The sequence below is a fragment of the Humulus lupulus genome, chromosome 2 (assembly GCF_963169125.1).
Source record: "Humulus lupulus chromosome 2, drHumLupu1.1, whole genome shotgun sequence".
NCBI lineage: Eukaryota > Viridiplantae > Streptophyta > Magnoliopsida > Rosales > Cannabaceae > Humulus > Humulus lupulus.
Genome location: NC_084794.1, coordinates 168,609,003 through 168,681,091, shown reverse-complemented (window position 1 = coordinate 168,681,091; position 72,089 = coordinate 168,609,003). Strand labels below are relative to the sequence as shown.

General features: G+C 36.0%; 3 protein-coding genes and 2 long non-coding RNA genes across 18 annotated transcripts; all 5 read left to right on the top strand.

Moving 5' to 3' along the window:
* Positions 1-20,464: 20,464 nt before the first annotated feature.
* Positions 20,465-22,952, top strand: LOC133814915 (probable serine/threonine protein kinase IREH1). The gene is made up of 7 exons (XM_062247818.1): positions 20,465-20,523; positions 20,911-21,003; positions 21,083-21,223; positions 21,316-21,408; positions 22,148-22,352; positions 22,640-22,725; positions 22,893-22,952. Exons 2-7 carry the CDS (start codon positions 20,929-20,931, stop codon positions 22,950-22,952), a joined length of 660 nt encoding a protein of 219 aa, XP_062103802.1. The 5' UTR covers positions 20,465-20,523; positions 20,911-20,928.
* A 1,335-nt stretch (positions 22,953-24,287) lies between these two features.
* On the top strand, positions 24,288-24,920 carry LOC133816401 (uncharacterized). The gene is made up of 3 exons (XR_009885210.1): positions 24,288-24,389; positions 24,468-24,523; positions 24,835-24,920. It is a non-coding gene; the product is annotated as an uncharacterized LOC133816401 (long non-coding RNA).
* An 856-nt stretch (positions 24,921-25,776) lies between these two features.
* LOC133816400 (uncharacterized) lies at positions 25,777-26,108 on the top strand. Its single transcript, XR_009885209.1, has 2 exons — positions 25,777-25,962; positions 26,050-26,108. It is a non-coding gene; the product is annotated as an uncharacterized LOC133816400 (long non-coding RNA).
* A 6,022-nt stretch (positions 26,109-32,130) lies between these two features.
* LOC133818699 (uncharacterized) lies at positions 32,131-47,086 on the top strand. 11 transcript variants are annotated; one of them, XR_009886051.1, is made up of 19 exons: positions 32,132-32,424; positions 33,403-33,760; positions 34,292-34,423; positions 34,513-34,583; positions 34,681-34,780; positions 34,914-34,970; positions 35,342-35,590; positions 35,684-35,830; positions 35,927-41,029; positions 41,135-41,286; positions 41,535-41,611; positions 41,729-41,808; positions 42,316-42,378; positions 42,520-42,645; positions 43,213-43,335; positions 43,443-43,520; positions 43,660-43,801; positions 43,904-44,062; positions 44,168-44,184. XR_009886051.1 is itself a non-coding variant. In XM_062251731.1 (7 exons), the coding sequence occupies exons 3-7, from the start codon at positions 44,256-44,258 to the stop codon at positions 46,908-46,910; spliced, it is 531 nt and encodes a 176-aa protein (XP_062107715.1). In that variant the 5' UTR covers positions 43,625-43,801; positions 43,904-44,062; positions 44,168-44,255; the 3' UTR covers positions 46,911-47,086. The 11 variants fall into 11 exon arrangements, 1 of the variants encoding a protein (XP_062107715.1); XR_009886056.1 differs by lacking the exon at positions 33,403-33,760 and having other exon boundaries at positions 32,133-32,424; positions 35,927-40,801; positions 40,941-41,029; positions 41,170-41,286; XR_009886049.1 differs by lacking the exon at positions 33,403-33,760 and having other exon boundaries at positions 32,133-32,424; positions 35,927-40,801; positions 40,941-41,029.
* Positions 47,087-48,518: 1,432 nt separating this feature from the next.
* LOC133816399 (uncharacterized) lies at positions 48,519-50,878 on the top strand. Of its 4 annotated transcripts, none has more exons than XM_062248921.1 (7): positions 48,519-49,229; positions 49,336-49,420; positions 49,509-49,601; positions 49,753-49,806; positions 49,914-50,045; positions 50,150-50,395; positions 50,486-50,878. In XM_062248921.1, exons 3-7 carry the CDS (start codon positions 49,569-49,571, stop codon positions 50,546-50,548), a joined length of 528 nt encoding a protein of 175 aa, XP_062104905.1. In that variant the 5' UTR covers positions 48,519-49,229; positions 49,336-49,420; positions 49,509-49,568; the 3' UTR covers positions 50,549-50,878. The 4 variants fall into 4 exon arrangements, with proteins under 4 accessions (XP_062104905.1, XP_062104904.1, XP_062104906.1 ...); XM_062248920.1 differs by having other exon boundaries at positions 48,521-49,229; positions 49,723-49,806; XM_062248922.1 differs by having other exon boundaries at positions 48,522-49,229; positions 49,760-49,806.
* The last annotated feature ends 21,211 nt before the right edge of the window (positions 50,879-72,089 follow it).

Here is a 72,089-nt window from a genome sequence, read left to right as displayed (position 1 = left end):
TATATTGTATACTTTAATATATTTTTTCACTTTCCACGTTGTAATCGACTCTCATAAATTCTCTCTCACAAACACGCATCGTCTCACCACTAACCCATTAGTGCAAGCATCTAACAAAATATTAGTATATATTTTTAATGAATCAACTAAGACTTTATTCATTTAGAAAAATAAAAAACTGCCTTTCATTTAATTCTTCTTCCCCTCTCTTTCTCTCTATATATACATATACATATTTAAACATATGATGAAGTTTGCTTTGTGCACCACTCTTTAATTCAATGAAGGTAGTGTATAAATACTTAATTATTTAATTGGTTTCCTTTTTTTTATCCTTTTATCATTTTTACTTTTATTTGATGTTATTCAACTCTTTTATTAATATATATATATATATTAATTCTTCTATGTTCATTGTTTGAGTTGAGAATTTGGATGAAACTACCTTACTTTTCTTTTTCAACTATTAAGTTTTTTATTTATTACATTATAGATTGTAATATAACTTTTTGTGCATATTTTTTTATCATCTAATTAAAATTGTATTATTTTCTTGTTAATGCTCTAAGTTTTAAAGATGATTCAACATCAACTACAGTGTGGGAGGTTGGAAAAAATTAGCATCGTACTAAACACTATTTTATAATTTTTTTATCAGTCAAGCAATCTTAGCTTGTACTTGTGATGTATATGTATGTATAAAATATTCATTTATCTTCAATCTAAAATTGTGTTATGATAATTTAATTTTAATGTTTTTTCATGATCTTTTATTATTAATATTAAAATAGTTTAAACAATTTTAACTTATACTTGGTATGAAAAATAATAAAAACTTTTAATTAATTCACATTCCCAAATAAGAACATTTCTCCATTTGTTATTGGAAAATATTTTATTAGCTATCAAATTTAACATATTTTACTACCAAATTTTACTAGAAAATAGAATTACTAATAATTATATAAATCTAATAAAGTAATTTGCTACCAAATTGTGGTAGCAAAAAAATTTAGTGGACACAAAAAATTAATTATTTTGCTACTAGATACAATATATTTTTCTACTAAATTTTTGGTAGCAAATAAAGATCATTTTCTACTAATTCTTTTTTTCTTTTGTAGCAAAAAACTTTCAGCTACAGGGAATTAGCTATGAAGTAGCTACTAAAAACTTTTGTAGCAAAAAATGTATCAGCTACCAAAAAGACATTATTTGCTACCAATTTTTTAGTAGCTAAAAGATTCTTTTCTTGTAGTTTGGTAACGCGCATTGATCGGCTTAGGCCGCTGTTGTGAATTGTTTGTTATGTTTGTTTAAATATGCACTTGTTGAAGTAACTTGTTATATGCTATGTTGTGGAGCTTTCTTGCTGGGCCTTGGCTCACAAGTACTCTATGGCGCAGGAAAGGGCAAGGGAAATGCTGACTAAGAATGAGTAGGATGGCATGGAGCGGCGCATACATGTTTGGCCTACCTGACCGCCACAACTGGGGTAGTTTTGATGAACGCTATGTAAATCTCTGATTTGTCGCCTAGGTCGACCGTGTACTGACTTTTGAGATGTAAATGTGTTTTAGGCAATATTTTTGGGATCCCAATGTAACTCTTATATGACTTTAATGAATGTCCAAACATTTTATATCGAAGTTTCATTAAATAGATCTTTACGTTAATTTAATCACACTTTCTAGTCTAAAACCTTAATTAGTGAGTTAGTTGCACATTTAAAATCACATGGTAATGGCTGTAGGGTAGTAGGGTGTTACAACAACTCCCTAAATCCCAAACGTAAGACATACAGTAGTTAAAACTATCATAACTTAGATCATATACCGTTCATAATCAACACCTTCACATTTTAGAGTTCCATAACATATAATATTGTATCATAACATATCATAGCATATCACAACGCACCATAATACAATCATAATACATATTACTGGTGTCGTTACAATTGTTTACCAGTGTCATTCCGACTAGTGTGCAACCAAGCATGAGTTATCGTAATCATGCGATAGCCATAATGTAAGCATGCCAATAACACATTTAGTGTATAACATAACATAATATGACATAATCAGGAAAAACTTTCCTAACACATAACATACTATCGTATATATGATACAATCATAGTAAAGTATGTCAAGCATACGCCCTCTTTGTGCAAGTGTCCACTCTTCTTACCTCAAGTCCAACAGCAACAAGATCCACTTCTTTAAGTACCTTTACCAGGACCTAAGTCACAACATACAAATATATCACATTTAGACTCTCAAAATCCAAACCACATTTTATAAAGCTCTCTTACTCATCCTAGGACTCAATAACCCATAAAAATGTTCTTAAGAAGTCCTAAAACCCCCAATGGACAAATCCAAAACCTCAAAGTCCAAAAAAACTTTTTAAAATTCATTAAACCATACTGCCACTAGCCGATCCACGGTTTACTATAATCGGTCGACCTTTTATGCTTAAAAAAACCTTAAAAAACTAATCGCAAGTTGGTTGATCATTTATTATAACCGATCACTCGTACCCTAACTTTATATTCTTTTTAAGCTATATTATTTTTATACCACCCAAACCTTAAAAATCATATAGATTTACTCTTATCATGTTTCTATCATCGAATAACAGTTATATAAATCCTATCATGCATGTCTAATCAATTGAAAATACCCTATCATGTTTTCTACCCTTAATCACCATTAACATGCATAAAAGGATTAAGAAACCTTAACTTATCATCCATGGAGATTCAAGAACGTATAGAAACTTTACCTCAAGAGTTTACACCCTCATAGATCATGAATTCCTCTTCCTACTCGTCTGAATTGTTGACGCGAGATGAAAATGAAGAACTAGAAATAAACAACATAGATTTTTACATGGTTTAACTTATTAATTAAGCCTAGTTAATTAGTTAATAGTATTGGTTTAAGACCTTGGACGGATTCAAGATCTCTTTGAGTTTGCAATTTGGTAGCATTTTTGCATGCTCAAGTTGGCTTGTTGTTACAATGAGTTTCCAACCCTATTTATAGGCAACTTGAAGAGATTAATAGAGTGTAATTAATGTATAGTACATGGAAATATATAATTACGAAGTTAATCCCAAATTACAACAAGAAAAAAGAGTAAAGTGTGCTTAAGGATGTGGGGGAAGAGTGAAGTTACACCACCTGTCTAGATAGATTCTAGATTAAACTTACAATGTAGAGAACCAAAAAATTCAGTATGAAAACAAGGTAAAAAAAAAACGAAATCAAAACTACGACGAGTGGAAGAACACCACTTGAAAACTTAAAAGTTGGGGGAGAAACACCATAAGGCTCATACACAAGGAGTTTTGCTGTTCAAATTCTCTATTTCTCAATACGAACATTTTCCTGATGAATTTCTTCGAGAAAACATATGATTTTGAGAGCTGAAGAGAGGGACAAGTTAGTGATAGAGTTTAAAAGTGTGATCAAGGCATAAAAACTCTAAAAGGCCCATTTTTATAGTTAAGGCATTGTCATTAAGTCTAACCAATAGGATTAGACTTTTAAACACATCATTTGGAGCTTAAGAACGATATTGTATGGACCGGACAGGTGATGTGTCGATCATATTGTGTTTCGCTTAAGTTTTAAGTTCTAGGCAATGCATTGCCAACTAGAAGGCGACACAACGCTAGAGAGGCATCTTTATATTCCTCAATGTATCAATTTAGACCCATAATTATAATTTTAAAGTGCCTACAAAAAAATTCCACTCCTATAGTATGTGAAATAATTAATGCAATGCCCTGGATAACCCAAGACCGTTACTCTATGTACTTTAAATAATGCTTAACTCGCTAAATGAGTCATTAGGTCATAAACGTGCGTCTAAGTTTTATTAATGGGCCAGGGTGAAAATCTCAGTAAAAAGGAATGGATATATTTTATTTAAAATATTAAACTATACATGGGATCCCATAAAAGTGTTTACGAAGTTGTTTACATCCAAAATGGTCATTACATTTCAAAAGTAACAATCCGCCGACCAAAGTGGCAAAAATAGGGTTAAGCCCTAGTTCCCCTGAGAAACACCTTGGTCGTGGTGGCCAAGCAGCTGCATATGTACATGTCGCCACCTAAGCTCTCCACTCAAGGCTGGGTGAGTTTTTCTTTCCATTTACCTGCACCACATAGCACCCGTGAGCCAAGGCTCAGGAAGAAAACTTAATACTGCATGTATTCAATATAAATAAATGATCATGTAATCATTTTGGGGTCCAGCTCCCTAGATTTTTGACAATTAAGTTGTTATGGGGACTGGCGCCCTGAATAAATGACTAGTAAGTCATTATGTGGTCCTGCATCCTGAATAGATGACTAATGAGTATCTCTAGGGTCGTGTGCCCTGAATAGATGACTAATAAGTCTCTCTGGGGTCTAGCGTCCTAAACCATGTGACTATCAAGTCACTTGAGCCTTTTAGCAATGGCTCTGAGTAATTAGCCTTAGACTAGCCAAGCGCTTTAGTTTTCTTCGACCAATAGGTAGGTCAAGCATTTAATGCTCATGTTGATTAGATCTAATCATTTCGGCCTGCCGTCAGAATGCTAATGCTGCTCTTGACTCATAAGTCAATTCTATACGACCATCGCTCAATACTATTACCGATCATGATTGATAAGTCAACTTCCTGACCAGTCCTAAACACCATTGCCTTTTCTGACTAATAAGTCAGTGCCATTAATAAATAAGCAACCTTACCAGGCATTCACAATGCAACCAATATCCATATATAGAGCACTAAACATGCCTCATCAATAATCATGTATATCACATTCTGTGTGCAGTTTTCTTACCTCAGGTTTGAGTGTAAAATAAATAAAGAACGACCCTTGAGAACGATCCTGTCCTTAGGACCCTTAGCGGTCACCTAATCATAACCAAATATGAAATCTCATCAATAAAAATAAGTAATAAAAGGTTTATGGACTAAAACCTAGCTCCTAGGACCTCAAATCCTGCTAAAACGGTTAGTAGATTCGATCCCGAGCCTTGAGAATCGAAAACCCGTGCCTAAAACTCATTAAAACCCAACCTGGCACAAGGAAGGCAGGCAGGTCGCGACCTGCCCCAAAGGGTCGCGTCGCGCCCCCAAGAAAAAGAGCCCCATGTCTGGGGTGCCAGGGGCAGGCTGCGAATTGACCCTAAGGGTCGTGATGGGCCTGCTAGGCAAAGCCTAGGGGAGGCTCTGGGACACATTCAAGTCGCGACTCGCATGAACTCGGTCGCGACTTGACCGTGCGAACCCAGCTTCCCTGCATTTCTCCAATCTAAACTCAGCCAAATCTTAATCAAACTAATCCCAAAATAACCATCAATCATCACCACAACATTATCACTAGTTTGACAACAAAACCCAAGCCTAGAACCACTTAAAACATCACCAAACATCCAATTACACAATCAAACATCAAGCTTATTAACCATCTCAAAAACAGAGTAAAAACCAAAGATTTACAGCTGAAAACCTTACCTCAAACTTGAATTGAACCCCTTATTAGATGTTGATCACTAGCCTAAACCTTCAAGCTTTAAATCCTCGAGTTAATCCTCTAGCTTAGCTTCAAAACTCCAAACTGAGAAAGAGAGAGAAAGATGATCGAGAGAGAGATAGAAGGCAACTCTGTTTTTCCTTGTTCCTTCTACAACCTACTCTTGGCTAAACATATCCCATGGTATAAAATGACCAAATTGCTCCTAGTGCCATTTTAATTTCTCAAAGCCACCCAAGGACATAATGGTCATTTCCCACCTATCCCGTTAATCATAATCAATATCATCCAATTCCCGTTACTCCCAATAACTTCAATTAATTAATAAATAATATCTCGTTACCCGCTCATTCCCAGTAATGTACTAAGCATCAAATTACCCCCAGGCTTACCCCGAGCCCGGTAATTAACCCCGTTATGACCAAACTACTAACTTGCACCCTAGGATCGTCTCATGCCGAATAACTTAAACATATCCACATAATAATGTGGTCTCACCCATATATCACATACATGCACATAAATATACTACTATGCTTTCAATGGACAAAATTACGAAAATACCCTTCTAATAAGAAGTGGGCCCACAAGCATGCAATTATCATCATATAATAATATAATTCACATAATCATGCATATAATCACATAATCACATATTAAATCAATTATGGCCCTCCTGGCCCCCTAATCCAGGCACTAAATCACATTAGGGAATTTGAGACATTACAACTATCCCTTCCTTACAGAAATTTCGTCCTCGAAATTTACCTGAACAGCTCGGGATACTGACTCTACATATCTGACTCCAACTCCCAGGTCGCTTCCTTGACCTTGTTGTTCCTCCTTGACCTTGTTGTTCCTCCATGATACCTTAAACAATGGTATAGTTTTATTCCTTAGGACCTTGTCCTTCCTGTCTAGTATTTGGACTGGCTGTTCCTCATAGGAGAGATCTGACTCAAGCTCCAGATCCTCGTAACTCAACACATGAATCACATCTGATACATACCTTTGAAGAGCTAAATTATGAAATATGTTATTTATGGCCGACAATGTCGGTGGTAAGGCCAACCTATAGGCCACCTGTCCAATCCTCTCTAGGATATCAAATGGACTTACAAATCTAGGGCTCAGCTTGCCCTTCTTCCCAAACCTTCTCACCCCTTTCCATGGTGAGACTCAAAGGAAGACATAGTCTCCCACTTGGAGCTCCACGTTCCTACGTTTGGGATCAGCATAACTTTTTTTGTCTACTTTGAGAAGCGAGCATCCGAGCTCTAATCTTCTCATGGCCTCGGGTCATCTGAAGTGCCTCAGGACCCAAGTATCTCCTTTCTCCTATCTCATCCCAATGAATAGGAAATCTACATTTCCTACCATACAACATCTCATAAGGTGCCACCCCAATGGCCGTCTAATAGCTGTTGTTGTAGGAAAACTCTATCAAAGGTAGATACTTACTCCAAGACCCACCAAAGTCCATCACACATGCTCGCAACATGTCTTCTAATATCTGGATTGTCCTCTTAGATTGTCCATATGTCTGAGGATGATAAGCAGTACTGAACTTCAATTGTGTACCCATGGCCTTCTGCAAACTTCCCCAGAATTTGGAAGTGAATGTGGGATCCCAATATGACACAATCGACCTCGGTGCCCCATGAAGGTGCACAATCTCTCTCACATAGAGTTCTGCATACAGATCAACTGTATAGGATGTCCTCACTTGTAAAAAGTGAGCCGACTTGGTGTATCTGTCCACAATAACCCATACTGAATCATGTTGACCCACAGTCATGGGTAATACCACAACGAAATCCATTGTGTTGTTCTCCTATTTCTACTATGGGATGTCCAGCGGTTGTAATAGCCCTGCTGGTCTTTGATGCTCAGTCTTGTGTTGTTGACATGTGAAGCACTTAGCCACATACTCTACTACATCCTTCTTCATCCTAGGACACCAACACAGTGATCTTACATCCTAATACATTTTCATGGTACCTGGATGCCAAGAGTAAGGAGTAGTATGAGATTCATCCATAATCTTCCGCCTCATAATAGTGTCTATCGGAACACATATCCGGCCTTTGTACCTTAGCAAACCTATCTCTAACATTGTATAATCTTTGGATACTCCAGCTAGAACATCATCTTTGATCTTGGTCAGCTGTGGATCACCCAACTGACCTTCCTTTATTCTCTCTAACAGTGTAGACTGTAGCGTAATATTGGCCAACTGTCCCACGAACAACTCTATGTGAGCTCTGGTCATATCCTCTACTAATTCCCTAGATATCAGCCTCACACTGAAAATCTGTCCCGGACCCTTCCGGCTTAAAGCATTTTCCACCATGTTGGCCTTTCCTGGGTGATACAAGATTTCACAATCATAATCTTTTACTAACTCAAGTCAACGCCTTTGTCTCATGTTCAGGTCTTTCTGTGTAAAGAAGTACTTCAGGCTCTTGTGGTCAATATAAATCTCACACTTCTACCCATAAAGATAATGTCTCCATACCTTTAATGCAAAAACCATTGCTGCCACCTCTAAATCATGAGTGGGGTACCTCTGTTCATACTCTTTCAATTGACGTGAAGCATAAGCAATCACCTTGCCTGACTGCATAAGAACACAACTCAAACATTGATGTGAGGCATCGCATTATATCACAAACTTCTCCTGACCTGTGGGTAGAATCAGAACTGGACCTGTAATCAATCTCTGCTTCAATTCCTGGAAGTTGTTCTCACACTTGTCTGACCACACAAACTTCTGATTCTTGCGTGTCAGTTCAGTCAATGAAGTGGAAATCTTTGAGAATCCTTCCACGAAACGCTTGTAATAACCTGCTAATCCAAGAAAACTTCTAACCTCTAAAGCATTCTTTGGCCTTGGCCAATCCCTGACCACCTCAATCTTGACTGGATCAACCTTAATCCCCTCCTTACTGACAATGTGCCGAAGGAAAGTTACCTGAGATAACCAGAATTGATACTTCTTGAACTTTGCAAAAAATCTGTGTTCCCTCAGTCTCTGTAGAACCAACCTCTGTTGTTGCTCATGTTCTGACTCTGATTGAGAATAAACTAGAATATCATCTATGAAGATGATCACAAACTGGTCCAAATAATCCTTGAACACTCTGTTCATCAAATCCATAAAAGCAGCTGGGGCATTAGTCAACCCAAAGGATATGACTAAGAACTCATAATGCTCATATCTTGTTCGAAAGGAAGTCTTTTGTATATCTCCCTCCTTGACCCTCAGCTGATGATAACCAGATTGAAGGTCTATCTTAAAGAATACCCTTTTACCTTGCAACTGATCAAATAGATCATCTATCCTTGGCAGAGGATACTTGTTCTTAATTGTTAAATTATTCAGTTCTTTGTAATCAATACACATCCTCAGAGAACCATCTTTCTTCTTCACAAACAAAACTGGTGCACCCCATGATGAGAAGCTAGGTCTGATAAAACCTAAGTCTAATAACTCCTGTAGCTGTACCTTCAGTTCTCTTAATTATGTTGGGGCCATTCTGTAAGGTGCACTAGACACTGATTCCGTCCATGGTGCCAGCTCAATCACAAATTCAATCTCTCTGTGTGGTGGCAACACTGGTAAATCTTCTGGAAACACATCCAGAAACTCACAGACTAGTCTGGTCTCCTCTGGTCCCACTGGCATGACCTGAGTGGTATCAACCACACTGGCTAAAAATCCTATGCAACCTTCTTGCAATAGATCTCTAGCCATTTGAACAGATATCATAGGTATACGGGGTCCATGCACAGTGCCAAAAAACACAAAAGGATCCTTACCTTTAGGCTCAAAGGTTACAATTTTCCTTCTGCAATTTATGGTTGCCCCATACTTCACTAACCAATCAATACCTAGAATCATGTCAAAGTCGGTCATAACCAACTCTATCAAATTAACTGATAACTCTCTGCCCTCCACTATCACTGGCAATGATCTGACCCATCTTCAGGATATTACTACCTCCCTAGTGGGTAATAAAGTTCCGAACCCCACAACATAATAATCACATGGTCTACACAGTTTATCAATAATTCTACTAGCAACAAAAGAATGTGTAGTACCAGAATCAATCAAAATAGTATAAGGGGTTCAAGCACTAAAATGTTGACTTGTAACTACCGAGGGACAAGCCTCAGCTTCTGCCTGAGTCAATGCGAACACTCGAGCTGGGGCCGAGCTGTCTGCCTTTCTTGGCTCTTCCTTTCTTGATCTCGGGCAATCTTTCTTCAAATGTCCCACTACTTCACATAAGAAGCAAGCTCTTGCTCAACACTCCTTTATATGGAGCCTCTTGCACCTAGGGCATTCATGAAAAGTCCTCCATGCCTCACTGCCACCCTGGCGGCCCACCAAAATGCCTGGAGCTGGGAAGGCATCATGAGCCTTCCTCTTCTGATCACTCGGGCCTTCGCCCCTATCTGTACCCAAAAATGGCGGTCCCACCCTCCTAGTGTCTCTCCTGGCTGCACTGTCATGCCAGATCTTGTTCTCTGAGCTCTCAGTTGTGAGCACCTTCTCAACCACCTATGCATAAGTAGTAACTCCAGACACAGTGCTAATACAAACATCAAGGGCTATCCTTGGCTGTATCCCCTAGAGAAACCTCTCCCTTCTGGTCCCATCAGTGGGCACCAATTCCATTGCAAACTTTGCCAGTCTATCAAACTTTAAAGCATACTCAGTCACTGACAAACTTCCCTGAAACAGCTTGCTGAACTCTTCAGCTTTTGCAGCCCTGATGGCATCATTATAGTACTTCTCAATGAACAAAATTTGAAACTCTTCCCAATTCAGAGCATTAACATTTCTAGTCTGGGATATCACTTCCTACCGAATTCGGGCATCTTCCCGAAAAATAAATGTTCCACAAGCCACCCTCTCATTACCAGACACCCTCATAAAGTCAAGGATGGTGGTAACCATGTTCATCCACTGCTCAGCCTTAGCTGGATCTGCACTACCCTCAAAAACTGGAGGATGTTGTTTTCTGAACCTTTCATAAAGAGGTTCCCATTGTAACATCCTGCGTTTCAGGTACCTTGAAACGACTCAGGTCCGGATTGTTTTTCCCGAGTTAAGAATATTATTTTAAATAATATTATATTTGTTTGGAATTTATTTCCATGAGTTATTGCTAGCCAAATTATGAATTTTGTGTTTAAAAGTCAAGATAAGACTTTCGGTCTTAGACCGACACAAAAACCCTAATCGGGTAAAAATCTCATAAAATAAAATGAAAAACTATGGAAAATATATTTTGGGCATAAAATACATTCATAAAAATTAAAGTTTGGTCAAAAAATAATAACCTAAGAGAAAATGGAATTTTTTGGGAATTTTGGTGTTAAATGCTTAAGTTTACCGAATTAGGGAATTTTATTCCATGAATGGACCTTAGGTTAAATTTTATTGTGTGATTAATTAATTTAAATATGAGAGACATTTAATTTAAATATTATGTGTTAAGTTTTTTTTTAAAACTTAATAAGAGTGAAAAAGGTTATAGAAAGTCAATTTGGATTTTTCTTCTTAAGAAATAATTATTACCCATTGAAAAAAAAAATGACATAAATAGAATAAAGGGTGGACGGCCATGTGGGGAATTTATTTGGGTAGACCAAATTATTTAAGTTTAACCTTCATTTTAAATATTAGGGTTAATAGGCAAGAGGATAGTAAGAAAAATCCTCAAGTGTTTTAAGATATTTAAGAGTTGTTTAAACTCTTCTAACCCTCCCCAAAACCGACCCCCTCTCTCTCACAATCACTCTCATTTTTTTTTAAAAACTCTCTCAAGTTTTCTCTCCATTTTAAACCTCAAGAACACTAAGAAGGCTTGGAAACTTAAGCTTTGGTCTAGGAAGGGTTTCCCTAAGGTAAAGTTTAAAAAAACTAGACTTTTGTAAAGTTTTAACCATAGATTTTTTCATAGCTAATTATATATGTTGTTGGGGGAGTTGGTTAAGGTTTTGAAATGGTTTTGAAGGATCCAAATCTAGTAGAAACATCCAAACCTAAAGCAAGAACAACAAGAGGTAAAAAGTTTACTTTTATGGTTGTTATTGAATGGTTTTTATTTTTAAGCCTTATTTTGTATAGTTAATGCTTAAAGTTTCTTATTGGTGATGTAATAAGGCTATGATAGTTTCTTTATAATTTTTATGATGCTTGTGTGTTGATTTTTGAAAATAGGGACCAAAATCCCTAAGGGTTTTGTTGAAAATCCTAAAACAAAACTACAAGTTTTGAGCAGTGACTTCCAAGGGGTCAAACATCTACTGTATATTGATTTTGTAAAATTAAATTATACTGTGATGTTTTTGAGATTGAGTACACAAAATTGAGCTTTTGAAACACTAAAAAATGTTTATAAATGAGTGAGTTATGCTATTTCAAAGTTTAGGTAAAAAACTGTTTTTTTCGTATTCTTAATTTCGGGACCAAGTTTGGACAGCCACTGTATAGGTCAAATGAACCCAGTTTTTTCTAAAAATTGGTGGACATATTTTTGGTATAATCTAGTATTCTACTGTAAAATTTGGTAACACAATACTCAACGTTTTGAAAGTTATTAAGTGTCAAAGTTTGGAAAAAATAAAGACTTGAAAATAAGGCCATTTTTACCTCATTGTTTGGAAAATATTTTCACCAATAAAAATGCTCCTTCTTACCTAATATTTTACAAAGACCTAAATGGCATACCAAAAATGGAAGTGGGAAATTTTGGTAACAATTGGGTAAAAAATTTAAAATTATGACCTAACAATGTATGTAGTTAAAAATGTGAAAAATGAAGTTTTCACACTTCGTGTAAAAATGAGATTTTGGAACTTAAGGTAAAAAGTAAAATTTTGCTTCTTCCAAGATAAAAGCTTGGTAAGTCTTGAAAACATATTTTTGACCTAAAATACCACTTTGAGATTAGTGAGAATTTTTTTTATTAAAGAATTTTTATTCTTTCTAAAAATAAAAGATTTAATTTATTAATAAGTTAATAAATTAAAAGTCGGTTTAAAACCCTATATTTTGATAAAATAATTAAGTAAATTATTTTTCTAGTAAGTAAACTTGATTAATTGACTACAAAAAAATTAACTAGTCAAAATAAGAAATTTTTAACCATTTTCCTAATTAAGTTAAAATTAGGCTATTTCCTTAAACAAGTTTTTAGAGAGTAAAACCTTGAGAAAAATAAAAGGAAAATTAAGAGATTATTTTCTTGAAAAATAATTAAAGAATTTAATTAGTATTTTATAGATATAATACCGTCTAAAATCTTCTATATATTTAACCGACTTGTTGAAAGTACGTGTTAAAAGCGATACTTTTAAAGAATAAGATTTTTAGTGGATTGTGGGAAAATACTATTGTGATACCCGAGCCTAGGTATCAAGAACATAGGATAGCTCTTCCCGAGACATAGGGTTTAGTCTCAAATTTTTTAGTATGAATTTCTTGAATGGGTTTAAAACCAAATAAGGATCATTAATCCTTACAAATGATTTTTAAAATGACCAAACTGCCCAAAATAATAATAATGAATTATGAAGCGTCACAATTAATCCAAGTATACTGTATGGATAATTACAATATTGGCTAAGCATAAGTGGATTATACATTGGAGGGTGAAATCTTGCTGAGAGCAAAGGACTCCAAGTAAGTCAACTTCTAATGTGTGGCTGCAACATGAAACGACTATTATATTGTATGTTAGTATAGAGACACATGCACATACATACATTGTCGTAGAAAGTTTGCTTATAGACGTTAGGCTAGTTGGTGCTGATTCAGAAAATATGACCGGTAGATCTCCGTCATATTCTAGACAGTTGATCCCCGTCACACTGCTTGATTTTATTATGTCTAGTTCATTACCGCGATGCATGGCCAAAAGGTGAGGATTGATGGTTTAAACCTAGGGGCACAAAAATGAATGGGACCTAGGGGCCCTCATGCTTACTTAATCAATGAACGATTAGAACCCAAGCAAGTGCTCTGATAAATTATTCTTGGATAGTAGCCATGAATTTTTTCCATTCGGTGAGAGTGCCTAGAGATACTAGGGGTTGCCAAGTTTGAGTGAGGCTGAACACCCTAGGGGCAACTACTTAACAACACCACTGATTAGCATAGACGTCTCTATGAACCCGTGTAACTTCGATTACACTCTAGGACAAGTAGTGATGCCCTAGGTAACTTAATGGTTACCCTTATGAGGGATTTACTCTTGGATAAGTAGCGATGCCCTAGGTAACGTGATAGTTACCCTTGATGGGGATATTTATTGGCTAGATCATAGTGTTGGGACTCGGTTCTCTCTTACAAATTAGCATTTATGCTGGAGGGCGTGTTACGCCTGAAATGTTGGAAATTGTCGAGCGTTGGTCTCGAATTATATTGGTATATATTATATCTGCTTGCTCTGGGATTTTCTGAGTACAAGGATTTATAGGTTTATATGAAATAGTTGTGATATATTATATCTGCTTGCTCTGGGATTTTCTGAGTGCAGGGATTTATCTATTTATATGAAATAATTTGTCATTGGTTATTGGGCATGACCATAAGTTTTCCAGGACGCTTTTGCATTCTTGAAATTGATTGCTTAGGGTTCGGATGGATCCGAAACCCTAATTTTTGTGAGCTATAGTTATCTGTGGACAGTAACTTGGTCAGTGACCACCTATCTTCTCTGCGTGCTTTTGTTTTAAAGTTGAACTTACTAAGCGTTTTTGCTTACCTAGTTGTTTCTTGTTGTAGGTAAGAATAAGGGCAAGGCAGAGCAGTGAGCGCTGGAGTCTACCTTTTTAATGTGCATGTGGACCGACGTTTTGGGAAGTCGTTTTGTTTTTGGAAATGTTGTGTTATTTTCATAAACTAGGCTCACTTTACTCTTCATAAACTATGTTTGTATTAAATGTTAAGTATGGCCATACAACTTTTAAAAAGTTTTTTTATACGGGTTTTTGAGAAATTTTGTTAAATGAAAATGTTTATCGTTCTGCATTATTGAGTCTTGAAAATCTGGGACGTTACACCCATTTACTTCTAGCTTTTGGCGATTGCTCAAATTTTGGCACCGCTACAGGTGGTGCCTATGGAAAGATGTTCCCTGCCGGAACCTATTGTTGTCTCAGGAGGCAGATTTCTTCTTCCTGGCTCATTACTCTGGCTTGTAAATTAGCAAATAGTTGCTGCCAGTTATCAAGAGCTGGCTGAGGGATCTGACTCTGGTCATTTTCCAGACCTTGTCTATCATTCTGGCCCTGATCTTCCTATCCAGCTGATAAGTCTGCCTATCTTGGAAGCATACTTTCAACCTATACCTTGCTGTAATAATCAGTACAACCAGTTAGGTAGTGATAACTAAACCTCTTGCCGCCTCACAGTCCAAGATCATGCAGATACTCATCCATGTTCCACAATCATACTAGCAAATATATTGATTCATGATCATAGAAATGAACATTTAGTAATCAGCAATTAACCATTAACAATGATAATAAGCGTGTTCTAGCAATATCAGTGTTAATAAGCACGTTCTTGCTCATCATGCAGCAATCAAGGGCTAGCCCTATTAGTGTATCTCATGCATGCAGGCAAAGCATTTATATTCTATATAAGTAGTTAAACACATAACCACATAAATAGTTACCAAACCATGAGTCAAGCTTGTCTTCAGTGGCGAGTGTACATGCCCAGCCAGTTTACAGGAACCCTAAACCTTGGCACGCTCTGATACCAAGTTGTAACACCCTGGATAACCCAAGACTGTTACACTGTGTGCTTTAAATAGTGCTTAACTCGCTAAATGAGTTATTAGATCATAAACATGCATCTAAGTGTTATTAATGGGTCAGGGTGAAAAACTCAGTCAAAAGGAATGGATATATTTTATTTAAAACATTAAACTGTACATGGGATCCCATAAAAGTGTTTACAAAGTTGTTTACATAAAAAATGGTCATTACATTTCAAAAGTTACAATCTGCCGACCTAAGCAGAAAAAATAGGGTTAAACCCTAGTTCCTCGGAGAAACACCTTGGCTGTGGTGGTCAAGCAGCCGCATATGTACACATCACCACCTAAGCTCTCTACTCAAGGTTGGGTGAGCTTTTCTTTTCCTTTACATGCACCACATAGCACCCGTGAGCCAAGGCTCAGCAAGAAAACTTATAACTGCATGTATTCAATATAAATAAATGATCATGTAATCATTTTGGGGTCCAGCGCCCTAGATTATTGACTATTAAGCCGTTCTGGGGACCAGCACCCTAAATAGATGACTAGTGAGTCATTCTGGGGTCCTGCACCCTGAATAGATTACTAATGAGTATCTCTGGGGTCCTGCGCCCAGAATAGATGACTAATAAGTCTCTCTGGGGTCTTGCGCCCTAAGACATGTGACTATCAAGTCACCTGAGCCTTTTAGCTCTGGCTCTGAGTAACTAGCCTTAGACTAGCCAAACGCTTTAGTTTTCTTCAACCAATAGGTCGGTCAAGCATTTAATGCCCATGTTGATTAGATCTAATCCTTTTGGCTTGAGATTAGAACGCTAATTGACTCACAAGTCAATTCTATATAACCAGTGTTCAATACTATTGCCGATCATGATTGATAAGTCAGAACTTCCTAACCAGTACTAAACACAATTGTCGTTCCTAACTAATAAGCCAGTGCCATTCACAAATAAGCAACCTTGCCAGACGTTCAAAATGCAACCAATATCAATATATAGAGCACTCAACATGTCTCATCAATAATCATGTATATCACATATTGTGTGCAGTTTTCTTACCTCGGGTTCGAGCGTAAAATAAATGAAGAACGACCCTTGAGAACGATCATGTCCTTTGGTCCCTTAGCAGTCACCTAATCATAACAAAATATGAAATCCCATCAATAAAAATGAGTAATAAAAGTTTCATGGACTAAAACAGTAAGTAGATTCGATCCCGAGCTTGAGAATCGAAAACCCGCGCCTAAAACTCATTAAAACCCAACCTGGCACAAGGAAGACAGTCAGGTCGCGACCTGCCCCCAAGGGTCGTGGATCTCCCCCAAGAAAGAGAGCCCCTTGTTTGGAGTGCCAAGGACAGGCCGTGACATGACCTTGAGGGTTACAACGTGCCTGCTAGACAGAGCCCAGTGGAGGCTCCAGGATACATTTAAGTTGCGACTCGCATGAACTCGGTCACGACTTGACCCCGTGAACCTAGCTCCCCTGCATTTCTCCAATATAAACCCAGCCAATTCTTCATCAAACCAATCCCAAAATCACCACCAATCATCACCACAACATTATCACTAGTTTGACAAAAAAACCCAAGCCTAGAACCACTTAAAACATCACCAAACATCCAATTACACAATCAAACATCAAGCTTATGAACCATCTCAAAAAAATAGTAAAAACTTGAGATTTACAACTGAAAACCTTACCTCAAACTTGAATTGAACCCCTTATTAGATGTTGATCACTAGCCTAAACCTTCAAGCTTTAAATCCTCAAGTTGATCCTCTAGCTTAGCTTCAAAACTCCAAACCGAGAAAGAGAGCGAGAGAGAGAGAGATGATCGAGAGAAGGGAACTCTGTTTTTGCTTGTTCCTTCTACAACTTACCATTGGCTAAACATTTCTCATGGTCTAAAATGACCAAATTGCCCCTAAGGCCATTTTAATTCCTCAAAACCACCCAAGGGCATAATGGTCATTTCCCACATATCCCGCTAATCATAATTAATTTCCTCCAATTCATGTTACTCCCAATATCCTCAATTAATTAATAAATCATATCATGTTACCCGCTCATTCCTGGTAATGTACTAAGCATCAAATTACCCCTAGGCTTACCCCGAGCCCGGTAATTAACCCTGTTATGATCAAACCGCTAACTTGAATCCTGGGAGCGTCTCAAGCCGAATAGCTCAAACATATAATAATGTGGTCTCACCCATATATCACTTACATGCAAATAAATATACAATTATGCTCTCAATGGCAAAAATTACGAAAATGCTCTTCTAATAAGAAGTGGGCCCACATGCATGCAATTATCATCATATAATAGTATAATTCACATAATTATGCATATAATCACATAATCACATATTAAATCAATTATGGCTCTCCTGCCCCCTAATCCAGGCACTACGCCAAATTAGGGAATTTGGGACATTACAATTAAGGTTTCACACCTAGCTTGTATAATACCTCTAAGGCTTTGTATTTTAACCAATCCTAACATTCTCTCACTTTGTTAAATACAAACATCTAAGAAATGGTATTGGTGCCTAAAATAAAGTGTCTTTCGACTTGAATTTTACTTTAGTGAAAATGCCACAAAGCCTTATCGAAATTATTAGTTGCTTAAAAGCTTGAACCAAGTATTCACATGATAAAACAAGTGATACCTCACACACCTTTACTTCATCATTCATTTTCCCTCTTTTCTAGCTTAGCAATAACATGGTCATGTGGTCAACCATTCATGAACTTTCCAAGGAAAAACTCCAACTTCCATGAAAGGCGGCACCACCTCTAAATTCTCATAGGTGAAGTTCTTATAGCATCTTTGCTACCTTTAGAGATGCTTGTTGCACTCAACTAAACTTCATCAAAATCCCTAGGCTTAACATTCACTCAATAGAAACCAACACTAACCATTTTGGATGGGACTCATGATTGTTTAGTGTTGAAAACTATCAACCTATCAATGACTTGTTCTTACCCATTGAAGTATTTCCATTCATGTTTACAAATTTGGAGTTGGGTTTCCATCATTGGTGAATCTTTTAATTTAGGAGTTTTAGTCCTTTCCATATAGATGTAGAACTTACCAAATCTCTTTTAAGAGGTTTGGTGAACAAATTCTCTAAGTTCTCACTAGTCTTAACATATTAGATAGATATGATTCCATCTTAAATCAATTATCTCACATACTCATGTCTTAGACTTATGTGTCTAAACTTCCCATTATACATACTATTGTATGCTCTAGCAAGAGTAGCTTGACTATCACAATGTATCGAAATTTTCGATACTATATCCATGGCATAAAGGATGTCCAACATGAGATCATTAAGCCAATTGGCCTCTTTGAAGGTTGCCACTAGAGCTATAAACTCATATTCCATGGTTGAGTATGATATACAAGTTTGTTTCTTGGAACCCCAAGCAATAACACCTCTACCAAGTGTAAATACCCAATTGGTGGTTGAGAGATTGTCTCCCAAACTCGATATCCAACTTGCATTGGAATATCCTTCAAGTAGGAAAGTTTGAGTGATGGAGGATAACATCTTTAGTATGCTTAAGATACCCTAGACCTCTCTAAATAGCCCTCCAATGCTCAATACTTGGATTTCTAGTAAACCTATTAAGTTTACTAACCGCATATACAATTTTTGCTCTAGTGCAATGAGTAGTGTACATTAGGCTCCCTATTGCACTTGCATATTCAAGTTAAACCATTAATCTTCCTTCATTCTTTTCAATCTTTATGTTTGAATCGAATGGTGTATTTGCCTCTTTGACTTTGAGATGACTAAATTTGTCAAGCACTTTCTCAAAATAATGGACTTGGCTCAAAGCATAACCCTTACTATTTCTTCTAACCTTGATACATAGAATGGTATCTACCTCTCCAATGTCTTTAATTTTGAAGGTAGAAGATAGAAATCTCTTTGTTTCTATTATCACTTTTATGTCATTACTCTAAATTAACATATCATCAACACACTACAACAATTTTGACCAAATATAACACCAAAATATAGCATATTATTCAAAACGTTATTGATACATACAAATAAAAAAGATACAGAAAATATTTTTTTATTAAGTGTAAAGCAATAGGCGCCAAATGAAAATATAGTGGGCGCCAAATGAAAATGACAAAAAGAAAAAAACTAAAATCCTTTACACGCTGCCTCTCTCTCTCACACACTCCAGTCGGCTCTCTCCCACTCTCACTCGCTCTTTCTTTCTCTCAGAGTCTCTCTCCTGGGTTTCTCCCACTCTCCAGTCGGCTTTCTCGGCTTTCTCCCACTCTCACCCTTCACCTGGGTTCTTGCTTCTAGCTAGCTATAGAGATACACAGCGATGGAAAAGGACAAGAGCTCATCGCTTCAGCAATGGTGTGGTCATGGTGTGCTTCAGCTGCTCAATGGAAGGGATTGAAGCATGAACCCAGGTGACTGTGAGGTATATGTTTCATTTTTTTTTTCAGATTTCAAATTAATATCCGTTCTTGAAACCAAATGCCTTTTCTCAATAGACTTCCCCATTCGTTGGACGCTGCACTCTCACTCTCTTTTCTCCATCAATAGTTTCTCAATCTCTAATCTTCTCATCTCGATCGATCTATCCATTTTAGCAGCAAGCCCCTGCTTTCCTTCAAAGCCGCTGCCACCAATGCCAACTATATATGCACTTAATATGATATTTTCTATATGTTGACTACATGATAAAACACATAATATATACTGAGTAAATGGCATATTTTGGGTCTTCAAGCTAATTTTTTTTTTTAGTTCAGGTCTCCAATAATTTTCCGAATAGGGTATCTCTAGAACTTGAATATGATATATTTTGGGTTTGAAGAAGTTGATTTTCAAGTGTTTTAGTCAGAACCTCTTGTTGTTATAAAACAGGGGAAGATAATAGATTTTTGGCCTTTGAAGTTAAATATTGGAAATTCGAATGATGCTTATGATAAAGCTTTCTTGGTTGCATATAATGTGTTTGTTGAAATGCCTCCAAGAGAGTGATATAGATAAATGTCAAAAAATTTGTTTTCTCAAGTGTTTGTGGTTGTATACTGGTTTAAAGATATTTAATTTTCTAATCTATTTATGTTAAAATACTCATGGGGGGCTTTTGGACGGGTTTTCCTGGCCAAAAAGAGAACAACAGGGGACCTTTTTGCCATAAAGGTTTCTTTTTTAATTTCTCTTAAATAATGAGGATCATTATTCTTTTATCTTTTTGTACTATTTTTCTGCGAATCATATTGATCTTCCTGATAGTTTCTCATCTATTTTATGCTACGCGTTCTTAGACAGCTTTCCCTTTGTAAGCCACTACTTAATTCTTTGTCTACTTAGTTCCATGCTTGAAAAAAGCAGGTAGTTTACTAGATTGAATCAGTGACGCATGTGGACTAAATGATTTTGTGAAAATTACAGGGATTTACTGAATATTTATCTACTCACTTTTTAACCCATGAGTCTCTCTCATGTTGCACAGTTAACTCTCCTTGTAGTTCTTTATGTTTCTTAAATAAGCACTGAACAACTGTTCATTTGTGCTATCTGCCACAGGTTCTTAAAAAGGCTGACATGATCCGGAAAAATGCAGTTGAAAGTATCTTGGCGGAACGTGATATTTTGATTTCAGTTCGCAATCCCTTTGTGGTGAGCAGGTCTATCTAGCTAACAGATTAACCTCATCTTGAGAGAAAAATGTTTCTCTTACATTTTGTTAATATATCAGGTTCGCTTCTTCTATTCATTCACTTGCCGAGAAAATTTGTACCTTGTGATGGAGTATTTAAATGGAGGGGATTTATATTCGTTGTTGAGAAATTTAGGCTGCTTAGAAGAAGATGTTGCTCGTGTATATATAGCAGAAGTGGTAAGTTCATTGTTTCTTATTTTGAAACCTTCCACTGCTAGTTTTTGTTCAACTCCGTATCTCAGCTTAGGCTTGTTCTTTTATGTTGGCAGGTGCTTGCACTAGAATATTTACATTCACTTCGTGTGGTTCATCGTGATTTGAAGCCAGATAATTTATTAATTGCTCATGATGGTCATATTAAGGTAAATATCTTTTACACTGGCACAAGCATGTTTTTAGGAGTGTGCACACAAGTGCATTTATGTATGTTTTTAGGCTTTCCTGTTCTAGTGAATACACATCTCTAGTGTTAAAACTACATTGGTCTTGATTTAATGTACTTTACATCTATTAGTAGGTTATTATGTAAGAAGTTGTGAATGCCTGGCAATTTGAATACTCATAAGTCCTGATTGATTTAAGCTTACATCCTGAATGCCTGTCAATTTGAATACTGACAAGTCCCATGCATTTGCTTGGCCTGAGGTCATATTGTTTCTCATCTTCAATAATAAATAAGTGATTATCTATTACATAATTGTGTTTCTTATAAAAAAAATTCCCTTTGATTCAGATGAGTATACATTTTTTTAAAACAATTTCAATGCTCATTGTCAACACAAAATTTGATTTTATGGTTTTCTGTTTGTGGTATGCAAATGCTTTTTAGTCAAATTTTTCCAGTTGGTTTCTGTTATTGCACATCTTAGAATGTAGGTGTGTGTTCTACACACTGACGTATAGCCTTCTAAATGCTTTACTTTTGATTCTCGCAATATTGAGTAGTCCTAGTTATGGTACCGAAAGTGCATGTCATTCTCACCTTATCTTTTGGAATTCCTTTTTTGCACTTGTTACCAAAGATTTACTTCATTTAAAAAAATAATAATACAATAAAAAAGATAAGCTTTTATTTGAACTCTTTCTTCATTTTCTTAACAGTTGACCGACTTTGGGCTCTCAAAGGTTGGTCTTATCAACAGTACTGATGATTTATCCGGCCCAGCCGTAAGTACCACATCTCTAATGGTGGAAGATGAGCTCGAGTTATCTGTGCCTGAGCATCAGCAAGAAAGACGAAAGAAACGTTCTGCTGTTGGCACACCTGACTATTTGGCACCAGAGATACTATTGGGAACAGGACATGGTTTGTATAGTCCTCTTTCTGTTTGAGGTGCATTGAATTTCTTCAATTTATTTTTACTAAACTCCAATTAATTTAGTGGCCTAGAATAGTATAGTTATCTGGGAGATAAGTTTGTTATCCATTATGATGTAGTGAGATCATTCTGTGTTATTCATTATGATGTATTGGGATAAGGTTTAAAGGCCGTAAGCTTGTATGATGTTGTACTGTGATTGTGATTCTTGTTGTTGGTGATCAGTTACTAAGATGGATGGATTACTAATCCTTTGTTTTACCATCCCCTGCAGGTACAACTGCCGATTGGTGGTCAGTTGGTGTGATTTTGTTTGAATTGATTGTTGGTATTCCACCCTTCAATGAAGAGCATCCTCAGGTAAACATGTTGATTCTACAAGATTCCATCATTGATGATGTTTGTTGCATTCTGTTTGATTTGCTCTTGTTGTATCATTTTTGTTATTTATTATACTTAATGTTTTGAACTTGTATAAACCTCTCCATTTTTTATGCGTTTTGCTTTGTTGGATTATGGTGCCAAAGGACAAGCTTATTGCACTTTCTTTACGTATCTTTTCACTGGTCTTGTGGGGTCTTGAGTAGAATCTTGAACTGATAAAGAAATGATTGTTTCAAATATATAATTTTGTTATATGATTTTCATAAGTATTATGAGTACTTATTTTGTGTGTCATGGAAAGAGAAGAGTTTTTGGCTATGATGATATAATCTCTCATCTTTGCTGCAAAGAAAGAGAAGAGTTCTTCATTTTTTTACTGTCAACTCGCCTCACATAAGTTGTGAGTTGTTTGGTGTTAATACTAAATAATTATTATTATTATTATTTTCTGTTTTTAGATTTAAAAATTGATTCTTCGAAGACAAGTAAGGGTGTTTGGCATCTCAGTGAACAGTTATTAGAAATCATAGTTAAAGAAAACAGAGTACTTCGAGAACACCAAATAGTTGTTTTCAGTGTTTTCTAAAAAATAAAGAAAGAAAAAGTAAAAAATCTCTTCATTACTCCACATTCTTTCATTCTCAATATCTCACAGATCACTTTCTCTGTCCTAAATATCTCTCATGACTTTCTTTCTTTTATAATGTTTAAGAGTTAAAGGAGTCTCTTTATCTGATTTTATCAAATATTGGAAGAATGTTTTCTAATTCTATCTTTTGGCTTCTGTTGTTAACGTTCACTACAAGAATTTTGAGTAAATATTACGTTAAGATATAGCACCTTTTTTAGAGTGTTATTAATGATTTTTAGCTCTAAAATATTCAGGTAGAAATATTTAGCGCCAAGTGAATTATAAATGGCGCCTTTACTTTTCATTTTTTTTTATTATTTTACACAACACTCATTTTGAATATGGGTTCTCTCTAAACGCCTAAATCCCTTCATTTCATCGATTCTCTGTAGCCTCCACAAGAGAGTGCCCAAACCACACGGCGTCGTTCTCCTCCACTGGCGGTCAGATTGGTTTTCTTCATAGTATATGTTTTGTCTTTCATTTTAGTTATAGAGAAGATTAGATTATAGGAGACTCTTAATGAAATTGCTAAATTGGTATTTTGAAGTCATAATGTTAAATTATCATTTCATGATTGCTAAGGTACTTCAGTCATGAGCAAATATAAGAAACTACTTGGTGTGATATCCATCCTGTTGACATTACAGTATATGTGCTCTATTTGAATCTCTGTGTTTTTCTACTTTTACGGGCAATTGCTTCGTTATATTATCTTGATCTCCTATGTTTTGACACTAAGTAATCTCTTTTCAGTTGCTGTAGCTTGTTTTGATTTGGGAATTCCTGGTTTTTGTCTGACGTGCGAATTAGTTGCTACTATTGTGTTATTAGCATTCTATCAGGTTTCAGTTACAATTTAGTGATTTACTAAATGTTCATGTTTTCATTCTTGGTGATCTGGACCAGATTGTTAATGGACCTGAAGTCTTGAGCAAGTTTGTTGGTGAAATAGAAAAGAATGTTAGAGATCTGTTTGCTGATGCTGAAAATGATCAGAGGACTCGCGGTAAGAGAAATTTATACCCAGAATATGATAATTAACCTATTTGTATTTACTAATGCCGTAATGTCCTTTACTGTTTAGGTGATGAAAGTGATTTGCATGTCATAATCTTTGATGAAATTGATGCTATTTGCAAGGTACTAACCATTATGAGTCTATATCAGATTCTCTGTATTTTTGTAATGGAATTGGTATTAGCTGCTGACATTTATAATACTGATTTGGGTTATTAACAGAGTCAACTGGTCTTTCACATTAGTTTTCTTCTTCATTTTATGGTTGCCATTGTCAGCTTGATAAATTTCATTCGCTACTTGCAATTTCTTTGATTTATGGGTTTTCTTTTATTGTTTCATGAGTTTCTTTTGACATCATTATTATCTTTTCGCAATCCTTATTGATTTAACTTAATTATTAGCACTGATTTGCTTTTAATTTGTGAATGCAGTCGAGAGGATCAACCAGGGATGGTACTGGAGTTCATGACAGTATTGTGAATCAACTGCTTACAAAAGTACGTGAATGGTTTCAACTTTTGAGTCTGGGATATTTTATAAATTTTTGTCTTATAATAATATCTATTACCAGGGAAAGACTCAACTTTTCTAACTGTGGGAATTTTATCAATGTAATCTATGGCTGACAGATTAGTTACTTTGCAGATAGATGGTGTAGAGGCTTTGAATAATGTCTTGCTCATTGGAATGACCAACAGAAAGGATTTACTTGATGAAGCCCTATTGAGGTGCTTTCTTTTCTCCTTTAACATCTAGCCTTATTGCCTATCTGTATCTGGATTGTCTCAAAGTGTTTTCTTTTTACCCACACACCACACACATATATTATATATATTTAACAATAGCACTTTTTGTATAATTTCAATTCCGTATGTGTAATTTTTCTTCTTTGCGTTTTGAGTTGCTCCTTTTCTGTTTTGGTGTGTGATTGCTCTAATATGGAAATTTTAACGAGGTGAATGTAGATATTAGTTTTTTTTTTGGATATTTGAGAACTACGATTGTGTAGTTTGTGCTACCTTTTGAGCTCAATCTCTTGGCAATGAGTTCATAGATTTTTTGAATAAATTACAAGAAGGCAGGGCACCCCTTTGGTTAAAACGTCTCGTTTTTACCTTTTCTGCTTAAAAATAAATGTAGATATTATGAATAGATTATTGCTAATGTGAACAATGGAATTACGTTGAGTTATATGCATGGATATACACACAGAACTGAAATAGTTGCCTAAATATATATATTCTGCTTTGCAATATGTTGTAGAGCATTACTATAAATTATAGTAGCAGGTTCACATTGATATACCCACGTTTCAGTACATTTACTAATGTAATTGGTTTATTTAATTTACATGGGTAGACAACTGTTGCCGGCTTAGCTTTGTTTATATGGTTTGAGATTTTAGCTTCTCACTTGATACATATGTATAACAATACTCTTCTCTTCAAACAATTGGTTTTAATATGCAGGCTGAAGGATCATCAGCTGAATCTATAGCTGCTCTGGCCAAAGTTGATACTGTTAAGCAGAGAATGGAAGCTGCTTATGAGACATTGCAGGTGGGTATTTGATCATAGAAGTTATAATCAGTGCAGTATTGGAAAATGTTGATGTTGCATTTGATTTACTCATTGATGGATCAACAGGATGCTGCTGGGTTAACTCAATTAAGTTCAACTGTGGAAGATGTTTTTGCCAGTGGTGATCTTCCAAGGGCTGCAAAAACCTTAGCTAACATGAGGCATTGCTTGTCTACTGTTGGGGAGGTAATATTTTTCTATAAATTGTTTTAACATTATACTCTACATTTGATATTTATAAATTTTGATGATTTTAACTTGATATTTTATTTTTCGTTTTGCTCATTTTAGGTTGCTGAATTTGCTAATGTGAGAAAGCAACTCGAGGTCCTAGAGGATAGGCTAGATGCAATGGTGCAGCCACGTTTAACAGATGCATTATCCAGCCGGAAGGTCACCAAATTTCTTACAGCACTTGTTTTGCCTATGGCTTGCTTTCTGTTCAATTTATCTCTTATTAATTCCTTTTAGTACATACTTTGGGAAAAGGTTTGTACGGACTTGTTTTTATGGTGCTTTTAAATTTTGTAGGCATTTAATATTATATGATATATTTCAATTGGACAAGCTTTAAGTCATGCAATTTTACTTTTGGCAATTTATAAATTATCCTATCAATGCGTTTCTTTTTATTCAGGTTTATTAGATATTATGTCTTGGCATTAGTTCTGATTTCCTTATCTTGTCATAATAGGCCGGCAAGGGTGGTGAGCTTACACATGACGAGACAACAATTATAAGTGGGGCACTAGATTTAACTGAGAAGGTAAGGTCTTAACAGAAATATCATTATTCCTTACATTCATTTCCTTCTAATTTGCATGTATACTCTGACTGTATTTCTCATTTTCTCCTTCTTTTATTCAATAACACAGGGAGGCTATGGGAAAAGTTCTTGCTCGGGGGCATAGTCGAGTTCCTGTCTATTCTGGGAATCCGAAGAACGTTATTGGACTGCTTCTGGTGGGTGCTAGAATAGTAGAATGTGAATGTTTAGAAGATGTTTGTATACTAGATGCATTTTAAATTTGACTTATCAAAGGAACTAACAGCGGGCAACATACTTTGTACTCTGCTCTTTAACTTGTTCAATCTGCTTATTTTTAGGTGAAAAGTCTTCTTACTGTACGACCTGAAACAGAGACTCCAGTCAGTGCCGTTTCCATCCGGAGAATACCCCGGTTTGCTTAACTCTTCAATTTACTAATTTTTTATTTTTCAGAAAATACATTCAGTCAGAGTATCCAGTGTTGATTTGTATGTTGTATACTCAGAGGTCCTGCCGATATGCTACTGTGATGACAAGTGCACAACAAATGGACTCACAACAAAGACAAGTGCACAAAGGATGATGAATTGAAGGATGGAGCAAGTTTCATGCATGGTTTACTTTTGTGTATCTTGTAATTTTTTGTTTTTCATTTTTGAACTAAAAAATGTTCAAGATTATAATATTTTATTATGTTATGCTTTCAAACTTAAGTTAGAACTAAGATCTCATGAAATAGACACATTCAGAGTTTGAATTAGTTATTGTTTAATATAATACTTATGGTTTATCAATCTATTGAGAATTATATTTTATGATTAATTTTGATTTTTTTTTTAATCAAAAATACAATAATGAAAATCTTTTAATTAAAAAAAAAACTTATAAGTACCATTATCACAATAAAAAACCTTAATATGTTATGATTTAGAAACATATTATAAGTGTAAAAAATCGTTATGGTTTATATAATATAACAAACTAAAAATGTTATCAAAATAATCAAATGTAACAGTTGAAAAGTGTTATGAAAAAGTACAAGATTAAACTTCAAATTTATAACTAAAAACTCTATCTAAATGTTATTATTTCAATATTATAGCATCTAAAAATGTGTTATTGAATAGTTTAAGATAACACCGAACATAACATTCAAAAACTGTTATAGAAAAGACTGGACTTTTAATAACAGGGGCTATGTTAGCATTTTCAGAAGTGCTATCAATAGTCTCGGATAGCAGTTTTTAAATGTTATGAATACTATTTTTTCTTGTAGTGACATAAAGGCACACTAGTATGGCATAGTCATCATAAGTCTTATAATATAAATACATATCTGCATTGTTGTGTCTAACCCATCTGAAACGATGGATTTATCAAACTTCTAATGCCATTTTTTTGGTGATTTCTTTAAACCATATAACGATTTAACAAGTCTACACACTTTATGTTCATTTCCATAGAAAATAATACCATCTCTGGTTGTTCCATATAGACTTCCTCCTCAAGTTCTCTAAAATGAATGTCGTCTTGATATCCATTTGATGAACACGAAGGTTATATATTGATGATAAGGAAAATAATAATCTAATTTAAGTTTTCCTTGCTACCACTGCATATGTGTCAAAATAAATTATTCATTCCTATTGTTTAAAATATTTGGCTATTAATCGAACCTTGAAGGTTTGTATGGTGCCAGTATGATATTTCCTTCGAAAACCTATTTTCACCCAATTGGTTTTGACCATTGAGAAGGTCAACCAATTCCCATGTGTGGTTAGACATAATTGAATCAATTTCATCATTTATTACCTCCTTCCAAAAAGAGGATTCTCTTAAAGACATCGCTTCTTTGAAGGTTTTGGGATCATATTCGATTTGAAGAACTACTAGAAATTTCCAAGTGACTTCTTTGAGGTTTCCCCCTACTAGATAAAATATATCCACTTGAGATCATTTATTATTTGATCTCAACTCTTTAAGCCTTTGGCTTCTTTTGGGAAATATAAATTGCTCTTCATCCTTTGTAAATGTATCCTCTTCTGACTCTTTTTCATGATGATTTCTTGACAGTTATTGTCACTATACAACATATTCTCAATGAGTTAAACCTCTCTATATTCAATAATTTGAGGCATAGCCAATAAAAGTACAATTTATAACCCTTGAATCCGTGCTCTAGCAATAAGCAAGGCTCCCCCACACTTTAAGATAACCAATACTTAGTTTCTTTCTAATAGAGAGATATTGTTTTTCTTCATAGGAATACAATTCAAAATATGACATGAGGATAACAAGGCCTCACCCCATAAACTAAAACTCAATTTAGAATGTAATAGCATAACATTAATCATTTCATGAAATGTCATATTTTTTTCTCCCCTATACAATTTTGTTGTGGAGTATATGGGGCACTACATTCATGTATTATACAATGCTCTTCACAAAATAAGTTGAAATCATTTGAAAAGTATTCACCACCACTATCACTTCTTAGTACTTTTATTTTCCTTTACAATTGATTTTTAACTTCTATTTTATAAGTTTCAAACATATTAAATGCTTCATCTTTATTCTTAAGTAAATAAAGATATGTGAACCTAGGGCAATCATCTATGAAAGTAATAAAATATCTACTTCTTTTATTTCACTATGTGTTAAATCTAAAAAGTTCAAATTTCTATCAACATTAGGATATAATTTCTTAACCATTTTAGATTTTAGACATAGCTCACATTTATCATGTTCAACATTGTAACAATTAATCAATCCACATTTAATTGTTCTTTTAATTGTAGTAAAACATATATGTGCAAGTCTAGCATGCTATAAAATAATAGAATTTGAGTCAAGCATACAATAAAAAGAACTAGAAGCTTTATTGTTGTTTCACATCATCCATAAATGTACAAATTCAAACATGCTATCACAAGCATAACCATTTCCCACAAAAACATTCCCCTTAGACAAATTAAGCTTGCCAGATTCAAGCATCACCTTGATTCCCGGTTTTCCAAGAAAATCACCACTCACATGGTTTCTACTCATACATACAATATCTTTAAGAGTATAACCTTTTTGCTAGAAGCAAAGAAAAGATCAATTGCTCCCCTACCTTCAACCTTGGACCTCTTTTCATTGCCCATTTGGATTTCATGCCCATCCTTTAAACTCTCAAAGGACTTAAAGAGAGACCTATCATATGTGACATGAATAGTGGCACATGTGTCATGCCACTACCCTTCCACTTTACCATTGATGCCATTCACTTCAATTATAGTAGCCAACTCCTCTTCGATTGTGTTCACCTTGCCTTCATTGTTGTAGCTCTTTTTAAACCTACAATCCCTTGAAAAATGGATACTCTTGCCACACACAAAGCAAGGTCCTTTGGAACTCTTAAATTTATCTTCATTCTTCCTAGGGCAAGGGTTTGTCACTTTTGTTATGGAGCTTCTTAAGCCATTCGCCTTTGTTGTCAGGAGGTTTGGCCATTACATTGGATTTGGGGTTCCCACCAATAGAATCATCCATTATTTATCCCTAGAACGGGACTCCTCCTCAATTATTAGGTGCTTGAGAATCTCTTCCAAAAAGATCTCCTCATCCTTGTGTAGAATTTCCTTCCTGTAGTCTCATCAAGATGGAGGTAACTTGGCTATTGTAGCACCAACAATGAATTTCTCCATCAACACAATATTAAGAGTGGAGAGATTATTCATAATGATTTGGAATTGATGGATTTGGGGAAGAAGGGTTTCATCATCAATAAACTTAAATTTCATGTATTAAGTGATGAGAAATTTCTTTGTACCTTCTTCCTAAGATTTGTATTTGATTTCCAAGGCATCCCATACCTCTTTGGCAGACTTGGTGTTGGTGTAGAGGTGTTAAAGATGATCTAAGAGACCATTTAGGATGTGACCCCGACATATGAGCTCATCTTCTTCACATTTCTTCCTTTGTTTGATGATATCTTAAGTGTCAACCTCCATTAGTGGACCACGGGCTTTCAAATCCTTTTCCAAGACATAATACACCTTGAGAGTAGTGACAAGAACCCTAGTTTTGTCTTGCCAAGGCACAAAATTAGTTCCATCAAATCTATCTAATCGAACAAAATCTTGAGTCTTAAATTTCAAAGCCGAAATTGATGAAGATTCATCCATGGTGTTGTCGAAAACAAGAAACAAGGAGATATGGAAAATTATTGTTGGAGGATACTGAAATTACACTACCTATCTAGATATATTCTAAATGAAATTTACAATATAGAGAACTAAAATAATTTCGGGAGAACCAAAATGAAATCCAAACTATGACGAAAGGAAGAATACCACTTGAAAACTCCAAATTTGGGGGAGGGCACCAAAAGGCTCATACATGAAGACTATTGCTATCCAAATTCTCTATTTCATAACTCACCATTGATGCTTAAGGCTTATTCTTAGAGGAAAGGGAATTGAGATTGAACAAACCATTGAAATTCTCAAGACAAGCACTTTCTTGATGAATTTCTTGGAGAAAACTTATGATCTTTGAGTGCTAGAGAGAGAGGTTGGAGAGAGAATTCAGAAGTGTGATCAAGGCTTTAAAATTCTGAAGCACCCCTTTTATTTGTAGGTACCATAATTTAGTCTAACCAATAGGATTAGATCTTTTAAACACATCATTTGCAGCTTAAAAACAATAATGTATGTACCAGACATGAGATGTGATGAAATGTCACCTGCCAGGTGATGCATCACCTACTAGCAAGTAGCGCATCACTTGTTGCATTTTTCTTAGGTTTGACGTTCTAGGCAATCCATCACGTATAAGAAGGTGACTCAATGCCAGAGAAGCAGACCACACTTCTCAAAAGTAACCTTAAACAACTTCAAATGCTTCTAAATGTTTTGGGCATGTTTAGATACATCAAAGTATCACTTTGGACCCAAAATTAAAAAAAAATACATACAATAAAAGTTTAAATTTCACGCCTATATTATGTGAAATTTTTAAGATTTTACACCTAGCTTGTATAATATTACTTCAACTTTGTATTTTAACTATTCCAAACAAAGGTTGGTATGCTCACCATTGGAGAATTTTTTTGTAAGAGATGCCCAAATAATGAAGTAGAAGAAAGAATAAAACATAATAGTTTATGACATATTTGGGCAACTTTGTGGGGCAGTCCCATTGAAGTAGCTCTTATAAGTTTATGAAAAATTCAAAGTCAAACTTGTTATGTCACCATATCATCATACCTATGTGAAAGCAAACCATTTTAAAGTGCACACGACTTAAATACATATATATAAGAAAAATATTCTCTGCGGCCGTACGGAACACCTGTATCACTACGGTTTTATTTTTATTTTGTTTAATTTTATTATTAACACTAACAATTATTAATAGAAACTTGGGTTACGGTGGAGGCAACCATACGCAATCCTTCAGTATGACCCCAACCCAAGAGAATGAAAATATGGATCTCCAACCACACCGGCCACACGCAATCCTTCAGTATCACCCCAACCTAAAAATAAATAAAATCTAGCCCCAACGATCTCCTATAGAATCATATTCTTCCCGTCCAATAGTATTTCGTTATTTCCAAAAGAAAATTGTTTTTGACACCGGCAATTGGCGCGGGGGGCTGGTTATTTGGAAGCCGACTAAAGAAGGTAATATCTATTATTTGATCCTTGTAAAAAGAAGTTTCTGTATTTTAATTATACATTGATGGTGTTGTATTTTGTTTGATTTCGCCCTAAAATTTTGGTACTTAGTGTGCTGAATTTTCTGAGTTAGGTTGTGGTGGTTGCGGTTTATGATTTGCAGAAGGGTTTATGTTTTTTGTTCAAATTTTTGGCTGAGTGGAACAGAGTTTTCTGATGGAATTGCATGTGTGGGGAACCCCTTAGTAATAAGTCATTTATATTGCCATTTTAGTTAAGGCGTATAGATGAAGTTAACTAAAAAAAATATAAGCTAATTACTGTTATTTGAGCATATTTATTTGGGCTTTTGTGGTTGTGTTAATTTTTTGGAGAATGAATTTTTACAAGGCATTTTCGTCTTGTTAAGACCTAATAGAGTAATGGGTTCTGCATTTTTTAGCAGGAGCTGTTGATTTGGAAGTACAATAAATTTTTTAAAAATTAAAATGGTTAGATTAATTAGAGTTTCCTTGTTAAATTTAGAGTGAAGTTATTAATTTGTTTTCCTCAACTTGTTAACTATATTGTTTAGTTCAGTAATATGTTGTTTATAGTGTTATCTATCAGTTTTTTTATAACAAATAGGGTTGATTTTGCTAGAAATAATTTGGTAATGGATTTCGATCTGTGGGTGAGGGACCATCAACATTATTGTTAAATAGAAGTTTATTATGAGGGGATGTGATTGGCACTATTAATGTTGAATTTAATTTATTTATGCAACATTATTAAGTGTAATGTCACTACACCAAATACCCATTATCATAACACATTATTATAATACTATTTAAAAAGAGTTATTGTATATATAAAGTTAATGAGTAAAGTCACACGCGACATGTTAAAAAAAAGCGGCAAGTGAAAAAAAAAAAGAGGCAAATTCTCCTTCTCATTTTCCCTGTCTCGGACCGAAGTCTTCATCTCTTTCTCTCTCTGTCTCAGTCTTCATCTCTTTCGCATTTTCCCTATCTCGGACCGAAGTCTTCATCTCTTTCTCTCTGTCAACCATCTCTTTCTCTCTGTCTCATTTTCCCTAGCTCGGACCGAACCAGTCTCCATCTCTTTCTCTCTCTGTCTCATTTTCCACCATATTTTCCTTCTCTCCTTTCTCTTCCTGCTATACCCATCACCACCTCCTCCTCCTCCTCTCTCGAACCGAACCACTGCCTCTCTCAGATCGAACCTCCTACTGGAGCCTTGACGAAGAAAAAAAAATGGAGCCAAAGTAAATCTCAAGATATATGCCTCCTCCTCATCATTTTCATCTCCATTTCAATTTTCATTTCAGAACCGAACAAAGGTTAGATCTTCCCTTGAGGTTTGATTTTTTTTTTTTGGATATTTATGTTTTGATTGTTGTGTTCTGTTGTCTATGAGCTCAATATTTTTGTTTCTTCATCTCACTCTAATCACTTTTTGAGTATTTATGGTTTTGTTTTGAATATAATTTTGGGATTATACATGACATGAATATGAATAATTCTTACTAAATGGATTCGGGTGTTTATATATGTATATATATTGCTTAAACTTGGGTATAATCGCATCTAATTTGCAAATAAGAGTTTTTGGATTGGTAGATTTCAATAAAAGCGTGGCCTATGTTGTGTTTGAATAGGAATGACAGGGAATAGTTGTTTTTCTTTTTGGGTTTACTGCATCTGATGTTTTTCATGAAACACAATTTCACACCAAAACCTTTTTTATGTCTTCTAGGACCTAGGGGTTTGTTAAAAATCAAGTAGTTAAGTCTTATTCCTAGCTAGCTTATAAAAATGATCTTTTATTATATTCCATACTAACACGAGATATATGTTTCTTGACAATTCAGGCACCTAGAACGTCAAGAGGAAACATTTTAAAATCATCTGAAGGATCGAATGGCAATAGTCCATCAGCCAGCCCCTGGGGCAACATCATTGACAAACTCAATGGACTCCTTTGTACATTGAGAGAAAAAATTGTACGGGATTAGTTTGGAAATTTTGAAGTTGGTCATCTCTTGATTTTCCTCTTTAACAAACTGCGAGCTTATCCATAGCTTTGTTTCAGGTTCCTCCAGTTCTTGCTCAGAAGATATTTTCTCAGGTTTTTACGTATATCAATGTGCAACTCTTTAATAGGTATTTCACTGTTTCCATTTTTTCATATACGTGTTTGGTTTCAATTAAAAGCAATTGTATTAACTTCAGAATGCATTGTTCACTGATGTTGTTGCAGCCTTCTTCTACGTCGAGAGTGTTGCACTTTCAGCAATGGGGAATATGTGAAGTCTGGTTTGGCTGAATTAGAACTGTGGTGTTGCCAGGCAAAAGAAGAGGTACGGTTTTACTATTGTGATCATTTAAAGGATAACTCTCTCTTCCACTCTTCCCTTTTTCCACCCCTCTCTCTCATAATTTACCCCATATATGCTTTAAGTTTTCTTGGGTTAATAATTACTCTTCTAGCAGTATGCGGGCTCGTCTTGGGATGAACTCAAACATGTTAGGCAGGCTGTTGGATTTTTGGTATGTCTATTCAGTTGTGTTAAGAATAACTGCTGGATGAGATTTCTTTAGATTACATTGCTGGCATATGATTCCCTAAAATTTTGCTATCTTTTATGTTAATGGTTTATATAGTTGTGTAGTACAGAGTTGTATGGTTTAGTATGTAGAATGGCTGGAACCTTGAGTTATGTAGAAAAGCCATTTGAAAATTTTAAATTCTCATTAATATGAATAGTAAATGAGCATATTACCTTTTCATTGACATTTTTTTTAAATATATGTAATATATTATATATATACACATATATATACATAAACTGTCATTGTCATGCTTTAACTTCATACGATCATTAATTATAAAACTAATTTGTGAAATGATTAATTTGCAGGTTATACATCAGAAATCTAGAATTTCATACGATGAAATTACAAATGACCTATGCCCAGTAAGTTTCTCTTCTCTTGTAAAACTGGGAGAACATCAACTGTGGATGTTTCCAGGATGCAATATTCCGAGTTGTGGCTACAATACTCCACTTAGGGAATATCGAATTTTCAAAGGGGACAGAATCAGATTCCTCTGAACCCAAGGATGAGAAATCACGGTTCCATCTCAAAACAGCAGCTGAGCTTTTCATGTGGGATCATTATTTTATACTGTTTTCTAAAATGCACTTTTGGATATTCATGGATAGATGAATGCTAATAGTTCATTCTGCAACGTTTGTTAGGTGCAATGAGAAGTCTCTTGAGGACTCTTTATGCAAACGTGTGATTGTGACCCGTGATGAGACTATAACAAAGTGTTTGGATCCAAATTCTGTAGCTCTCAGTAGAGATGCTCTGGCTAAAATTGTTTATTCAAGATTGTTTGATTGGTAATGTCAAATTGTCAATACACTCATGAAGAATGAAAATAATAAGCTGCATTTATTTTGATTGTTTGTTCATATTGTGAACTTTGAATTCCCCAGGCTTGTGAACAAGATCAATAACTCTATTGGTCAAGATCCTGATTCGAAGAACTTGATTGGGGTTCTTGTAATGCCCCGAATTCTCCGTTGTGTTTAACGGCGTGAACAGTAGGCCGGGAGGGCCATACTTACTTAAATATGTTGTTAATTGATAAAATGCATGTATATGTTGATTATATTATGATATGATGTGAAATGCATGCATGTGAGTCCATATTTCTATCCACAGGGGTGTGATGGTAATTTGGCCCGTTGAGGGTAAATTGATTATTTATTCGCATGTTGGTGATATAATTTGAGACCACATTATGATGTGGGTTTGGTCGAGCTATTTGGCATGAGACGATCAAGGAATGTTAAATATCGGTTTGGTCATAACGGGCTTAAGCTTGGGGCTCGGGGTGAGTCTCGGGGTGTTTTAATGATTAGAGTGTTACCGGGCATTGAAGGGTAACGGGAGGTGAAATATTGGTGTTTGAGGATATTGAGATTAGTGGGAATTGGGAAGTGTTAGTTATGATTAACGGGATTAGTGGAAAGTGCCAAAATTGCCCTTGAGTTGGTTTTAGAAGCTTTAAAAGAACCTAGGGGTATAATGGTCATTTGGGATTTGGATATATATGGTTTAGATGGCTGTAAAAACAGAACCAAAAACAGAGTTTACTTCTCCTCCTTCCCGTACCTTCACCTTCCTTCTTTTCCCTTGTGAGTTTTTGTGATCTTGTTGAGGATTTGAGCTTGGGAGCTAGGCCTTGACACTTTGGGAGAGTATTCCACTGTGGAAGAGCACCATAACCTGAACTTGAGGTAAGATTTTAGCCATTAGTTTCCATGTATGCTCTGTTTTCGTTTTAGGATTTCAGCTTTAGAATTTGGTGTGGAAAGTTGGAATCAAGGGGAGTTTTGTGGTGTTTTACTTAGGTTATGATGAGGGAGAGTTATGAGTGATGTTTGGTGGTTTAAATGGGTATTTGAAAGAGGTTTGGGTGGTGTTTAAATTGGGTTTGAAGGGCTGGTTCCAAGAGAAAACGCAAGGGAAGAAATACAGGGGTTTTGGCTGAACTGGAGCTTGCGCCGTGGCATGGCAGGGGTGAGCCGCGGCCCTTGGGAGCTGCTGGGTTTAGGTGCCTCTGTTTGAGGGGCGGGCCGCGGCCCTTAAGGCATTTTTGGCCAAAGTGAGCTTTTTGGCTTGGGGATTCAAACCTAAGGCCTCGGGATTGAACCTACTACCCGGTTGAGTAGTGTTTGAGGTCTCGGAGGTTAGGTTTTGGTTTGGGAACCTTTTATTATTCATTTTATTGATGGAATCCTATAATTTGCTTATGACCAGGTAACTTCTAAAGGACCAAAAAGTCGATCGTTCTCAGGGTTGTTCTTATATTATTTCTAGCTCGAAACAAAGGTAAGAAAACTGCACCCAAAGTGTGACATGCATGGATATTTGTGAGGCATGTTGATTGTATAAATATGGACATGGACTGAATACAGAATCAACAAAAGTGTTAGTATCAGCTGTGAGGCTGTGACTTATTTGTCAGGCTCGGCAGTGTTACTAGACACAGGTCAGGAAGCGCTGATTTATTTGTCAGAACGGCCTTAGCGTGAGTCACGCAAGCCAACAGAGATTAGATCTAATCGACTACTAGCATTGAATGACTCTAGGAGCATTAATGCCTGACCGACCTTGAGGTTCGATGAACGAACAGAGCTTGGAGGCTAGTGGCTTACCTAGCAGCCACTCTCCCGCTACAAAGCAGAGCTTGGAGGCTAGTGGCTTACCTAGCAGCCACTCTCCCGCTAGAAAACAGAGCTTGGAGGCTGGTGGCTTACCTAACAGCCACTCTCCCGCTAAAGTCATGTGTTACTCATTTGTTTGAAAGTTTTATGCTCAGTGTGGTTATAATGATAATCATTTGATAATGTTTATGAAAAGTATTATGTTTTCTTGCTGGGCTTTGGCTCATGGGTGCTATGTGGTGCAGGTAAAGGGATTGAAAAGCTCACCTAGCCTTGAGTGGAGAGCTGATGTGGTGATGTGTACATATGCGGCCGCTTGACCACCACGGCCAAGGCGTTCTCAGAGGAACTAGGGGGTTTACCCTATTTTTGCCGCTTAGGTCGGCGGGATTGTAAATTTAAGACTGTAATGACCATTTTGTACTGAGAACCACTTGTAAATATTTTGTTTAGCACATTTTTTAGTGCTGAAAATGGTCGGTGGTCGCGGCCACTGAATGTTGCTGGCCGCGGCCATTAATGTCTCTGGCTTAGTCCTTTGGTTTTCTTGAGATAACCTAGGATTCTTCCAATTGCCTACTAGTGATCCACACTTGGATTACTTGTAAACATACTAAGTTTACTTACCACAAATGCTATATTAGGTCTAGTACACTGGGCAACGTACATTAGACTCCCTATAGCACTAGCGTACTCCAATTGAGCCACTGCTCTTCCTTCATTCTTCTCTATTTTTACACTATGATCGAATGGAGTATTGGCATCTTTAACCTTGAGATGGTTAAATTTGTTCAATACTTTCTCAACATAGTGGGCTTTCCCTAACGCAAAACCACCCCTATGTTTCTTTACTTTGATATCGAGTATGGTATCAACTTCTCCAAGATTTTTCATCTTGAAGGTTGATGATAGAAACTTCTTCGTTTCTTCTATCCCTTTCACGATTTTACTTAGAATAAGCATGTCATCTACATATAAGCAAACAATGATTATATATCCCTTACAAGTTTTGGAATACAAACACTTGTCTCCATTGTTATGTCTAAACCCATTAGACATAATGACTTGATCAAATTTCTCATTCCATTGCTTAGGAACTTGTTTCAATCCATATAAGGATTTTACAAGTATACAAACTTTATGTTCATATTTTGGTAGGACAAACCCTTCGGGTTGTTCCATATAGACCTCCTCATTGAGGTCACCATTAAGGAATGCCGTTTTGACATCCATTTGATGAACATACAAGTTGTGTATAGAAGCTAAAGCGAACAAAATTCTTATAGAAGTTGTTCTTGCAACAGGCGCATAGGTATCGAAATAATCGATACCCTCTTTTTGCCTAAACCCTTTAGCTACTAATCTAGCTTTAAAGGTTTGGATAGTGCTGTCATTGTGGTATTTTCTCCTAAATACCCACTTACACCCAATTGGCTTAGACCCCGGTGGGAGGTCTACCAATTCCCAAGTGTTATTGGAAAGAATGGAATCCATCTCATCACTGATGGCTTTTTTCCAAAATGCACTATCTCTCGATTGCATAGATTCTGTATAAGTCTTAGGATCATCCTCAACGAGAAGTACAATAGGAATTTTCCTAATGAATTCCTCTCTATTTCCTTCTACCATGTAGAATGAAATTCGTTGAGAATCTATCTCATCCACTACTAGACTTTTATGATTTTTAAGCCTTTGACTTCTTCTAGGTTCAAAGGGTTGCTTTACATCCTTTTGAGAATTCTCCTCTTGAGAATCAACTTTGGATGTAGAAGCTTGAGAATTGTTCTCATATAACAAATTCTCCTTTAGAGATGTTGAAGCTTGAGAATTGTTGTCACATAACATATTCTCAAAAAATTCAACTTCTCTAGATTCAATCACAATATTAGACTCTAAGTCTAATAGCCTAAAAACTTTACTATTGTTGGCATAACCAACAAAAGCACTCTTTATGGCTCTTCAACCTAACTTTGTTCTATTAGGTTCGTTTTTCTTGCAATATTCAAGACACCCCCACACTTTGAAGTACCCTATGTTGGATTTTCTTCCTTTCCATAACTCATATGGAGATGTCTCAGTTTTCTTCATCGGTATTCGATTAAGAATATGACAAGCGGTTAAAAGCGCTTCACCCCATAAGTTGAAGTTCAACTTAGAAAATACCAACATAGAATTTATCATCTCTAGATAAGTCCTATTTTTCCTTTCGGCAACACCATTGTGTTGTGGTGTATAAGGTGCAGTGCACTCATGAATTATACCATTTTCTTCACAAAATGTATTGAATTCATTAGAGAAGTACTCTCCTCCTCTATCACTTCTTAGCACCTTAATCTTTTTATTTAGTTGAATTTCATCTTCTAATTTATACAATTTAAAAGCATCAAAAGTTTCATCTTTATGCTTTAAAAGAAACACATAGGTATATCTACTAAAATCATCTATAAAAGTAAGAAAATACCTTTTACCACCTCTAGTTAAAACACCATTTAATTCACAAAGATTACTATGGATTAAATCTAGTAAATTAGATGGTCTTTCTACACTAGGAAATGGTTTCTTAATCGGAGAACTTTATTTGATATTGGGTAGTTATTTGGATATTCAATGATATAAAGTTATATAGGATTTTCCGAGAAAATATTGGATATAGTTTGATATTGGGCAGTTATTTGGTTATTCAATGTGAAAGAGTCAAAAGTGTTTTTTTTGCTGACTGAGTTTGCTAGAGACTGGAGTTTCTTGTTGTAATTTTCTTCAATCTGATCTTGTTTTTATTCCCTGTACTTTTTAGCTTAAGAAATTTGCTTGTCATGTCTCATTTTTTGTTTCTTGTGAACCTTTGTTATTGACACCGAGTTAGATGCAATTTTTACTGACTCAGGTCAAAAGAACACTAGAATAATTTACACCAGCTCAGTGGGACAAAGATGAGTGGCATCCCCTGCTTGGTCCATGGCGTTTCATTCAAGTTGTTAGTCTTTGTATCGTCTTCCTCACAGTAGAGCTCAACACCTTTTTTTTGAAGTTCTGTTTGTGGATTCCTCCTCGAAACCCCGTTATTGTGTATAGGTTGATATTGTGGTGGCTAATAGCAATCCCTACAATCCGCGAGTACAACTCATATCTTCAAGACAGGTACACTACCCTCTTTCTCTATCTGACATAATCACTAGCAGCACATCCTTTTCCTTTTCTTGAAATGAATTCATATACCCTCTTGGCCTACCATTTCTAGGGTTTTAACCTTTTCATAATCACTGTGTCCAAATTGCAGAAAACCAGCGAAAAAAGTCGGCGCATTCTGTTGGCTTTCCTTAGCTATTTGCATAGTAGAGCTTCTCATTTGCATCAAGTTTGGACATGGTATGTTACTCTGCAACTATTATCAATCAAACGATGTAACTACTGAGAATAATAACAATAATAATAGAGGGGCTCAGTATATTGAGAATGATGTCTACTTAACAGAAGATGATAATTTGAAAGTTGCCACTGTTGGACAGTGCCCTGAAGGTGATACTGCAACGACTAACAAATTGTTGCAAGCTTGACAGCAAAAAGAGATGGTGAAATTAGAAAAGCTGCTTTGAATACTCTTGCCACTGGATATAAGATTCTTGGTATATCATGATTTCAAGATTTTAAAGTATTTTCTAACTTGTTTAAGATTTTGAATTTTTATTTATTGTTCCTTTGAGACATCCCATTTTCTTTTCGCCTGTTTTGCGGGGCTAAGTTTTCTTAGTTTGTAATTTATTTTGTAAGTTGCGTGGTATTAGTTGTTGTTTACAGTGAATGCAATTAGATTTTATCTGTTTAAGTTTAATATTTTATTGTTAACTGTTAATGACCTTTTTTTCCCCATTAGGTGAGGATATATGGAGGTATGTTGGGAAGCTAACAGATGCTCAGAAAAGCATGATGGATGATAGGTTTAAATGGAAGGTTAGTATATATTTGAGCTTAGAATTTAAAGTAAGGTATACTTTTAAATTTGTTTTGGGATTAAATGATATGTTTCTATTATCCATTCCATCCTTCTAATGATATTGCATCTTTTAGGTTTGAGAGATGGAAAAATGGAAGGAAGGGAAGCCTGGTGAAGCCAGAGCTGCTTTGAGACGTTTTGTGAGGGAAATTGGGTATGTTTTTTAGCTTGTCTTTTTTATCTTTAGTAGTGTCTCCGTTACTTTTATTATTTCTAATGATGATTATCAACATTTTAATAAAGTATAATATTTTATTTTCTGTCAATTTTTTATGTAGTTTTCTGTTTCTTTCTCAACTGTCTTTTCTTTGAATTGTTTGTCTCATTGTAAAGCTTTCTCAATCTTGTTTCTTTTGGTACTCGTGCATATCAAATAAAAAAACATGTTGATTGCTGACGCGTTTAAAAGGTCTCTTTATAGTTAGTTGTGACATAAACAGAGGTCACGTTGGTGCTTCTTCATTCCTGCTGTTGGGCTGCACTTATTTGGGTTTCAAATTGTTGCATTGCATTGCATTGCGTCCAATATTTTTGAACTGGTTTGAGGACATTTACTTTATTTTTATAGCTAAAAAAATTCGTCACCAGGATCTAGAGTCCTTTTGATACAAGCCTATTAGACTACTAACTTTGAACTTTTATTTATTTTGATTTATTGTAGATTGGATTCAGCAGAGCAAAGTGGAGAGGTTACACGATATGTCTCTGGCCCAGTACTTCCAAGGTATTAGAGGCTCCGCATAGTGATCATTTAATTGTTTGTTTTTAATTTTTTAACAAGTGATACAAATTTTACTCGGACATTTCCATCACATCTGTTGGCTTCATTGCTAATTTTCTTTTATTCTATGATGTTGGTATCAAGAAAAACTATGGGAATGCTGACATACATGTGGAGAGACAACTTATGCCCCATGTTCTTGCTGGTACCAATGGCCCCACTGATTGGAATGAAGCTTTAGATATTATTTCTTTTGGTTCTCCTGAGTAGGTACTTGTGGTTTATATGTACTTTTATATTAGAAGAAATATTAGTTATGAGAAAACTCTAGCTTGTCTCTTACAATTAATAAGCCTTGTGTTTTGTAAGGGTAAGCTTTAGGTTTTTAATTTTTATTTATCGTAAAGCCAATGGGTGAATTTTCAGTTATTACGTGGAAAAACTAAGTGATAAGTAAATATAATATATGTATGTATAAAAAAAAAAAAGAGTATGGTTAGTGGGTCTTGTGGCTAATTGCTAAGGCTATTAGCAATTATTCTTGTTAAAAAAAGAGTAATTCTTGCAGCTATTATTCCCCTTCCCCTTATATTCTTCTTGCAGCTATTATTCTGGTTAAAAAAGAGTAATTCTTACATTTTGGTCTGATTTAATAATTCAAATGTCTGGCCTCATTGCTATACATTTTATTTGTTATGAAAGCTTTCGTTTGTGTTTGTAGGGTAGAGCAACTTTGTTTATTGTTTATTGTTCCTTTTTCTCTTTTTCTCTTCTTCTTTGTTATTTTTATTTTTCCAAAATTAATTTTTTTTTTAATATTTGTGTGCCTTTTTGCAGTCTGTTGAAGGAATGAAAGTCGTGTGTCATGAGCTAACACAAGCCACTAATGATCCAGAAGGCAGTGCAATGGATGAACTTATTAAAGATGCAGACAGACTTGTTTCATGCCTTGCAAACAAGGTAGCGCTTTACTCTGTCCTTCCCTGTACTTTAGTTTTTGTTTCTGGGTTTTGTTTTTTTTTTGGCATTATTTAGGCTTTGATTATGAACTTTTTCCCATAAAATAGGTTGCCAAGACCTTTGATTTCAGCTTGACATGAGCATCATCTAGATCTTGTAAATATGTTCTCAACACCCTCTTGCAGGTAAATTTGGTTTATGTTGTTGTTGAATGTCTTAATGCTAACACTGTACTCTGTTTTTCCATTTTTCTATATACCTTACTATAAACCTAACTAGTTGATGTAAAATTCTAATTGATTTTTATACATTTCAAAACAAGAGACTGGCTTATGCTGTCAGGGAAAGCACTCTTGATAGTCTAATTACTGAGCTCCTTCTATGGCTGTTCGATGAGAGAGTTCCACATATGGATGATGGCAGCCAGCTTTTAAAAGCTTTGAATGTTCTGATGCTAAAGATTCTGGTTAAGACTTGCAATTTCATTTCTTCCCTCTTCTTTTTTTCATTTATTCTTATCCTGACTCGCATGTCTTATTTTAGTCTGATTTGTTATTCAACTTTACAGGATAATGCAGATCGAACTTCATCCTTTGTTGTTCTCATCAATCTCTTATGTCCATTAGATCCTTTAAGGTGGCCCTCACCTGCATCAAAGGAGACATTTGCTGTCAGAAATCAGAAGTTCTCTGATCTGATTTTTAAATGTTTGATAAAACTTACAAAGGTAACTTCTTGTTTTAGCTATTTTGTTTACCTTTTTTCTAAAGTTTTTTTTGTTATCTTCTGTTTCAATGGGTAATCTGACATATTTTACAACTTGGCTTGCCAGCTTCTCATAGGTTCTTCAAAGCACTATATACGAAGTCGACCTTGACCGCATCCTTCAAAGCATCCATTTGTATCTGCAAGACTTGGGGATGGAAGAAATTAGAAGACGGTATGCTTTTTTCTTTTATTTTATTTGGAATAACATGCAATCTACTACTATGACTGATAGTTACAATTTGTGATTGCATAATAATTGGTTTCTTCTCTCTTGCAATGTATAAAAACTATTCAGTGTTGGTGCTGATGACAAGCCATTGCGCATGGTGAAAACTGTTCTACATGAACTAGTGAAGCTTCGAGGAGCTGCTATTAAAGGTCACCTTTCAATGGTTCCTATTGACATGAAGCCTCAACCAATAATTCTTGCTTACATTGATCTTAATCTAGAGGTAGAAGTCAACCTAAACTATTCACTTTCTGCTTTTTGATCATTTTGTTTTAGTTCTTTTTTCCTGACCTCGAAGTAATCTGTGTGGATGCCAGTGTATTTTTCTTTCTATCACTATCTAAAAGTTCATACTTGCATTTTTTTTCATTTACATGAACACACATAGAGTTATACACCTTTCATCTTCAGACGAGCTTTTAGTCAACGATGATTTTTCTGCCCACCCTCTTTCTACCCCAAACAATTTGATACATTTTGTGATAGCCATGACCATTGGTTAAAATATTCTAAGAACTAGCTTGAAGTGCTTCACATTTTATCTCACATTTTCTTTTTCACTCAGCTTGGTTGTATTTGTACTTTGTTTGTTTCTTTCTTTATTGCTTACTCTTTCTTTGGTAAAAACTCTAGGCACTGTTGCTTTCAAAATTTGTTCCTCTGACTTCAGTCCTATAAAATTATACAGAATTCATTTGTGTGCTTCTTCATTTTCATATTCACTACCAAAAGAAGGTTTCATTTGCATCCAATAGCCATGCACCATTTATTTGAAACTATTTTACTAAATGTTATTATCTCTACGAATCAGTTGGGTGTTGTAAGCACCCAAAGCATACTAGAGGACAAAATTTGTAATTAACTTCCTTTTGTAGGCACAATTTGCTCTTTTATTTATTATTATTATTATACAAATGTCATAGTGATGAAATACTTCATATTTTGTTAATATATTTAAAAGCAATCATAGCCAATTAAAACAGGTTACCATTTAGAGTCTGATTTTTTTAGCATGAATAATTTTATTTTGTGTGGTATTTTGCAGAAAGCTATAAAAACTATCCAACCTGCTACTAGAAGAGAAGGGTATTCTGCCATTCCTAATGTAAAATTGGAAGATGTAGGTGGACTAGATCTTATAAGGAAGGAATTTGATCGATTCATAATTAGGCATTTCAAATACTATGAGAAATTTAAGGTAATTTTGTGATGAAATTTATTTATGATAGCCATTCTACTGTAAATAAGAGTTAGAGTTGAGGTAACATTGTAAAAGTTAGCTTAGCTTTGTTTGAGTTCTTTTCTAAGTTTCTTGTAGTAAATTCTTATGCATAAACCTCATGTTAGTGCTGTTTATACTTTCATCTTGATTCTTGTATTTTTTACATTTGTACTCGTTGCTTGTTTCATTTAGTTTGCAACATGAATTGCCTAACATTAAGTTTTCTTCATTGTTCCTAAGTGTTATCCTGGTTTCTTCTTTGAAAAACTGTTGTCTGGAAATGAATTTAAATGGTGAATCATAAATGATTGCATTGATATGGTTTGTTAGTCCTATACTCCTGTCATTTAAGGGCTAAGGTTATGGTTGGAATAGTAGCCTGTTGCTGACTCTTGAGCCAGTATTTCTTAATGGAAATTAACAAACAAGTGCGAAAATGATTGCAAATTTTTTTAAATAATTTTTTTCTCTTTCTTGCTTGGTTTATTTTCAATATTATCAAAAATTTCATGTAGTCTTTTGACTTTAAAAGTCTAATTGTGATGGTGTCTTTTAATACTACAGTACCCAAATTAGAATTTCAGGTCCCTCTTGTCAATAAATTTACCCTGTATCTTTTAGTAATAGGGTGTTTCTTTGTGTAATAGGGTGTAAGGAAATGAAGCATTGTTTGATTATTTCTTATTTAGATATGAACAAGTTTTTGGTGGAGTTTTGATGGCTTATTGTGAATTCTGGTATGATTTTTTTTTAATAAAGGTTTGGAATGAATTTAGATACAAGAATTTTGTTGTTGGTTTATCTAATCTGATATTTGCATTTGTGCTACTCTCCAGTGTGTTTGTGACTGGGATGATCATGAAAATAAGTTTATTGAAGTTGAAGGAATTCTGAGAAGACAGATAAAGGTAAAGTGTTATTTATTTTTTCATAGTCTTAAGAGATAAAAAAATATTGAATTTTTTTAATTAATGGCATATTTGTGAAGACTTGAAATGTGTTCATGTTTTGAGGTTTTCTATAAAGTTTTTGCATTTTTAGTTACTGTTTGGATAGCCTCATTTAAAAAACTTATCAAATTACAAAATGTTTGAATTTTTAATTTGTACAATTTAAAAGTTCCTATTGTTAGAATATGCCAAAGTAATGGAGGAATGGACATAGATTTCATCTTTCATTAAATATTTCGTACTTGTATTGATGGTGTACTCATTGCTTGCTATGTAGGAATGGGCCTCTGAGCATTGTTCAGCACCTTTTCGAGCTCCTGAGTTGTGGGATTGTCCAAGTAATGCAGATATCGATGAGAGAGCTGATATTTGGTCATTAGGATGCACTTTATATGTGATAATGTGATAATGTTTTGAACCATGTGATTTAAGATTTATTGGTTTAAGTTTTCGGGTCTTTGTCTCTTGAGAGCTATAATTTAATTTGATGACAGTGTTGAATGTTTTGAACTAATTTGTGGATTGTTAATACAATGTTGGATGCTTTTTACTTTTTGTTATTTGAAAATCAAGTTCATTTGATGATGCTAGTATATATTAGAAAGCTAATTTTAATTATATAAATAAAAAATAAAAATATAATAGAATAAATTAGTGTTATATAAATGTTATAATGAGAATTTAAACTTATCTAAATATTAAAATAATACGAAAAATGTGTTATAATATCTATTGCAATAACACTTTTTATAAGTAAAGAATTTTGTTATGTAAACTTCATTATATAACACAAAAAATGTGTTATGCTAAAGTGTAGTATAACACAAAAAATGTGTTATACTGAAGTGTAGTATAACACAAAAAAAGTGTTATACTAAAGTGTAGTATAACACAAATTTATAAGTATTGAAATGTGTTATATAATCGACTTTAAATAACATAATTAAACACTTATCTATATATTAAAATAACACAGAAAGTGTGTTATCGTTGACAGTACAATGACACATCTGTATAACACTGATAAAGTGTTATGTAAAGTAACCTGACCTACGATAACATAGTCGGTCTTAACACATCAGAAAGTGTTATCGTATGTTTTGATAACACATTTTTGGTGTTATTAAAAGCATTTTTTCTTGTAGTATGTCATCAGTGTTAGCTATGAAAATGGAAAATGTAAACATAATATACGATATTGTAGAAACTTAAATGTTCGGAATTTTTAATTATTTGATTAGTATATCAGTATACTGATTTAGTATTGGACTTTGAGGGCTATGGATTGTTCATATTTTGGATAATTAGTATAATTAGTTTTATCCCAAGTACACACGATTAATTAAATAATTTTGTATTTTAATGGTTTGAAGAAGTAATGGATAAATTTTTAACCCTGTGTTATGTCATTTAAATTTTTATTATCTGGGATATGTTGCCCGATGGATGCATTTTGAACAAAAAAGAGTAAATTAACTTGTAATACTTTAAACCTTAGGTATTATGGATAAAAGCAAGTTATGCCAGATTATGATGGGTTTGAATGCACACGAGGGTGAAGTAAAAGAGTTTAAACGTCAACTTGCTTCCATAAAACATAATGTTTCAAAGCTAATGGCCAATTCATGTAGAGAAGTTGAAAATGAGGAGTTGTTTGATAGATTAGTGGAGGAAGCGACTCATATACTGAGTGAAGTGAGAAGTTTTCATGATAGTTTAACAATTCCTTTTGTTGATAAAATAATGGTTGATGGTGGGAAAAAAATTGATAGTATTGTTTTGTCGAGTGATTTGAATTTGGAAAGTGTACATGATAAATTTTCGGTGCCTCCTCCAGGTGGTATTAATGTTGGGTGTGAAGGGTATGACTTGGATTGTGTTGGTTTTGCTAATACAAAAAAAGTTTCTTTAGATGGTCAGATGCACAAAATTTGGGGGGGGGGGGGGGGGGGGGGGGGCTCTTACTTTGAAATTGTTTGAGGACCCTATTTCGTTAGGTGAGTTGGAGGATGATTCAGGAACCATTAATTGTGTACATGGTTCAAAGAAGCACTACAAATTGAATTGTTCGATAGGTGATTCTCGAGATATAGAAAAAATTGGTAATTTTTCCATTCCTGGAATGGTTAGGGAAGGAGATTTTGTTTTGGGAGACAATGTGGAAGGGGATGGAATTGTTGTAGTAGATTTGGAGGATAACAATGTGAGTAACAAATTGTGGGAGACAGTAGACACAGGATGTAGTGAAAATAAATTTAGAAGGACATAATGAGTACAATCAATAGAATGAGTTATGCGAGTTTTCTTTGCATGTTGGTAGAATAACAGATTTGTTAAGTGGTTCGAATGAGGGATTTAAGGGTAGATTTATCAATCGTGATAATGAAATAAAGTTGCACTTCAAAGATGAGATAGAATTGGTGTTGAAGTATGGTGGTTCTGGGTTCGATTGTAATCTATACGATGTTGAAGACGGTGAAATTAGAATCGTTTGTACACCGGTTATTTTTTTCCACTATACATTAATTAAAATATTGTCTTATTATTGTTGAATTATTTTAATGGGAGGTAACTATAATCTTATAAACTTGTGTGTGTAGCCACTACTTGGTTCAGTATTTCCACCAAGAATTATTAATTGTGCTAGTTGGGGAGATGTCGATGGTCTCAATGGTTTTGAGAGAAAATTAACAAACTATGTTTTGGATCCAACCTTACCTTCAAAGTAAACAGTTTATTTATTTATTATTGTTTTTGGAATTGTTGTCTTAAATGTCATAGTGCATGCTTATGTTGTGTAACTTTTTAATATATGATTTATTTTTGTATAGTGAGATTGTTTTTGTTGGAGATAAAGTAATTAGGAGGAGGTCTGACTTCCTAACGTTGGCACCTAACCAACTTGTTAGCGCTAGAGTGAGTGTATTCTAATTGTCTAATCATGAGTCAATATTGTAATAATTCTACTTGGTTTTTTAAATTAGTTTACAGAATTCTGTGCAAGGTTGTGAACTGTTTACTAGAGATTTTAGCAGTAGAGGAGGTTGTTGCGCGGGGTAATAAAATGAGGTGTTGGTGGATCCCGACATTGTTATCTGTGAGTTTTATTTGGAAGTATTAAGTAATATAATCTTGTGCATTCCTTTCTTCATTTGTTTGGTACTTATTTTAATAGCACTTAATTTTTTGCATGTTTACAATGTATGATATATTTTTAGCATCCTAATCCGTTAAGTTATTGTACTAAGAGCAAAGGTAGAAGATGGCTAGAGTGGTGTGGAGAAATGCAGGATTGCGAGAAGGTAATGATTGACAATTGGTTATAAAATAGTAGATTAATTTTATCTACGTTTCCTTGGTCGTTAATTTTAATTTAATTTTTCCAATGTCATTTCATAAATGGTGATAGGCCTTTGCCCCTATCCTCACGAAGAGACACTGGTTTCTGGCAATATTGAAATTGGCTAAGAAGGAAGTTGAAGTATACAACAACTTCAAAATCCCTTCCACATCGTTTGGGCTTGCCATAATGGAGACAATGGTGTGTGGTGATTAAGTGTTTGTTTTTAAGGAACCATTATGCATAAGCGGTGACTAGATTAATGCCCTTATTCGACAATAAAACACATTTTATTGCGTTCGCAGCTGCAATCCATGGACGAAGCATTTACGGAACAGGTGAAGAAGGTACGTTGGACTGATTTTACTTTTCGTGGTGTTAGTATAGAGGAACCTGTGACTCACAAGAAGGAGTGCGTAGAGTATGACTGTGGTGTGTACGTTATGAAGATGCTTCTTCAAGAGTATGTGCCTGGAGTTTTAACTAAAGGAGAAAATGATGCAATTGATGAACTACATATTGGAAAATGCATTTTGACAGGACCAACAAATGTTAGTTTGTGTTTTTTTGTTGTTTCAAGTTTGTTATAATTTTCTTTGTATTGTTGAACCAGTTGAATACTCGTTATTTTTCCTGTGAAGGTGCCAACGGAGTTGGGTAGGCAACTCATTGCAGGAAGAATTTTGACATCGAGCATCAATTGAGTGAGAGATGTTCTTATTGAAAAAGCCAGTAATTCCCATTGAGATGGTCAATGTTTTGTAATTAAGTATTCTCCACATAATTTTCAACAATAGACCATGGGTGTGTTTTGATAGGACACTATTTAGTTTGGATATCAAGTTTAGATAAAGGTATTAAATATGTACATGTGTAAAAAAATTAGAACGCTATGGGTGGTCTTGTTGGATGAGTTTAATATTAGGTCATGGATATGGTAAGTTGAGTTAACTATGCTATGTGAGTGTGTTATTTGTTTTGTTGAGATTTTGAATGTACTAATTTCATAATTCAGTTGTCAAATTGAGCATGAGGTGAGATGTATATGAATTTTTTTTTATAAGTAGGTTCATTCACATTTCCCTTTGATTGGATATGAATTTTATTTACAACATAAGATTCAATAATTGATTCTATTGACTGTAGAGAAGTTAGTGGTAATGTAGTATGTTTTCCTTATGTAGTACGATGAATGGGTGAGGAAGATTGTGTTGATAAAGGCAACACTAACCCACCCTTCATGTCTCCTAGTGAATATAATAATTTAATAAATTTTTTTTGTCCAAGCATAATAAAATTGAAGCCGATAATATTCTTGATTACAATACGTATACCTTCATTAAGTATCAAAGTAACACGGATTCAAATTGATTTAACCGATCAAATACTTGTGAAGAGAAAAACAAATGACATGGTTTAAGAAGCAACATAAATTATTGTAAGCCCAGTTTCCAGCCAAACTCTATTCATATACAGTACTATTCATTACATATACAGTACTATTCAGTACTATTTAAACCAAATTCAAATGTTTTTATAACCATTTTCTTATAAATGTGTTCTAATAAGAGGGGAGATAAGGGAGGTAGTTTATGTAATAACGTAGTAAAACATGAGTTACAGAAAAGGATGAAAGGGTCAATTTTGATGTCCTACTAAAAAAAACTACATTTATGAAGGGTTCTATGGTTGCAAATTTTTGTGGGCTTCATACTGGACAAGGCAACCAAGCTAGGAAACAATATTGGACGTGATTGTGTAGCGTCCCGGAATTTTACTTAGCTAGATAGTAGTAGTAGTAGTAGTAGTAGTAGTAGCAGTAGCAGTAGTAGTAGTAGCAGCAGTGGCAGTAGCAGTAGCAGTAACAGTAACAGTAGCAGTAGCAGTAGCAGTAGTAGTAGTAGTAGTTATGGATTTTATAAGTTTTCGTGGATATTGGTCAAAGTTGGGATTTAGTTGGAAACTCGTAGAAATAGTTATGGATTTTAATAAGTTTAACCTATGGTTTAGAAATATTAATTTTATCATAAGGTTTGATTAATGAATATAGTCCTAAGAATATTACTTACTATAACCTAATGTTTAGATAGAATAATTAAGAACATGACACTAGTCACAAGCATGTTTATTAAGGATTTAAGTATTTTTGATGAATAGTTTAATTAAGAGAAAGATCTAGAAGCTCTAGAACCTTGTATCATCTGTTAGCATCACGTTGTACTCAGTCAAAGTAGTTTTTAATCAATTTCAAATTATCCTGAAATGTGCAAAAACGTGTTTGAAAAATCAGCGTATGCCGATATATCGCAGCTATAAGGGCTGATATATCGCCTACGATTGATACGGAAAACACGTCAAATTCGCACGAACAAAACCACGGACCCTCAAGATCATGGTAGGGGCAATATATCGCCTACCCTAGGCGGTATATCTGCTCCAGTGGCCAATTTTTGAATTTTTTAGAATTCTGAACTAGAAACAACCCTCAACAACCTCGACTCGTTCCTGAACGTTTTTTACCGAGTTCTGGGCATCTATTGAACAGATAATTCAAATTTATTCATTTTTAATCATTTATTTATTCATTTTAAAGGAGTTAGTTTCACTCCTTGAACTCTATAAATAGGACCCTTCAATCAGCCATTTCATTCATCATTAAAGCATAGTTCAGAGCCTCCAAGTTGCTAAGATTATTCTAGAGAGAAGCACTAGGGTTTCGGGGTTAAAGATTTTCAAATCTAAGCCTTTATAAACACTTGGGAAGTAAGTTTTTGTGTGATTTTTGGTGATCGAGGTATAGATCGAGATTCTAAGGTATCCAAGGTACGAGATTCTAAGGTATCCAAGGTATTCATTATATTCAGGTTTAGTTCATTATAGTTTCTATTATTCTTTCATTTTCTTCAAATCCTAACTTGTGATAGTGACTTTTGGTTAGGTGTTCAACTCTTTTGAAACATAAAGTTTTCAGTAAGTTCTTATATCGATGGTTTAGATCTTCTCTTCAACTTCATTTCTTTAGAAACTTATGGTTTTCTTATGTTTGGTTTTAGGAGTTTCCAATCCCGCTCTTGTCTCCAATATTTCGGTTTTTGGTAAGGAAAATTAGGTAGTTTAGTAGTATGACCTAGTTTATGTAGTATAGTTTATGTTTGTGTGACCTAACATTTCAAGTACAATAAAGGGGTAAGTGTGTATGGACCTAAGGTGTCCAATGATGTATGACGGAAAATGTCTGGTAGGCTCGGTTGCCAAAACTTTATGACAGACCTAAGTGATGTCCGGGGTATGACGGATTTATGTCCGGGGCTTAATTGCCACCCCTGTATAAACACTTATCTTTTTATTATATCTGACTTGTTATTATGACCTATGACCTATAATTATGACTTATGACCTAGAGGTTTGTGTTCTTATGTTATGTTTGATTATGTGACTAACTCTTGTTTGTATTTTCCTTTCTGGGCTTAGAAGCTCACTCCTTATGATGTTGTTATTTCTGAAAATTAAGGATTAGAATGGCTGGTGGCGAGTGAAACCTAAGAGTTTCGTGATGTACTCGTGGGGACCATATAGACGAGGAAGATCAAGCGGGCCAATTGTTTTTTTATCAAAACATGTTTATTTTAAATTTTTATTTAAATGTTTCTCATTTTTGTGTTAAAGACAATTATTTTATTTTTTTGTAAAAAGTATGGATCCATGTATTTATTTTCAAGTTTTTATTCAATAAAGGAGCAATATTTATGAATTATGATCCAACATTGTGTTCTCGGTAAATCTATGAGAAATTAGGGCATTACATGTTGGGAGTAACAATATTTTATTAACAAAAAGTAAAATGATAAAATACTTTATTAATTCAGCAATATTATTCTAACCATTATCATATAAAAATTCATTTATACGGCATAATTTTAGACCAATTAAGTCTTAACTAAAAAAGAACTAATAACAATGTTTTATTAACAAAAAGACTGTGATATATTGTGAACGGGATTAAAATTTAATACATTAGTGCACGAAATTAACAAGTGCACGGCCTCAGGTAACTTTAGCGTAATAGGGAGAGCTTGTACCTTGTATTAGGAAGGATGTTATCTTACAAAAAAGAACTACAAAATATGATTTAATGGTTCACAATGGTTTTGTAAAGTTAATTTTATGCATTAAATAGTAAACTCATAAAATACCTTTGTTCCTATAGTTCGCAAAATATGAAATATACCAAAGTTTAATTCTAACTAATTCAAATTTCAAGAACAATTAAAAACATTGCATGTATTAAGTACCCACGGTTTGTTGGGAGGAAATTTTGGTCTTATTTAGGTTGTTGTAATACGTTATTTTCACGTCACTATTGTCAAAGTGTGCTTTGCTCAAATTAGATGGGCTGAAACCCAATTTATAAAACAATATTTTATACCTTCATAATAAGTTCACAGACAATACTAGTGAAGCTTTATAGTGTACAGACAGTGTACATAACCTATGGTACTTTATATAAGGTCATTATTTCTCCCCATTCAATGGTTTAAACTTTCACTACCAAGGAGATGAAAGTTATAATTTCAGCCAAAAATATCGTCATAGCTCATTCTCAAATTCCCGTCTTCTGCAGTTAAAGTAACCAAACATCACTTCATTTTCAAAGTATAGTTGGTGGTGTATCAAGTGGCCAAGTTTATAGCACGTACGTAATTAGTCAATATAATGTCGAAGTTGTTATTCCTTACCATTTTTTTTTGCAGAGTTAGAAGGATTTCTTTGTACTCCTCCACAACATCGTTATTGGAAGTCATTTGATGGATGAGTTTTTCCCCAAACCCTTCCATAGTGCTCAGAATTCCGTCCCCTGTTGGTTCTTTCTCTACGTGGACGTACAAATTTTGTCATAGACAACAATTAATATCAAATTGTGTATGGTTCATAAAAATAACTAAGAATTTTGTTACCTTTGAAAAACATCCTCCAATAGTCATCCCCAAGTTGAATTCGGTATTTGTGGTCGGTACAATCGTCGTATCCTGTGATATATGAATAGTTCATATAACTTAACCAGGCATAAACACTTTCAAATAAAACATTATTTGAACTCCACATATATTAAAAGTCAGATAATATGGCAGTCATAGTAAAGTTATGGTTGGTGTCGTTACCTTTGTTTGCATTCCTTTGGTCAAGAATTGTCTCGTATATTTATTGTAATTTTGTATTGTTTTCTCATCCAGAAATTCTTCCGCTTGCTTCCCAGTCAAACACCATGGTTTCGTAATGAAAACTATTTTCTCCTTGAAAAGCATTGACTTTGGGGGCAGCTTAGGAATACCTGCATGGCTTCTGCGAGATAACTGCATTTTCACTCTCTCAGCCAAATACTACTCCACTCCATCTGGACAAATAAGCAGTATGCGGTATCTACTCGCTTCTTCGCTTTGGGCAACATAGTAAGGTTGTATTTCATGTTCTCCCCATGGACACCAATCAACCTAATGGTAAGTACTTACCCAATTAGATAACCACCTTCTAAAGTGCGTAATTGAAATTTATTTGTTAATAAATAAGCATTTACCTCATCAAACGTTAGTCTAGCTAGTTTTCCTCTATAGTACTTAAATAAAATAATAGTTTCCATGTTCGGTGGGGGACAATTACTCCATAACAAGCTACGTGGAATCACTTTTGATGAGAAGGATTGCGGTGTAACACGTAGACATGGGAGGTACTCTCTTCCCCACACCTGTCAAAAGCGATAAAGATGTATGATTAGCATGACACAAATTTAATTTAAACATGAAATTAATATACCATAGCCAAGTATTCATTATTATCACTACATTTACTAATCGCACTTATTACCTCCCACATTTTCTAGAGCCCCCTACGTAGATTGTACTCTCTCTACACAAGTCATCCATTTGTTGGTATGCGAAAGCCAAGCCAGCCGCACCCCAATTGGAAGTAGGTATTTCTGCAATGCATTCCAAAGCTGGTATGTAATACAAATGGATCATGTTGTTTTGATGTGCAAACAAAGTCGATCCTAACAATCCTAATATGAACACTCTTGCCATTATGTCAAAATCCATGCCACACTTAAGTGGCATGTTTTTGTAAACTTCGTACAACCAAGCCACGAGTACTCTTCGTTTTATTAAACATGCCAACGGTTTGCCAACTAATATCCTTAACATATCAGTCTTCTTATGAACCCTCTTGTCCATTTTCAAAACCTTGTTGTACACTGGTATGCCCGAAATGGCACTGAAATCTATTGGAGTCAAAGTCATCTCTCCTAACTCTTCAAAAATGAATGTGTGGGTCGTATCCCACCACTTCTCTGCCAATGCATGCATTAGTGAAACGTCGATCTTAGATCTATTTAACCCGCCCACTAGCCCATGAAGACCAGCAACTCTAGTTCTCTCTCACACAGGAGATGGGAGCATATTATACCACTTCAATATAAGTAATGATTGAGCAACTCCCTTAATGTCCATTAACTTTTCCTAACCAACAAGTTTGTGAATATGTCAGTATAATATACCATAATCAATTAACAACTACTACTAAATACCATGTTATTGGACACAAAGATTTCACATTATATATAAGGGGAGTAATTTATATTATACAATATGGAAGTTAACTTGTGTTACGTGGCGTGAGATGTGTTGTTCTTCATTTATTCGGACAGTCTCCAAGCACTTCCCAGAAGGCGGTGGCTTTTGCCTCCTAACACCATGTTGCCCTTGTTGGAAACTCATTTCACATGTCACCACTTTCCTACTAATGTACCAATCCTTCTTACCCTGGTTTGTTGAGCATGTACTGAGGACATCATCAAGTTGTACATACCCCTCCCCTTTGTTCATGTTTTGCTCCTCTAAGTGGCTGAAGCTTCTTATTCCTTTCGTTTTAATAGAAGTCCTGCACTAACATTTACTAATAATTGGAGATAAATAATATTTTTCCACTACTTCATCCTCTTAGTACGAGTGAAGGTGAACTTGGGAGAATACAAACATTTATGGATAAACTAAAATAAATTTATTGTAGATGGCATCAGACAAGTTGATGAGAAAATAAAATTTTAGCCAATTGGCAGTAGAACCTCTTCCCCCTTACTAGTATATGTGTTCCCCATACCCTCATCATGTTACCCCTCTTCCATTTGGTTAAACTTTTGCACTTAAATATATTTTTTCACTTTTAATTGCCCCATGATTGAACATAATAGTATTTCAATACACAAACTCAATACCGGAATCGTACCCCTTCTCGTAAAAAATTTTAAACTCTTAAGGAAATATTTTATCATCTAAATGTGAATGTTATGAAGTTATGTCAAACCTGAGCGAGGCCGATCGAGGAGTGCAGTGGACGACGCGATACGTCATTTCAATATTGACGAAGGTATACCAATATATAAGACGTGGAGTTAGTCGTGTGGCCCTTTTCTGTTGGTTGGATTTAGTTGGTTCTATATTTGCTGTGAGGTTTGCATATTTACTCTTCAATTGAAGAAGGTCACCTACTGAAATACATTGATGAAGACCACTTGGGTCATTGAAGGGTATTAAGTTTCTCCTACAACATATAAAACGGGTATGGGTAACTCATGTCAGATTCCCTTGGGTCGTGACATGGCCCATTACTGTGTACATCATAAATTTGGGTTTAATACTCATTTTGGCATTCAGAATACACTTGTCTCTCATCATTTCACACGTTTCCTGATTAATTTTGCATGAATACCACATTTCATTAATATGTACAAACCTCCCTTTCATTTTTTCAATGGACATATGACACACTACCATGAATAAGGTATTATCGATCATTTCATGTTTACATTTTTCACCTCTATTTAGCGATACTCACAAATTTATTTTATACTTCTTCATACTTTTAATACCACTTATGAAAATATTCATATAGTTAATAGTGGATTACTTATGTGTCTTCGTGACCCAGGGTCTCGACTTGTTTCTTCTTATTATTCATCAAAGTTGCTCTAAAATGCATTATTACATTCGATTACCCATTTAATATTGTACCTATTAGTTTTTCAAGGTTTTTATTGGATATAATATTAATTTATACAAATTTATATTGTGTTATACTTGCGACACATTTTTTCCAATTCCTTATAGAACTCCCAACAGAGTAGGTAAAATAGCTAAAATATAAAAATATAAATAAAAAGTGATAAAATAGTGCTCCAACATATGACCTATTATACAAAAAATTTAACTTAGTCTACTATTCCTTATCTAAATGTAGAATCAACTATTAACTTATGTAAAAATATTTTATTATTTTTTAAAGTCCCACTTATTCTCTCATTACCTCTCATTCTTTTTTTATTTCTTTCTTTTTAATGTGTGTGCTCTCATGCCAGCATACGGAACGCCTGAACCCCTATAGTTTTTTAATTTTTTAAGTTTTTTTAAAATCCTTGAAATTTAGCTTTTTCATTTAATACTATATATATTTATTCAGTGTTGTGAGTGACAACTTTTTCATTTGAATAAAATTATTTTGTTTTTTATTTATAATTACAATTATTGGTGACACGTGTCCAAATCTGAGTGGAGTATTCTTTTGGGCTGTATGGGCCTGGTGGATCTCTGGGCTAAATTTTTTGGGTTTTAGATTACAAATATTATAACTTATATATTTTTCCACTCAAATTTTCCATTTGCTTTATTTATTTTTAAGCTTTGTTTCTTTTTTATTTTTATTTTTAATGCACCATTTCCCATTAAAATAGTCATAATTTAAATGAAATTTAAAATATCCATAATAAGTTCAATTTTGATCATATATTTTTAATTTCTTTAGGCTTAGAAATTGTTAGTATTTAGTTATTTTAATGGTTTTTAATTTTTTTTTTTTTTGGTTTAAAAATAATTTTAAGAGTAAAAATACACATTTATTAATATAAAAATAAATTAAGTTTGAATTAATATTTCTGACTTTAATTAAATATATTTTTTATTTGAATATATTTAATTTCGATTTAATTTATTTGGTTTTATAGGAAATTGTGTATTTTTCTAAAGAAAATAAAATATTGAAATGTTAACAAGATTCTAAGACAAAGCAGGAGCTGAAACTTCATGAGCAATTTTGAGACTATTCCAGCCATATTCTGAAAATTATTCAATATATATTAGTTGTAGATATTTTTCTAAGCTTTCCAAAACATGTTGAATCATCCAAAATTGAGTAATATCGAGGGAGATATGGCCAAAATAAGATTAGCTGCGTGGGGAAAATTCAGTTTCTTGAGGAATACGGAAATATCATATTCAAACTCCAATTTTGCAAACAACAAGGAGATATGTTTACTCCAAATTCGAAAATTTGAAATATCACAATAATATTAAAAGAAAATCAATATCTATTAGTTTTATTTTAAGTTTAAGATATAAATAATAAATTTTATTTTGATTAGTTTTTGTTTGTATGAGACTTTTATAAATAGAGGTCTGTCTCTATTTGAAAACAATCTATATTCTATCTTTTAGAGAGAGACATTCTCTTCCACCCTTTTTCTTTTAGTAATTTTAGTTTTTATTTATTTTTGAACTTATTGTTAAGTGTTGACGCAGTTTTTCGCCAACAATGAAATAAGAAAATAACAAGGTTGATTAGTGCTTAATAATAAACCAAAATAAGAAATGAACTCTCAAAAACACATATATTTTATGTGGTTCAGTGGTTAAAATCCACCTAGTCCGCGAGTCTATATTATTACTGTTTTTCTCTCTCTATTTTGGTAGAGTTTCAGTATTACAGAATAATCGTCATTTTCTCTATCCAATATTCTTAGTATTTATAGAGAAATTCTATGGACAGGTTTGGGTAACCGCGTTAGGCAATCACAGATTTATATATTTATTACATTTAATACAAGCAATTCTCATTTATACTAGGATATGATTTGATCACGAAATAAATAGTTTCCTAATATCTGTGACATTAAATATTACAGGTTGGCCATAAATGATCGTATAAAAGTACCTGAGTCTTTGGGGATTCACGGGTACGCAATATATTAGAATTACCACGAGCTGGATATCTCTCTGAGCTCGTACTTCGGCAGCCATTTGAATATCATGAGCTCGTGCTTCATAACCTTCATGTCTGTAGCTCGGATTTAACCCAAGACGCCTGACATCACTTGTGCCCAGGTGAAACCGGAGTTGCTTACGTGGATAATAAACATACATCATTTCCTTGGTCATTTCTCCACATATTTATTTGCCAGCTGTACTCGAGCTGAGTGAAGGACTCGTGCTGAAATTAGGGTACAACATTTTCCCCCCAAGTCCCTGCTCGTGATTCATGGCGTCACCTTCTGACCTACACAGTAGGGACTTTTAGACTTCTGCTGCATCAAACCATTCCTGCCCATTACTCGAGTACTGGACATGTGGTATACCGCAATTGGCGTATGTTTGGGTTTCGAGGACTGTAATAATTGTCTTGTCACCTTTTTGCCGCCGTTTTGGTCTTTTCAACCCTAGCCCTTAGATCTTGTGGTAACCAAATCGGATGGTTCAAATTAGCTTATACCGTTTATGTATAATATAGGGGAAAAACTTTTCAGATTTTACCACCTTTCATTCGAAAACTTTCTTATATTTTCTTCTTCACTTCTGATCCCTCTTCTTTCTCAGAAAACTCAGAAACTGTTCATTGCACTTAGTTGTCTAGAGGTCTGCCTAGTTATTTAGAGGCCTACCAGGAAATTTTCCTTGCAAAGCTTACTTCCCTTCTGTTGAAGAATGCACTGTAAGTACCTTGTCTATTGATTCCGAAGAAACATTTTTTTTTAATGGTCTCTCTTTTTTTTTTATGCCCATCCGCACTTCACCGTAGTCCTTAAAAATACCCATTCGGCATATAGAAGGTGAAATGTTTTTAGGGTTCAAAACAAGGTTGCTAAGGGGCCACGCTTCTTAGGTGATTTTGTACTAAACTGCCCCCCCCCCAAGGGAAGTAGTGGTCTGACACTCTGACACACGGTTCCCTAAATATCAGGGGTTTGTTAGAAAATCGAGGCGTGTAATCTAGGATAGCTCGTGGCATCACGCAACGGGCTAAGACTAACTTGGCACGTATATCAGAGACAACATTCCCTTCCGTACTTTCATGCCATAACCTTTAAAAACTCTTAGGTTGCCTACTAAGTAACTCATCATTCCTGTTCGTTAGGTGATCTGATGGCTCCCAAGAAGAACGCACCCAACTCATCTGCTCATCAAACAAACAAAGGGAAAGAGATCGCCTATGAATCTCCTATTCCTCACTTCGGCCCAGTGGTGGAGAGGGGAGTTGTGGTTGACCCCAACGCCTTCTTCGAGGAGGAGACAATCGCTTCCAAGATTAAGACCCAAGGAAGGGTCAACAAAATTATGCTGAGCCATAACATCGAGGTCGGGACTGGAGTCCTTATTGCTCGACCTCCGTTCGAAGGGAAACAAAGCTACTCCCCTCTCCAGGATGACTTTGTGGCCTGTAGTGAGTGATGAACATTTGAAGGCGGGGGCCTTCCTTCCCCTGGACCAATATTTTGCCGACTTACTAAATTTTGTGAAGTTGGCACCTTTTGAGCTCCCCCCAAATTCTTACAGGCTTTTGGCGGGGCTGAAATACTTATTTTTTAAGCACGAGTGGGAGGTCCCCACTCCAGCAAATATACTACATTTTTTCTGCCTCAAAGCCAACCCAGAACAAAATGGTCGAGGTGACGGGACCAGATTCCCAAACTCTGCTTCGATCATCGAGCTCCCAAGCCACCCCAACGACTACAAAGACCAGTTCTTTATGTCGAACAGGTTCTGAAACTGTGAGCACCGATACTTCAACCGTCCTCATAAGTTTTTTTTAGTTTCTGATCTCAGCTCGTAAAATTTTACACTTTTCAAGACATTTTCCTTGTGCATGTGCTAACTGAGTTTATTTTTTGTACAACCATATTTGCGAGGACGAAGAAGTCAGTGACCATCGGGGGTTAATATAAAACATTGTCTGGGCTCCCACCCAACAAGAAGGATTACCACCAGCTCGTGAATGATGTCATGATGCTGGCATGCAATTTGATTAGCCAAGGGCAGACGTTGGCCTTAAGAAGGACCTGGGCTACTCTCTCGGTAATCCACGAGCTCCCACCCTCTCAATAAGAGGACTCACCAACCACCGAAGGCGAGGAGCAGGAAGTGGATGAGGTGCCTATTGTACGGAAGAGGTGGGTTCCCCAGGCTGGTCTAGAACCAAATTTAGAACGAGTTGCGTCGGGGGCAGCAGCCGGCCCCTCCAGCCAAGGTAACCCGTACCCCTATAGGGCATTAGATTGGGTTGTTGCCAATTTTAGGTTAGTTAGATTTAACCCAAATCAGCTTATCCACCGTCACCCTAACAATCCAGACCGTAATGTCACCCTGCTTCAGTGTGTGGACCACTTAGTGTTGCGTGATGACAACAGTTGCCGCAAGGGTGCTGTTGTTGTCGGTAATACTTTAAACTTTAAGTCCGCTATCTTTGAGCAGTACAGGACCAACCGTAGGACCTGGCCTTCCCTACTCCAGGGTGCCTTTGCCTCGAGATTTAGGCAGTATGTAGACGAGTCTAGCCCCGAGGTAGAACCTAAGTCCGAACCTCCTAGGATCCAAGAAATATTAGAGTTAGATTCTCCTTCTCCTCCAATAGTCCCAAGGCCGAAGGTCGTGATAATAGACTCCTCCCCCAGCCCGGAGGGTAGGACTTTATTTATTCTCTTTTTGTATGTTTTTTACTTTACTTGTGAAATAATTCCCTTTTTGTTCTTTTCAGGAGATGCAATGGAACAACCCGGAGCTCCTGACCTTCGTACGACTTTCCTGGTCGGGAAAGCTAGCTCGGGCCCTATTGTGAAGAGGCTCCGATATACAAAGAAAGCCCCTCCAGCAACAGGAAATGCCTCAAAATCCCCTACTAAGGGGAAAGGTATGAGCTCAGCAGCTCCGGCGTCAACCGTCACTGAGAGGATTCCTCCTCCTCATCCTCCACCTCGGTTTGCACCTTCTCGGGATCAAGTAATACAAGTGGATCCCCCAGCTCCTCCTGCCCCAGCTGCTAATGTTTGCATACCAGTTGATCCCCAGGATCTGGAGAAGATCCCCGAAGTGTAACGCCTTCGATAGCCAAGACCGCTAGACTGTGTACTTATAAAGTGTAAGACTTGCTAATCAAGTCATTAATTTAAAAAAATGTGTCATTAGTTTAAGTGTTCTAGGGTTAAAAGACATTTTGGCCCCAAAAGATACATTTTATAGATTATAAACAGTTTACAGAAGGGATCTCCAAAAGATCAGTGTTTAAAAGCTGGTTTGCAAAACTCAACCGTTAAAAGTAAACATTAGCCATACTAAGGAAAAATACAAGGTTCTGGTCCTCATGTCCCTGTAATCTCCTCAACCATAGCGGCTGAGCGGCCTGCCATGTTTATTCACCCTACAGAGCCCTCCAATCAGGGCTCATCGTCTTGCCTTTGCCTTTACCTGCACCACGCAACACCCAAGAGTCGAGGTCCAGCAAGAAAACAACATATACAGCAGTCTCAAACAGATATTCTAGTAAGCATGTTCAATTATTCATTCCATAGCATATAGGCATACTCCACGGTACAAACAACCTCATCTACACTTAGATTATTCAACAATCTCATCTATAGCCAAATACAATATTCAATTTACACAAATACTAGGGCCGACACCTTAGGCTGCACCCTCTGTTTAACCCACTGACTCCGGCCTGCTTAAACCGAGCTCAGTGCATAATAAGCTGTCCTCGGATACCAGTGTCCGAGTCGTGCCAATTGCACATGTTAACCATGGCACACTTAGGCCGTTGGTTTACAATTTACATGGCATAATACCATTCTTTCAATCATATATATTAAGGAGCCCTTAGTCCCATTCAAATATTCAACCGGGTGTAGTTTTCTTACCTTTAATCTTCACAGTTTTGGATTACGAGCAACACCCCTCAAGCACGATCCGTTCCTGAGCCTAAGCCTTTATCACCTAGTCACAACCAAAGTATAGGGTCTCATTAAAACTCAAGTTAGGGATTCCGATCACAAAACTAACTTCAGGAAAAACAAATCCCACCAAGCACGGTGGTGGAATGGTTCCCGAGCTTCCTAGGCTTGATCTAAGTCCTTAAAAACCCCAAAAGATCAAGTAGGCAACCAAGGGTTGCGGCCCTTGAAGCTTAGCCGTGGCCCTAGCCTCAAAACAGAACCAAGGTCACCCTGGCAAAGACACGCGCCGCGGCCCTTGCATGGGCACCGCGGTGCTCACCCCTGGCCGAGCATCCTTGGCTCATTTTCAACCTAGGGCTGCAGCACTCTAGAACAGAGCCGCGGCCCTTCCTTTTGAACCCAGAAAACCCACCATTTCAAAGCTCAAAACCTCAACCAAAACCATCCCTAAACTCCCTAATTCAACACCCAACATTACCATAACTTATTACACAACTTATGCTACACCATTCAACAGAAATTCAACTCAATAACCCATAGAAATCCCACTTTCAATCCTTGAAACTCTAAGAACTTAAACACCCAATTTTAATCAGTCAAAACTCAAACTCAAATCATCAATTCATGAAACAAAGTTTACCTTCTTGATAGAACCCTTCCTCTAACCAAAACCCAGCTGATTCCCACTTGATTTCCCAGCTCAATCCCACCTTAAACAATAATTTGACAGCAATTCAACAACCAATTGATACATAAAGTTAAACTTCAGAAAAAACACATGGATTAACCCTTACCTTAACCTTGATTTAGTACTTGATTGTTTACTGAGCTAAACCTCTAAGTTGCCCCTGAACTCCTCCAAGTTTCCAGCAATTCTTCAGCTCCAATTCCCCAATTTTCCTCTGTTTTCCCTTGAGTGTTTCTAGTTTAGTTTCCTTTGAAAGAGAGTGAGAGTAAAGCTGATTAGAAGAGTCGGTCTATTTTCCTTCTAAGGGTTTCTTCAAATTTGTCTTATCCACTTAGTTAATTCCCAAAGCTCGGGGTGCCAGAACCGTCCCCGAGGGCAAAATGGTAAAATCCTCCAATATTCCCGCCTAAACATCCTAACCTCAAATATATCTCCATATATTTATTTCCATAACCCGATAGTCCAAATCACTACATGATACCTAAAGTACCCCTGACTTCCCCAAAGTCATATTTTAAGTCCCGCTATCTGACCCTAGGATCGTCTTGAGTCGTGCTCTGCAAACCTACCCACATAATAATGTGGTCCTCACATATATCACATACATATTTCATATTATCACATAATATCATTAATTATCATATAATCATCATTAATCACATATTCACACATTTAAGTCAATAATATTCACTCTAATCCCATTTATGCCCTCCCGGCACACTAATCAAGGCCCTTAAGCCTTATTAGCGAATTTGGGTTGTTACACAAAGCCTTTCGAGGAATCCTCTATGAGACGACGAGACTCATGGTGGGGCATGCTTACAGAGCCAGCTCGAGGGACTTAAGGACGATCGTGGAGCGAAGCCCAGAGAACGTCCCGGAGTCAGCCTTGGGGATGACCCTCACAGTAAGTTATCCTTTCTTGGTGACATCTTTCTTCTTATCATGTCAAAGGAAGGAACTAACTTTCCTTGTTATTTTGTAGTCTGCCCTGTCTCCACATTGTAGCATAGCCCGAGCTAGGGATAGAAATGACAAGCTCCAAGCCGAGATCAATGCCACGAAAACTGCCCTGACCGCTGCCCAAGAAGGTGAGCAGGCAGCCAAAGCTGCTTTCGCGGTTGCTCAAAAGAGCGAGTACGATGCCAAGTTAGCCCTCGCCTCGTCCCAGGAAAGCGAGCAGACTGCAAAGATTGCCTTGGCTTCTCTCTAGGCTCAGACTGCACACCTTCAGGACGAGGTTGTTGAAGCCAAAGAAAAACAGCTTGAGGTCGAGGCTGTAGTTAAAGAAGAGAAGGTGGCCTCACTATCGTCCATGGAAGATATGCTGTATCATTGCTGGGCTTTTAACCAGGATGACAACTTTTCTTTCATGGCTCCTGCGCTGTGGGAACCGTACCTTGAAAAATTCAAGGCTCGGATCTAGCTAGAATCGTCAGAAACGAGGGATGCTTCTGCAGCGGGCAAGCAGGAAGGCGAGGAGGTCATGTCCTCAGAGCATCCTAGAGGGTCTCAATGATAGTCTTTTTTGTTATTTTTTTATTTGTTTGTAAATAATTTCCCATGGGCTTAGTTCAAGGTTTTTCTCCTCGAGACAAATTTAACTTCAATTTATATATCTAACTTTTAATCTATCTATCTTCCCTTGATTATCTCTCATGTTTATGACTTCTTAGACTTGTACATTCGAGATTTTAGGAATCGATTTTTAGATCGAGATAGATATTTTGAGCTCATTTATATCCAAACTTTACGTGTTGATTTATATCATACCTGTTAATAATTAGGCCTTAGACCCGATTATATCTGGGATTTTAAATATTTTAAACTTAGTTCGTGTTAGGTTTATTGATAACTCAAGCTTTAAAAAGTCCTTAATTTAAACAATTTTCCCAACTTTCAAAGTTTTGTACCTGGTTGTATCCAAGGTTTTAAATGATTAAAACTCAGTTTATGCCAGGTTTATTGACATCTCGAGCTTTTAAAAAAAGCCATCGAATATTCAATTTTCTTAGCTTCTAAGTTTTAGACCTCGTTGTATCCAGGGTTTTAAGTGATTTAAACTTAGTTCATGCTAGGTTTATTGACATCTCGAGCTCTTAAAAAGCCACCGAATACTCAAATTTTCCAAACTTCTAAGTTTCTGGCCTGATTGTATCTAGGGCAGTTTTAGACCTGGTTGTATCCAGGGTTTTAAGTGATTTAAACTTATCCGACAACCTTATTCTGATCTAGCTCGGGTAATATGCTCCCCAAGTAACCAGAATGTAGAGACTTTCTTGGTTGCTTTTACAAACATCAATACACGAGCTAATACAACCTTATAAAGAAAAATTATTTAAAACCACTTCAACAAGAAAAATCATTTAATAATCCATATGTCATTTAATTAAGTGGCTTTTATATTTAAGCCTTACATAGATGACTGTATTATTGATAATAATTGTTTTAAATGCATGGCGCTCCAGGTCCGTGGGACTATCTCCCCATTCAGCTGAGCTATCTTGAAGGTCCCTTCATGCAAAACTTCCACGATCTGATATGGACCTTCCCAGTTCGGGCCTAGAACGCCGTCTTTGGGATCCTTATTTTCCAGAAAGATCCTTCGGAGGACCAGGTCGCCTAATCCAAAACTTCGTCTCTTGACCTTAGAATTAAAGTAACGAGTGATTTTTTGTTGATAATGGGCGAGCTGTAGTTGTGAATCCTCTTGTTTCTCATCAATCAGGTCGAGAGATGCGTTAAGTAATTCATCATTCCATTCCTGGCTAAATGTCTTTTGCCTATGAGTAGCCACCCTAGCTTCAACTGGAAGGACGGCCTCTCTTCCAAAAGTTACGGAGAAAGGAGTGTGTCCCATGGAGGTTCTGTGAGAAGTTCAGTATGCCCAAAATACTTGTGAGAGTTGTTCAGGCTATACTCATTTGGCCTCTTCTAACCTCTTCTTAAGGCTCGCCTTTAGAGTTTTGTTCACAGCCTCGACTTGCCCATTGACCTGTGGATATGCTACTGAGGAGAAACTCCTAATAACGCTGTATTTTTCACAACAGTTAGTGAAAAGATCACTGTCGAACTGGGTCCCATTATCCGACACGATCTTTTTAGGAAGCCCAAATTGGCATACCATATTCTTCACCACAAAGTCCAGGACTCTCTTTGAAGTGATGGTTGCCAAAGGCTCGGCCTATACCCACTTTTTGAAATAGTCGATTGCCACTACCGCATAACGAACTCCTCCCTTTCCCATAGGTAAGGATCCTATTGGGTCAATTCCCCAGACTTCAAATGGCCACGGGGATGAGATCATCGTTAGCTCGACTGGAGCAACCCGAGCAACTTTGGTGAAGTGCTGGCATTTGTCGCATTTCTGAACATGGGAGATGGAGACTTTCGTCAAAGTGGGCCAAAAATAGCCCTGCCTCAGTATTTTCAGCGCTAGGTTTTGCCCCCCAGCATGATCTCCACAAAAGCCTTCATGCACTTCTTACATAATGGTTTTAGCCTCCTCAGGCATAACACACCGTAGGAGAGGCAATGAATGACTACGTCGGTATAATGTACCATCCACTATCACATACCTTGGAGCTTGATAGAGTATTTTTCTTCCGTCCTTTCTTTCCTCAAGTAGCCTTCCCGTTGTAAGGTATTCCACTATGGGAGTCATCCAGGTCAGCCTTATGTCGATCATCTCGACCACTACCATTTTTTCTATCACGCTCGGACTTTCCAAGAACTTCACTGTCACTACATTCAAAGTTTCAGCTTCCTTCGTGGTGGCAAGCCTTGCCAAAGCATCAGCATTAGAGTTCTACTCATGAGGTATCTGTACAACAATAATGTACTCAATAGCTAGGTAAGTCGCCATCTTGGTACCTCGAGCTTGATATTCCCCCAACACCTAATTGACCACGAGCTGGGAATCTCTATAACATTGTACGACCTTCGCTTTGAGCTTCTTCGCCACTCTAATTCCATGTAGCAAGGCCTCATATTCAGCTTCGTTGTTAGATGCTTAGAATCTAAATCTCAGAGGTGTATGGAATCGATGCCCTTCTGGACAGATTAATATGATCCCAGCTCCAGATTCGTTCTCGTTCGATGACCCATCTAGGAATATTTTCTACAACTTCTGCAACAGTTCCTTCAAAAGCTCCTCTTGAAATCAGGTGCATTCAGCCACAAAATCAGCAAGGGCCTGACTTTCGATTGAGGTCCGTGGTACGTACTGTAACGCCCTGGATAGCCAAGACCGCTACACTGTGTACTTATAAAGGTGCAAGACTTGCTAATCAAGTCATTATCTTAAAAACATGTCATTAAACATGTAAGAGCAAGGGTTTAAAAGGTTTTGGTCTCAAAAGACTCATTTTATATAATTAAACTGTTACATACACGGGATCCCAAAAGAAACAGAGTTAAAAGTAAGTTTACAGACTCCCAAAGGTACATGAGTAATCATTAGCCATACTAAGGCAAAATAGACAGTCTGTGGGTCTCGCATCCCTGCCTAAACCTCAACCGTGGCGGCTGAGCAACTGACCATGTACATTCCACTCGTTGAGCTCTCCAATCAAGGCTGATCCAACTTGCCCTTGCCCTTGCCTTTACCTGCACCACATAGCACCCGTGAGCCAAGGCCCAGCAAGAAAACATCATATACAACACAATCAATGATATCAAACAGTTAAATCATCAAGCATGATCTCTCATCAAATAATTCATAATAGACATTCAGCACATATTCTCATATTCAAGATGCAATCAATCACTTATATCACTCATATCACATAATATTCAGGGGCAATGACTTAGGTCGCACCCTCTGTTTATTCCACTGACTCAGGCCTGCTTAAACCGAGCTCAGTGTATAATAAGCTGTCCTCGACTACCAGTGGCCGAGCCGCGCCCTGTGCGCTAGTGAAACCCTTGGCACCCTTAGGTTGTTGGTTCACTAAATGGATTGCATGGCATAATACCATCTTTTCAAGCATTTACAATAGGGAACCCTTAGTCCCATCACATATATTCAACCAGGTGCAGTTTTCTTACATTTAATCTTTACAGTTATTGAATTACGAGCAACACCCCTCAAGCACGATTGTTCCCAAGCCTAAGCCTTTATCACCTAGTCACAACCAAAATATAGGGTTCCATTAATATTCAAATATAGGTTTCCGGTTACAAAACTAACCCCCGGGGATCCGAATTCCACCAAGCACGGTGGTGAAACCAATCCCGAGTAAGCTAGACCACATTCTCATGCCTAAAATCCTCAAAAGTCCATGTGCACAACTAAGGGTTGTGACCCTTGAAGCTTAGCCACGGCCCTAGCCTCAAAACAGAACCAAGGCCATCCTGGACAAATACACGTGCCGCGGCCCTTGCTTTGGGCGCCGCGGCGCCTACCCTTGGTCGAGCCTCCTTGGCTTTCTTCAACCTAGGGCCGCAGCACTCTAGAACAGAGTCGCGGCCCTTCCCTTCAAACCTGGAATACCCACCATTTTAAAGCTCAAAACCTCAGCCAAAATCACCCCTAAACTCCATAATTCAACACCCAACATTACCACAACTTATTACACAACTTATGCTACACATTTCAACAGAAATTCAGTCCAAAAACCCATAGAGATCTCACTTCCAATCCTTGAAACTATAAGAACTTAAACACCCAAGTTAACCATTCAAAAACTTAAACTCAAACCATTAATTCATGGAGTAAAGCTTACCTTATTGATAGAACCCTTCCTCTAACCAAAACCCAGCTAGTTCCCAATGATTTCCCAGCTCAATTCCACATTAAACAATAATTAGACAGCACCTCAATAACCAATTGATTCACAAACTTAAACTTCAGAAAAACACATGGATTAACCCTTACCTTAGTCTTGATTTAGTCCTAGATTGTTCACTGAGCTAAGCCTCTAAATTACCCCTGAATTCCTCTGAGTTCCTAGCAATCTACAACACCAATTTCTCAAGAATTTTCCTCTGTTTTCCCCTTGAGTGTTTCTTGAGTGTTCCTTGAGAGAGAAGACTAAACTGAGGAAAGAAAATAAGGTCAGTTTATATTTTTTTCCCTAAAGGCTTCCTAGCTTTTGTCCTACTCATTAAGTTAATCCCAAGGCTCGGGGTGCCGGAACCGTCCCCGAGGCCAAAACGGTAAAATCTCCCAATATTCCCACCTAGACATCCTAACCTCAGATATATCTCCATATATTTATTTTCATGACTCGATAGTCTAAATCATTACCCGATACCTAAAGTACCCCTGACTTGTCCAAAGTCATATTTTAAGTCCCGTTGTGACTTTTCCCGCTATCTGACCCTAGGATCGCCTCGAGCCGTGCTCAGCGGACCTGCCCACATAATAATGTGGTTCTCACATATATCACATATTTATTTCATATTATCATAAAAGCATTACTAAACATATAATTACACATTTAAATCACATAATAATCCAATAATGCCCTCATGGCACACTAATCAAGGCCCTTAAGCCTTATTAGCGAATTTGGGTCGTTACACGTACAATATCTCGAACTGGCTGAGTTCAATCTTCCATTTTAAAAGACGTCCCGGCGTTTCAGGTTTTTGCAATATCTGCCTTAAAGGTTGGTCAGTCATGACGTGGATTGAATGGGACTGTAAATATGGTCTAAGCTTCCTAGAAGCCAATATTAGACAAAACGCCATCTTTTCTATCAGTGGATATTGTGATTCAGCTCCAAGAAGTATCTTGCTTATATAATACACCAGATTTTGAGCGCGGTCTTCTTCTCAAACTAACACGATACTGACTGCACTTTCTGTCACAGTCAAATAAAGGAACAGAGGTTCTCCAAACATAGGCTTAGAAAATACTGGGGGCTCGGCTAAGTGCGTTTTTAGGTCGAGGAATGCCTGTTCGCACTCCTCAGTCCATTCAAATTTCATGTTCCTCTAAGAAAGTTGTAGAACGGCAAGCACTTGTTAGTGGATTTTGAAATAAAATGGTTCAGGGCTGCCACCTTTCCAGTCAGACTCTGAACTTCTTTACACAACCTAGGTGAGGGCATTTCCAACAATGATCTTATTTTATCAGGGGCCACCTCTATCCCCCTTGTATTGACTATGAATCCCAGAAATTTTCCTGATACCACTTTGAAAGTACACTTCTGGGGATTTAGTCTCATATTATACCTCCTCAAGATCTCAAAACATTCATTCAGATCGGATACATGGTTATCGGCAGTCTTGGATTTGACTAGCATATCATTGACATACACTTCCATATTTTTCCCAATCTGACCAACAAACATTTTGCTGACTAACCGTTGGTAGGTAGCTCCAGCATTCTTCAGCCCGAAGGGCATAACTTTATAATAACATATATTAGTTGGAGTCATAAAGCTAGTATGCTCTTGGTCCGCATGATTCATTGCGATCTAGTTATATCCAGAATATGCATCCATGAAAGACATGAGCTCGTGTCCCGCGTTGGCATCTACCAACTGATCAATCCTCAATAGTGGAAAGT

Excerpts from the sequence above, each read along its gene's own strand:
- LOC133814915 (XM_062247818.1), top strand. The coding sequence starts at position 20,929 with ATGATCCGGAAAAATGCAGTTGAAAGTATCTTGGCGGAACGTGATATT. Across the intron at positions 22,353-22,639 it reads ACTATTGGGAACAGGACATG|GTACAACTGCCGATTGGTGG; the intron begins GTTTGTATAGTC and ends CATCCCCTGCAG. Across the intron at positions 22,726-22,892 it reads TCAATGAAGAGCATCCTCAG|GACAAGCTTATTGCACTTTC; the intron begins GTAAACATGTTG and ends ATGGTGCCAAAG.
- LOC133818699 (XM_062251731.1), top strand. The coding sequence starts at position 44,256 with ATGGAAGAAATTAGAAGACG. Across the intron at positions 44,556-45,377 it reads ACATTGATCTTAATCTAGAG|AAAGCTATAAAAACTATCCA; the intron begins GTAGAAGTCAAC and ends GGTATTTTGCAG. Across the intron at positions 46,463-46,781 it reads TTCTGAGAAGACAGATAAAG|GAATGGGCCTCTGAGCATTG; the intron begins GTAAAGTGTTAT and ends CTTGCTATGTAG.
- LOC133816399 (XM_062248920.1), top strand. The coding sequence starts at position 49,569 with ATGAGGTGTTGGTGGATCCCGACATTGTTATCT. Across the intron at positions 49,602-49,722 it reads GGATCCCGACATTGTTATCT|CATCCTAATCCGTTAAGTTA; the intron begins GTGAGTTTTATT and ends ATATATTTTTAG. Across the intron at positions 50,046-50,149 it reads TTGCCATAATGGAGACAATG|CTGCAATCCATGGACGAAGC; the intron begins GTGTGTGGTGAT and ends TTGCGTTCGCAG.